The sequence below is a fragment of the Sebastes umbrosus genome, chromosome 22, assembly GCF_015220745.1.
Source record: "Sebastes umbrosus isolate fSebUmb1 chromosome 22, fSebUmb1.pri, whole genome shotgun sequence".
In the NCBI taxonomy this organism is placed as follows: Eukaryota; Metazoa; Chordata; class Actinopteri; order Perciformes; family Sebastidae; genus Sebastes; species Sebastes umbrosus.
Window position 1 is genome coordinate 9,649,886 of NC_051290.1, and position 64,566 is coordinate 9,714,451.

The 64,566-nt window shown below is 42.2% G+C and overlaps 2 protein-coding genes across 4 annotated transcripts; both read left to right on the forward strand.

The window, feature by feature from the left end:
- The first annotated feature begins 6,099 nt into the window (after nt 1–6,099).
- afap1 (actin filament associated protein 1) lies at nt 6,100–58,594 on the forward strand. Of its 3 annotated transcripts, none has more exons than XM_037757768.1 (18): nt 6,100–6,336; nt 20,691–20,819; nt 22,049–22,131; nt 35,964–36,072; nt 36,212–36,423; nt 36,529–36,708; nt 41,590–41,676; nt 42,329–42,401; nt 46,670–46,822; nt 47,002–47,213; nt 47,820–47,965; nt 48,120–48,234; nt 49,581–49,820; nt 52,950–53,079; nt 55,277–55,441; nt 55,576–55,766; nt 55,892–56,059; nt 56,960–58,594. In XM_037757768.1, exons 1-18 carry the CDS (start codon nt 6,300–6,302, stop codon nt 56,984–56,986), a joined length of 2,457 nt encoding a protein of 818 aa, XP_037613696.1. In that variant the 5' UTR covers nt 6,100–6,299; the 3' UTR covers nt 56,987–58,594. The 3 variants fall into 3 exon arrangements, with proteins under 3 accessions (XP_037613696.1, XP_037613695.1, XP_037613697.1); XM_037757767.1 differs by having other exon boundaries at nt 6,101–6,336; nt 42,326–42,401; XM_037757769.1 differs by lacking the exon at nt 49,581–49,820 and having other exon boundaries at nt 6,104–6,336; nt 42,326–42,401.
- A 3,856-nt stretch (nt 58,595–62,450) lies between these two features.
- LOC119482150 (macrophage mannose receptor 1-like) lies at nt 62,451–64,044 on the forward strand. Its single transcript, XM_037759570.1, has 5 exons — nt 62,451–62,584; nt 62,706–62,999; nt 63,188–63,538; nt 63,625–63,716; nt 63,916–64,044. Exons 1-5 carry the CDS (start codon nt 62,494–62,496, stop codon nt 64,042–64,044), a joined length of 957 nt encoding a protein of 318 aa, XP_037615498.1. The 5' UTR covers nt 62,451–62,493.
- The last annotated feature ends 522 nt before the right edge of the window (nt 64,045–64,566 follow it).

The following is a 64,566-nucleotide window of genomic DNA, read 5'->3' on the forward strand; positions in this document are numbered from 1 at the left end:
CTGTTTATCACCGGGCGTGCTTTTGCACAAAATTGAATTGTACAAAAATACTGCCTTCATAGAAAGCCCAAGATGACTCATTTAGCCCCATTTGTTTGCATGTCAAACTACAAAGAATGCTGCAGAGGCCCACGGAGAGCAGCACCAGCTGTGTTACTGTGTTTGTGGACGTTACTACTAGGAGAACCACATCTTCATGGAGCAAAACTAGACCCACTGTATACTACGATGCAACAATATGCGTCTCTTGGTTATAGCTTTCATTAACTTACATTCATTAAGTCAACACTACCGCCGTGTCGTCGAGGAAACGGAGCTGTCAACATCTGCTGATGGAAAACATTCCTCAGTTTAAAAGGACACATCATTTGAAGCCTTTTTTCTCTTTTGGCTTTCACTCCAATGACCTTTGCAACCTGCGAGGTCAACGTTCAATAAAATGACAGCTCCTGAATCTGAACCAGACAGTTGCCAGGTTGGGTGATAATGACAACCTTTGTACGTTTTGGGAGCAACCTGGGTTGATAATAGTTATGGTTGCCAGGTTGGGTTAACGTTCCACCCCAGAGAGCTGTCGGAAAGCACGCACACAAAGGGAATGAGTTACACTCTGTAAATATAGAGAGGAATCAGTGGGGGTTGCCAGGTTGAGGAGCATGTGTCAAAGTTTGACCTTGCAGCACCGTGTCTTACCTTTTAAAGCATTTAGACACACATTTTGTAAGAAAGCTCCAACACTTCATATATACTGTATACTTAAACTAAAACCAGAAGACACACACAAACACACCCATCTGTGCAGTCATATTCCCATGAATGTACAAATCCAGAACAGCCGTCCCTCATGAGTCTCTCCACCCTGTTTTGCTTGACAGAGCAGTATGTGTGTGTGTGTGTGTGTGTGTGTGAGAATGAGGAACATGTCTTCATGCGTGCTGAGATGTGTGCAGGTTGGCTGCTGTTTTGACAGGCGGGCCTTGAATACCAGCCTTTTTCTGGGAAGAGGGAAACACACTGAATCACAACAGGCTGGCTAGCACATCCAATACAATCCAAATTCATTTATAAAGTACATTCAAAACCAACAACAGCTGACCAAAGTGCTGTAAAATCAAAATATGCCACACAAAAAAACACAAAAGATATGTTTAGAAGATTTTTTAGTTTCATATGATGCTAGTAGCTCGGTCGGAGCCATAGGTTGGAGCTAGCCAATTTAATGAAGGCAAGGCAAACAATAAAATCTTCAAGTCAATCCTAAAAGGCATAGTGAGACAGTGAAGGGAGGCCGGTACAGGGAAAACGTGCTCTCACCTGCACGTTCCTGTTAAAAGACGCACCGCAGCATTCTGGACCAACTGTAACAGAGAGAGGGAGGCCTGGCTGACACCAACATAGAGGGCATTACAGTAGTCAAGTCAGGTTGCGATAAAAGCACGCATAGCTCTTTCAAAATCACTAAGGGCGTTTTCATAATAGGTACGATTGATTCCTGACAGAGCAGAATAGTGGTAAATGCTGTTTAATGACCTTCCCAAAAGGGCTGGTATATGTACTGACATTGTGAATGAGGATGTGGGAGTCAAGTGACCAGGATGAGGAAAGTCTGAGGTCACCTGGTGGACGGATGGAGACTGGCCGTAAAGCTTAATAGAGATGCAGGGACTGGGGGGAAGTGGGAGTGTGAATGGAAGGCAGAGAGGCAGAATGGGCAACAATAAACACACTGGGGAAGTGACAGGAACTGGTGAACCTCCAGTATATCAGTTCCTGTCACAACGGCCTATTCAGTCAGCCCCGGTAGTAGTGTTTGTCAGAGTTCGGTGTGACCCCGCATCTCTGGTTTCCCGTCAGACCCTGACAGCACCACACTCAGCCAGAGGCTGTCCATACGACGAGGACAAGGCTCGCCTTGTCTCATAAACCAAACTATGTGTCTTAATTCAATAAGGCAAACTGGAGAGGGGGCATGATTTGAGAAACTGTTATTTATTCCAATGTCAGTCTCCTCACATGTGACTCTGTTTTGGTTACTGGGATGACTTGTGTCACACAGGAGGGGCTCGGCATAGATTATATGATGTCATTTAAACATGTTATAGTACAAATATCGGTTAATAGCAGGGCTGAAAACAGCAGAGTTCTGTGGTTACTTCCCAGAGTTCCTGGCATGATAAGACTGACCGTTTATCGAACCAATAGAAGAACAGTTCATAATTCCTCTCTAATATCCATTTCATATTGCTGTGAACATCAACATCACAACTGTTTCTCGCCCCAACACTAGTTTACAAGATTACATTTGAACACATCACGATAACGTTAGTGTTTAACTTTGCCCAATACTCTTTTTTTACTAAGTAGAGCTTGAACGCATCATAATAATAATAAATAATAATAATAATAACTCAATGGCACCTCCTGTTAACTAGCTCTCGTCCTGCCGATTTCAACATGGATTTGTTGTTCACAAAGTAGCATTATCTGGGAAAAAAATAGGGTGCGTCGATAGTGAGTCAGTCAAATTTAGTCTTAAAAACAAAGGACAAGTCCTCAGTGTCCTCAATGGTAGCCAAGACGACAGTGCCCCTGTGCGGAGTTTGTCATGGAGAGGATATAATATGTATGAAAGCATGTCGTAAAGTATAAAGCATACAGTATTGTGTATATATGCGTTATATGTATGTGTTAACATGGATAACTCAGAAACAAGAACATAGAAAAGCAGAAATATGTCAGAAAGGGAGGGGTATTATTAATTCAAATTAGTATAGAGCAATAGTTTGCTCAGCGGGGTATCTGAATAACATGACAGGTTGATGGCTGACCGGGCCAAAGTTATTACACTATCTCAGTCTCTATTAGATTTAATCTCAGTCAGGGGCCAAACACTGATGTCACTGTTGACTTTTATACAACAGAGCCAAACATCCATCCAGTGTGCACACACACACACACACACACACACACACACACATTACAGCATAGATAAGTGTGCGTTTTTTCACTGTGATCCATCCATTCTTTCATCGCTCATCATTTCAGCACACATGTTCACCACCACTCACTCCCTCTCCATCATCATAACTCACCCTGATAAGACTCTCATGGCTCAAGCAGAAATCCTCCCACTGGATTTCTCCACTGCAATTAACTGACTTCAGGGTCATCTGGCCTTCATACGATGTGCAATAGAATGAACAGGGGCTGTCCGTTCTTCTGCCCGTAAAAAAACATACCAATCCCAGCCTGCCTCTTGAGGTTGTCTGGCTCTATTAGCTTCAGATCGCCAAAGTGAGTTTTAATGAAGGTCAAATCTGGAGAGATTTTGGTCCCACAATCTTTATGTGTGTGGCTCTTTGCTGGCCTGACATCACCAGACCAAATCGTGAATGTGAAATAGTCTGGAACCTCTCAGTTCATTTTTGATTTCCAAGGGGTGTTATTAACGGGTTATCAGCATGGATGTATTAAGAGAACTAGGCGTGGCCCCGTTCATTCCTATGAAAGCTGCTCAGTGGCACATGAAGACAAAATGGCTCGACTTCCGCCTGGAAAAGTACCTGGGCACATGGAACATGCGCAGTAGCGTCCGCTCGCTCACATGACTCGGTCACGGGGTCCCAACGTCATGCTGTCGTCACGGCTTGCGCTCCAGCCCGGGTCTGGGTCTCATTCACATGAACGGAGGAAGGGAAATAACTCTGGATTCAGCTATTAGTGCGTTTTACAACTTTTAAAACATAATGATTTAAATAAGGACTATTAGAGTGTTCGTACTGGGGGGTTTATTTAATTTTAAAAAAAAAAAATGATCCACTGAGTTACAGATGTCTCTTTCCCAATGTAAGGCTATGGGAAAAAGTATTTTTGGGTCCAATGGCATCACGTGACAGACATGGAAGTTGTAGTAGCGCCGTTTGGCGACTACAAAAGTTGGGATCAACGACCAACGCTCTTCATGGGGGCTTGACCAGGTCCCCTCGGTGAAGTTAGCCAATCACAGCACAGTAACGCCAGCCAATCACAGCACATTAGGGCGGGACTTGGCGCAAAGCGGGTGGGAAAACAATAACGCTTGACTGATGGAAAAATCCCGGGAAAAATCAGGCGCACATCAGTTGAGCAACACTGTTTGGATCTCTGGGAAGCATATACCTTCGAGATTGTAACTTTAACATATGATAAACCTTTACATGAGGATGATGTAGTGGGACTGTAAAAAGCTACAGGAGCCTCGATGCCCTGCAAGATATATAGAAAATTCATAATTAATACATTACAAGCTTAATAAAATGTCATAAACTAAAATAGTTGCAATATATTCACTACTGAGCACACACACACACACACACACTCCCTACAGGACGAGGTCAGTTACAGGAACATTATGGTGATTATCCTTTAGGGAAATACACTTTAACAACCTCTGCCAGTCTGTGGTTCTCCTAGAAACTGGTGGAACTGAAAGGTGAGCTGGGACATTATTCTTTCTCTCCACACTGTTCCCTCCCTTAGTCTCAGGTTCCTCACTGGAAAAGTGCAGCCCTGAAGAAAACAATAAAAAAAAAACACGGCATTCGGTACCCCTCCCTTCTTCCTTCCTCCCTCTCTCCTCCTCCTCCTCCTCTCTTGGTGGCAGATGGGATATTGAACTCAGACTGGCTCCTGCCCCTGGGGATGGGGGGGAATCTGCAGCTTATGGTAATGGAGTGTAATTAGGAAAGCTAGCCTCATACTCTCTTCTATTGTTGTTTTCCTTCTTCTCCTGTATGTGGCAAAATGCGATGGTTAAGCTGGTTAAAACCAATCTGAAGGAGTTTTGAAGTTACAGGTTTCTTCTTGATAGACTAAACTCTTACTACAGTGTAGGAGGTTTACAGAAGCAGAATCTTTTGCATTTACACAAATTTCTCCAGAGTAACATCCGAGAAGTGAAGGAGTAAACTAAGCTTCAATGTGTAGATCATTCAAATTACAGTGATCACTGCAAGATTTCAACAGACTGGAGGAAAACAACCAATCAGGGCTGAGCTGGAGTCTGACGTCTCTGAGCAGCTGTCAATCACTCGCGGAGTCTGATCAAACGGTCATACTAGGCAGCGCTGATCAAATATGAATGAATATTCTGTTACTGTAATGATTATTTCTCTCCTCAAATGTTTTTCAGAAACATTTAACAGTGTACTGTTTAGCTGTAAAATGAGAAAGTTTGTGACCCGGCAGCCATGTTGAGATCTGCTGAGGAAATACCAAGCACCGCCCACCAGCCGGAGCACAGCCAATAGGAACGCTCTCTCTGAAATGACCTGTGAAAGTCTCCCATTACGGGCTAGATTTCTTTAAAGCCTGAAAACAGAGCCATGAGGAGGTGCAGAAGTCTCTCAGAACACTTGAATTACAATATGCTGAAAGGTTATTATGGAATTTTTTGCCCAATGATGCCAAAAATATTCTGCCTACTGCAGCTTTAAAGGTCCCATATTGTAAAAAATGTGAGATTTTCAAGTCTTTTATATTATAAAGCAGGTTTAAGTACTACATAAAATACTGTGAAACCATCAAAATGCTCAATATACGGAGAAATACACACGTACGCCCGTATTCAGAAATGTGCTTTTGAAACAGGCCGTTAGGATTTCTGTCCATTTGTGATGTCACAAATAAACAATATTTAGACCATTCCACAGTTTTAAACGTAAACATTCTAAATGTGTCCCAGTTTATTTCCTGTTGCAGTGTATGTAAATAACATCAAGTAAACATGGACCTATACTGTTGCCTGGCAACGCAATTCCGTTGAAATTCCGTTGAAATGCGCTAAAACGGAGCGTTTCAGACAGAGAGTAAATACAGGTATATTCAGGCAGACAGTATGAGGTAAATAAAGGGTTTTCTGAACCTTAAAGCATGTAAACATGTTCTTGTAGAAACACAAAATACAAGTATGGACCTGAAAATGAGCACAATATGGGACCTTTAAGATAAATCCATAATCCAGGCTGGGAGTTGTTTCATTTCCGATGGTCTTTAAATGCAGCATAAGTATCCATGCAGGCAGTTTGCAGGAGAGAGAGAGAGAGAGGCGTTCAGAGGGGAGGAGGAAGGAAGGGAAAGAGGAGGAGGAGGAGGAGAAAGATCCGGAGAAAAAAGTTTGAAAGGAAACAGAGAGACGTTTCAGTGGCCGGTTTATTAGTAGAGAAGGAAGGTTAGAAAGTGAAGGCACAGACTGGTTTTGTTTGTGTCTCTCTGTGTGTGGATTTTACCTCTGGGCTGGATTAGATGAGTGAGACTTCACGATGAGGAGCGACCCTGTTCTGTTCACTTCCAGCAGGGGTGAGTCAACCTCAACCTCCATAACGGTCTGGCTTTCTATAGCCCTGTGCTCTCTTGTAGGCCTGCTGCTTCTGGGGCATTTCATAGCATATACTTGTATTTTTAATATTGTATTGTAGTTTTTTTCCATATTCTATAACATTTAGACTAATAGTCTTATTATACAAAAACATTTGTTTTGCTCAAAGTTATGATTTCAATACAAACCTTTTATTGTGAAATTGCTACAGTTTGATTTATTACACAGTATGATTGGATTTACAGTAAACTATCTGTATCTGCTGAATATATATCCCATTATAGGGTGAAACTTTATGTATCCACTTCCACATCCTACTTGTAGTTTTTTCCATGTTCTATAACATTAAGACTAATAGTCTTATTATACAAAAGCATTTGTTTTGCTAAAAAGTAACAATTTCAATACAAACCTTTTATTGTGAAATTGCTACAGTTGATTTATTACACAGTATGATTGGATTTACAGTAAACTATTGTATCAGTATCTGCTGGATATATATACCATTATAGGGGTGAAACTATACACATTTCATTCTCATTGTGCAATATCATTTCCCACATTTTCCGCAATTTTGTTAATAGTCTGTTTATTGTCAATACTGTATATACTGCTCCTATTTTTATATTTAAATGGTTCATATTTTGTTATACTTTGTCTAGCTCTTTTTTTACTGTGTTAGCTGATGCATCTTGTTTTTTTTGCACTATCCCCTTTGCTGCTGTACACTGCAAATTTACCCACTGCAGGACTAATAATGGAATATCTCATATTATCTTACCTTATCCTATCCTATCTTATCTTATCTTACGTAGAGCACATCGCGCCTCCCAGATGATGTTGTGTCAACATTATCTTCATAGAAACAGCGATGTGTCATCTGTCAATAGCCAGTTCCAGCTGAAAAAGTTGTTTCAAATTGAGCAATATTTCTACAAAGATGGGCTGGTTTCTGACTGACTGGATGGGTGGGAGGAGGTTAGAGGGAGGAGAGACTGTGGAGAGACAGTTGGCTCTAGACAGTGTCATTGCGGTCGCTTGTTTAGTGTCTATGTAGTAGGAACTTCACGCCAAGCTCCATTCAATCATCTGGCAATTTAATGTGGCCTTTATATGCACAAATGCACACCTCGTAAATGTGAAGCGAGACCTTTTTTGTGTTAAGAGCTTGACCTTTTATTTTTACGAGCTGTGCATTCCTTGTAGATTGATTAAATTGAAACTTTTCGGCTTAGTTTCAGGCTACCTACCACAGTGGAATTTGGTGGAGTGATCATGGATTAACAGGAGAGCTTGTAGGCCACATTGGAGAGTAGATGCTTTGTTAGATTGTACCCAAGACAGATTTCATTTTGGACTTTTAATAGCAGCATCTTTTGACTCAATGGATGGAAAATACAATATTGCAAGATTCCCCCTTTACCCTCAAAGTGACCCCCAAAGTGAAAACTAGCCTCATTGCTTTTTATTTCTGGTGTTGAAGTTGTCATAATCTTGTATCCTGAAGAGTTTGATGTTATTATATGATCATTTCAGCCCATTGTTATGTAATTTAATTGTTTTTTTCTAGTTTTGTAACCTTAAAAAACAAGTCTGGTTTTCATTAACTCATCATTGCTAGACAACAGATGTAGATACATCAACAGCACATAATATGTTGCATGCTTTACTGAAACATAAAATAATATGGCCTAGATTTGAAATAATACAAACGTGACCTTCAAGACTTGGTAGTACCCAACAGCAGGAGAAAGGTATACCTACCTCACTCAGTCTAACCACCTTTTTGGTATCGGATTAGACTTTTAGGCTGACTTAAATGCTACTTGAATGAAATTAATTGGTAAATCCTATCTTTTATTCCCTCCATCAGGTCATAGTTCATCCACCTCAACAGCTCTATACATAAAAGTTATTAAAAGCATCACTTTTCATCCACTTACTTCCCAGCTCGACTAAAGCCGCCAGTGCCCAGTCCCATATTACAAAAGTCCAGGTCAGCATCGGGGTAACTCCACCGCCACCGCCCACAGGTTTCCTAACATGATCCCGGAATGACAACACAAAATGTGCTCCATATCTCTAATTTCTCCTGCTTGTATAGCAGCGAATGGCGTCCCACAATAACAGGACCTCCGCCAGCAGCTGCAGGGTATCAGGTAGCCCACGGCGGCGCTTCTCTGCCTGGCATTTGGTGAGGTTCTGACAGACATCCATTGTGTAGAAGGGGTTGTAATCACATCTCAGCGGCACACGAGAATGTAGCAGATCGTGTGTTGACTTTGGACGAGGGGTTTAACCAACGGGAGTTTATGACAACCAATATGCAGGGATGTAATAGATGGTAAACCCAGCAAGTTTACCCAATTTACCAATGGGAATCACGAAAATCACTTTTAGGGGGAAAGCCAGTAGTTAATGCTTCACTCTTTTTTTTGGTTTATGGTGGTTTGCCTAGTAAAGATGGAGGCCTTGAAGTTTTATGTAGCCTTGTACTCCAATAGGGGTACACAGAGGTCACGGTTGGGTTCATACCAATGTTTTGGAGTCAAGGTTCGGTACAAGTTCAGTACAGCGGAAAAAAAGAATACATTTCTTTACATTTCTTTTGAAAATACTGTAGTGCAAATAGAGACAAACACTGGCAACTTTGGTAAACTATGTCCATAAAAAAATAAGGAATATTTCAAACACTTGTGTATACATTGTACAAACACTTTCCCAAAAGGCAACAGGTCACAATAGGTTATTAAACTGAAAAGCATGTCTTATGCTATGAAATGGAAAATACAAAATACATAGAATAAAACAAAATTAAAATTGTGCATCAGGAGGAGCGTTGATTGATCGGCACATCTGGGCGATGCTGTCGAATGTGCGTTAGCTGTAGTATGACCGACTTGCACGGCAACCAGCTTGTTGTGCTAAATGTTGCTTACACTGAACGTCTAAAAGTTTCCAGGCGGGACTCAACACTTGTGAACTTTGGTTCCGCATTGGACTATGTGCATCAATCTACATACCATATATTCTGGACGTGGCTGTTTAACCCCGTACTGTGACGGTTCGGAGTGAATACACAAAACTGTTACAGCCCTATACTCCCAATTGAAATCTAATTTTAGCATTTCCATGTCTAGAAATATCCTGTTTGCCCATGAATTCATTCTTTTCAGGTTTCAAAAAGAAACACTTATTGGACATGTTTAAACCCATGGTAATACTGATAATGATATGTTTTAGTAGTACTATTTATCTAATATGTAATCAGACTGTACGTTTTCCCATCTTACAATATGTGATCAGAGGAGCAGTCATACCAGGAAGCGGCACGTATGTGATGCTGTGTGCTTGGTGATGTAGTGACTACTTGTGGGTCTCAAACCACAAAGATGGTTTGCGGTTGGTCAACAGTGTCAAAGGACCCCAAACATGAACTCTGCTAGAAAGATCTGCTCAGATTTACTCCGCCTCCACGATCTCAGCGGTTCCATAGTTGCGGTCCAAACTGTTGCTGTGATAAAAGCTGGTGGGTTTGAGCATGAAGAAGACCAACGTCTGTACTGGTCCCTGACTTGCTCTTCTCTCCACCGTTGACTTGAGCTGCTGGTGGAAACACAGTGAGCTATTTTGGCGAGTCAAGGAATCCCTTTCAACAAGTCCTCGCTCGAGAGCTCTCCCACTTACGGGGTGCCATGTTTTGGGGGCAGAAAATGCACAAGTGTTTAAGTGTTTATTGCCATTTATTATTACAGCTTTCCTCACGGAAAGACCGAGTTGACGAGCAATTAATCGGGGGGGGGTGTGTGATGTGGGCAGAACGGGTACAGAGTGTCACCGTTCTGGCCCACTTGGCCCATTTGGTTCTGCTTTAGAGTTGGGGGGTTGGAGGGGGTTGCTTTCCCTCCCCAACCCTCGTCCTGAAAGCCCATTCGCCCTCCGAGATGATTGAAGTTTAAAAGCTTTCATGTGCGAGCCCCTCCTTTTTGGTGGTGGTGGTGGTGGTGGTGGGGGAAGACGAATCCCAGAAGTAGAGAGGAGAGATGAGGAGAAATGAGTTTGTAATCTCTCCCTCTATCCTTCCAAAGCCGGCCTGTCAGTAAGTTGGCCTGCGGGAACATAGACTTTAATTTCAGACCGACTAATCATAGCCCTGCCGGCCTTCCCCCCTGTGTCAATATTCATCTGGAAAAACACAGGGAGAAGAAGGGGGGGGGGGCACGAAACCTGATGGATGCCAAGGACAGATTCATATGGCTTGGAACGCAACTGGCAACCGGCCTACTGATTCAACCTTCATCATCATCATCACCCAAGCATTTACCTTTGGACTCCTGCCTCAAAATGTAAAGCTAAAATAGTGCTATTTAGTCTTGATGGTTACCTTTTGGGTCCATTGAGAGAGGATCATTTCTGATGAGCCTCACCAGGCGTCTTTTAATAGGCTTATTGTTGTTAAAAGGATGAGCCTGTTAGCTTGTTAGGCTTGTCTGTCTGTCTTGGACAAAGCTTTTTAGGATTACACGACCAAAGCTGCATTAGCGGCGTGCCATGACGGGGTGTAGCTATAATGTAGTGGGGGTGATGTGGTGGTGGGGGGGGTTAACACAGCAGGAGGTCCTCCTGAAGAGAACAACAAAAAACAAAGCAAGGGGCCGGACAAATGGACGCACTCGTGAGCACATAATATGTAGGCATGTGTCATTTCCATGTGTTTATGTGGATTTGTTTGTCATCTGATAGATGAGAAGGCCTGGAGCTGTCGAGAGACACCGGAGAGATGTTGTAGATGACAGTGAGAGCATCCCACCGATTTCTTCAATACATTAACGCAACTTACAAATTTTGGCGAGGAAAAAACTGTCATGGCCATTTTCAAAGGGGTCCCTTGACCTCTCACCTCAAGATATGTGAATGAAAATGGGTTCTATGGGTACCCATGAGTCTCCCCTTTACAGACATGCCCACCTTATGATAATCGCATGCAGTTTGGGGCAAGTCATAGTCAAGTCAGCACACTGACACCCTGACAGCTGTTGTTGCCTGTTGGGCTGCAGTTTGCCATGTTATGATTTGAGCATATTTTTTTTATGCTAAATGTAGTACCTGTGAGGGTTTCTGGACAATATTTGTCATTGTTTTGTGTCGTTAATTGATTTGTAATAATACATATATACATACATTTGAATAAAGCAGCATATGTGTCCACTCCCATGTTGATAAGAGTATTAAACGTTTGACAAATCTCCCTTTAAGGTACATTTTGAAGAGATAAAAACTGCGATTAATTTGCGATTAATCGTGATTAAATATCTGAATTGCTTTACAGCCCTAATATTTATAAAAAAAAACAAAAAACATTTTTTTTTATTTTTTGTGACCTCTGCCTTTAACCCTTTCTAAGGATTAGGAGCAGTGGGCTGCTGTGAAGCACCCAGAGAGCAAGTTGGGGTTCAGTGTCTCGCTCAAGGACACATAAATATGCAGGGATCAAACCGCCAACTTTGTTTTTAAAGAACGACCCGCTCTACCCCCTGATCTACAGCCGCCCCTAAGTCATACAGGTCTAACATCAGCCAGGGAGTTTTGCGGTGCTGATCAAAAAACCGATAGCGGTGATTTTAAAATACTACATCCTGATCTTCTAATGACATTAATGAAGAAACTGTATTTGAGTGTGGATTAGTCATCAATACCATCAGTGCATCCCCAGTTTGTGCTAATTCCAGAGCCCGGCTTCTTGTATCTGGGTTGGGTTGTTATGTCATCAGTGGATAAATGAATGACAGCTTGGTACTTCTGCAACTTCCATAACCTCACTAATGAAAAAGCTCTGTTCAATGTGATACTCATTTCTCACACCCAAGCAGCTACCATTCCCAGTCCAATCAAGGAAACCACATGTCCCTTATTCCCACCAGAAGATAGAATCCCAAAGCTGGGAGCTTCCATACAGATCCCTTTCCTCCCTTTTTACCCCATCTCCCTTTTCCTGGGCCTGTGGTTTCTTTTAACCAAGCACCCTCTAATTATCTCTTTTAAAGAGATACCAAAGGGAGCATCATCGCCGTCCTCTGTCTTTAGCCTGCTATTGGAGAAGCCCCGTTTCGCCCACCCCGTTTCCTCCTCTTCTCTCATATCTTCAGTAAACCTCCGTCAGCGTTGCTCCATCTCTAACGTCTCTAACCCCCTTTCTTCTCCCCTCTTCTTTCTTCACATCAGGTTTTTTTTTTGCAGATGTGTATTTGCGGTCGGGGAGGCATCTGCTCGTACGGCGAAACCACCTGTACCGTTCAATAGCAGTCAGCCCCCCGCTCTGTGATGTTTGCTTGGCATGTCCAATGGGAAGAAGAAAACACACAAACCTCATAATTACAGACCTGAGAAACGGGGAGAGAGCGAGACAGCTTGTCTTTCATCGTAAACTAATGCAGCATCGGCCCGTCCTCTGATGTGTTCACAACTCTCCCTCTCTCTCTCTCTGCGAGTCGAGGCTTTACAAACCCTTTATGAAACATTTACGACTCTAATATCACACGACTTTCACAGCTTTTCACCAGCAGCGCAGCAGACCAGATTTACCAGTACATACGGCCTTTTTTTGCATTATTGGAATAGAATATGTGAAAGCTGTCATATTTGTCAGTGTTGGAAACGTAGGATGTTTGCGTGTGTAGTCGCTTATTTAATCGTGTGTCCCAAATGAATGCTTTCCAGCGATGCCCTGCTGTGTTCTGGTGGCTCATCGGAGGCAGTAACCATGACGATGCCAAAACCATAAACCAACCTCCATTAACAACAACCACCATCTTACTGTAACTCTCAAAGCCACGATGCAATTAAGTTTCCCAGAAACCACAGAAAGTGCTCACTGGAGATGATTGGCTGGTTGGCTCATTAAATGGTTTAGGCTTCTCATGCATCTGTTGGGGTTGGGGTTAGGGTTGGGGTTGGGTCTATCACCTGGAACATACAGCTACAGCTTAGAAATAGAAAAAACAGCAGATGTTTCCCCAAACAGCTTTAATGTCAGTTTTTAATTTGATCATCACGCTGCTCTTATACCTATGTAATATGTTAACATGTGGAGACCTGATGGTACCGTAAGAAGACTGTTTGGGACGCAGTAAACTCACTATATTTGTCCCTGATAAGGCTGCATTGCGAGCATCAAATCCACGTAGAAATCGGCAGGACGAGAGCTTAACGAGAGGTGCCATTGATTTACATCACGACGCGTTCAGGCTCTATTCAGTAAAATTAAGTATTGGGTGAAAGTAACGTCTAATGCTATCCTGATGTGTTCAAATGTAAACTTGAGTTTTTGGGTGAGAAACTTGAATAAATCCAGTTGTTTGAAGGAGATGTTTTCAATATCAAATAGATAACAGAAAGAGAATTATGACCAGTTTAACTTCCTAACAAAAACTAGTATGCAAACGGTAATAAAGGAGTGTAAGAGTAAAAACTGCATTTTACAAGATTACATTTAAACACATCATGATAACATTAGAATTTACCTTTTACTTGTTTTTTGTTTTTTTTACTGAATAGAGCTTGAATGTATCATAATGTAAATCAATGGCACCTCCTGTTAATGTTATCAACTAGCTCTCCTCATGCCGATTTCAACACGGATGTGTTGTTCACAATATCACATTATCAGGGAAAAGATAGGGCGCGTGAGTATTGCGTCTCAAAAACAAGTACCGTCAAGTTTTCCGAATTTTGGCATTGATTTGGTACCAAAATTATCAGTCCTCATGACATTCCTATCAAGGATTTCAACATGTGTAGAGGAGGAGCCGGGCGATGATCCGCTCTACCTCATGAGCCACAGCCGCCTCGACAAAATCAGGAAAAAAAACCAGAAAATTTCTCTTCTTGCTGCCAGAAAGTTTTTTTCATTACGAAAATTGACCCCGGGCAAGACTGAGACCGATGATGATGATGATGATAGTTTGTTATTGGCAGACACATTTGTGTGTCACTGTAGAACCACTGATATTTGAAGCTTAAATTATGACGCAAAGTCTTTTAAGCCTTGTGTGTGTGTGTGGAGACAGATCCTGACCTGAAAGCTTGTCAAATCCCCAGACTAAACACATCCCCGAAGTGTTAAAGACGCTGTCGGTAACAAAAAACAGACACCTAAAAAACACACACACACACATACTCCGAGTGGGATAGCGTCTGTCAGTGGGCTGTCAATCACAACAGCTGTATTCTGGGAAGAGCACTCCTCCCCTCCGAACTGGCTAAGCATTTTTTGCACCGACAACAATAACAGAGCCGCAGGGTCTCGAGTTCTCTCCGCGACCCAAACATGATCCCGTTGCCTCGCGAAAAAACACACACACACACACTTCACCCAGGAAAACCCCCTTTGTTCTGAGCTCCGGGAAGTGTGAATACCTCACAGCGAGTGAAAACATCCCTCCGACATGTCGAGGTGTTTTTTTTCGTGGGTTTGCGTCTCAGTGTGTGTGGGGTTGGAGGGATTCAGTGTTTTTTTAGGAGAGAGCTCCTATCATTTGTCATACAAAGCCAAGTGTTGAAACAGCAAATGTGGTGAGAGCCAGTCAACGACAGTCAGCGCCCCGTTGCTCATCCTTGTGCTCGCACTACGCAGACGCGAGCGAGCATCGGTCAAACCAGTGAGGCGCATTCTTCACATTAAAAGCAGTCTACAGGCTGATAAAAGAAACCCAGAAAGTCGCAGAAGGTCTCATTTTTTAGGTTAGAAGGTACATGTGTTGTTTGGGGTGACGAGAAAAGATGAGTTTCTGAGTGAAAGAGAGAGAGAGAGAGAGATAAGTATACTATAACTGAACGTAGCAGTGCAGTGTGTGTACAGTTTATTTGTCGGTGAATAAATGCTACAACTCCTCAAGACCCGTGCCTTGCTCGCTGCCACCTGCTGATTAAAGTGAAATGGGTTAGAACCGAAGTTAATTACAACTTTGGCCCAGGCTCACTTAAGGTGGGCTGACCTTTTAAGGTGGACCAACTATTCTCATTTTAGCGCTTATATACGCTTCTCTGAGTTTTGGTAGAGAGGCTTCTGAGTCTAGTACGACACCCTAATGGTCCGGTCGGTTGTTGGTTTAATATCGAACCGGTTTGAATTTCTTCTCAGCGGCCCAACGCCACTAAGAATACATCTGTAATTAAATGAATATGTGTGATACGTGTTTGCAAATATTAGACAACTGATCGAAATGTGTTTTGTAAAAAAAAAATGAGTTGCACTATCCAAAGTATGCAATCCATGCACATATACATGTATGTCTTTATGCACAATGGAGTTGGAGTGAAGGGATGACAAGAAGAGGGAAAGAATACAGAAAGTGGAAGTGAAGCAGGGAGCTGAATGCCAGAGAACGGGAAAGAGAAACAGGAGAGAGTTTTTAATGAGTATTCTTTTGGGCATTTTCAAGCCTTTATTGATACGACAGTGGACAGTTTTAGAAAGGGGAAGAGAGAGAGAGGGAGCGACACAGGTCGGATTCGAACCCGGGGCCGCCTAGGTTACGACTTGGCTTTGTTATATGGAGTGAGTTTTTGAAGAAAGGGCGCGGGTGGTTTTGTTTGCATGAAGAGGTATTTTCTGCTCGCCCTCGGGCCTTGTTTGAGGGTGGTCCTTCTCGCTCCGTGCCACTTCATTTTCCCCTCCACGTCTTTGGTGATCTAGAGAGCTTTCTTTAGGTTTTAATGGCACATGCACACACACAGGGTTAGCTTTTTGACCACCCCAGTAGAGGTGAAGTACTGTACAGGTTGCACAAAGCTCTAAGAACCAGTGAAATGGAGCAGCGAAGAGAGCTTGGTTGTTCTCTGTGAAATATAAAAGCAGGGCATGGTGAAAGTGATCCAGGGTAGGTGTGAGTAAGGAGGAATTGTTCTCCTTTTAAATAGAGACTGACAGATTGACATGATTGATGATGCTTCCATCTGACCGTGAAGTCAAGTTTCAAGATGCTTCAGAGCCCTGTGGAGGATGATGATGCTGGGAGTTCTCTTATTTAGAGGCAATAGTGTTTGATGAGTGTAGATGACTTTATGACCCTTATGTATAGGATGCTATACATTATACCCTATATGTTATATTCATATTGCAAAGCATACACATTTTGCTTACAACAGGTGGTTTAGCTTGTACTCACTTCAGAGGATGAGCACCGGGAAGTTCAGCGTTCTCTCCTGTCTGCAGAAGAACAACCATTTATATAGGCTACTGTATTGTATACTGAGTATATACAGTAGTTGGTAAATGTATGTATTCTAATCGAGAGGTGATGATCTATTCAGTCTATTTAGAAAAACGTCTTTCCCACGTTGAAATTATACACAATTTCACCGAAAAGCCCAGATATCCCAGTTTTCCACTAGTACTTGAACGCTGCATGCAGTTGTGGATCTGTGTGGTGCTGGAAATTTATAGAAAAATAGTCTCAAAACTCCACACACAAATGTAACCTGATCCACGCATGTCAGGCAATCCGTGCACACACAGGAAACTTTTTGAATCTGTGACGTTGGAAGTTTAAAAATCGGAACGTAAAATATGCCGTAAGCTGCCGCCTCACTGCAAGAGGGTCGCAGATTCAAACCCGGCTCGGGGCCCTTCTTTTTGTCGTGTCGCTACCGTACTCACTTTGCTGCATCAGTTCTTTCGTTTTCTCCGGGCTCAGTTCTTCTCTCTTCGCTTCCCTTCTGCTTCCCCTCCAGACCAAAACACGCCATACGTCACACACACTTGACCCAGGAGAGTGGGCTGGATGGGCGCAGAGTCTATGACGTATGTGTGTGTGTGTGTGTGTGTGAGAGAGGGAGCCGCCGTAAGGAAATACCAAAGCGAGCCTCATGCCGGCGGAGTGGCTTAAAAACATTACATGACAATTTTTAATCGATGCTCGCGATATAGTCGTTTTATACACCGAAACATCGACTATATTCTTTTTTAAACAATATATTTATTGAGTTTTTTCCTTTTTTTCAAGATAATTGCATGAATAAAACTTAGCATATATGATAAAAAATAACAGTAGTCACAATTGTGATAAATACAAGTCAAGAAAATAAAAAAATAAATACAAATTAAATAAATAAATTAAATAAAATAAATAAAATAAAATAAATAAATAAAATAAATTTAAAAAAGGAGAAAGTAAAAAAAGAATAGAAAAGGAAGAAAGAATATATATATATATTCATATATACATACACATACATATATACATACAAACATACATACACATATTAATAAGTAAAAACAAATAAAGAGAGAGAATTACAGACTATATTCAATGTATCGCCCACCCCTAGTGAGTGGTATACCTGATAGAAATGATGGCCAAAAGATGAGTTTTAGTAAAATTTTCCTTAAAACTCAATTTATGATTTTGGCTCCAAGTTAGAAGCAAATTAGACATCTCTCTCTTTTTTTTATCTCCCTTTCTACACCATTGAGCTCTACCCTCCTTTCTCTCTCCTGGCTGGTTGACTCTCACTCCCTTCCACACCTCCCTCTCTCCTGTTGGATAATCAGATTAGTGAGGAATGTGTGAAAGCGGCCGTGTGTCCAGCCCCCAGAGAGCTGCTCTCAAACACTCCCCAACGTCTCCCGCCGCTCTCATAATGAATTATGATCGCGTTATATAATGTCTCTGGGAGAAATCCATTGTCTTAAACTCTGAGATACTCTTGATGAAAAGTTTTGGGAAGAATCTTTGTCCGTCGTGAGCCAGCTACCTGCAGCGCTCACCTGTTGTTGGTTAATCGTAGATACCTGTGTGATAGGCAGAGTGAAATACGATCAGATCTGACATGTTTTGAAGAAGGTATAAGGGGTGCGTTGCGTCATCGCAGATACCTGGCATAAAGTAGCGAGAACATCTAGTCCCTGACAAAAAGACTTATTGGTACATTCTAATCCAGCATGTGGCTGCTTAGTTGTAAGGAATGAACCTCAAAATATTAGAAGTCTTGATCAAAAAAGACCATCATGACTTGTTGACTTTCTCTCAGAACTCTTGACTGACCACACCAGAGGACATAGTCCAGGTACCGCAGCCTGGGTGGGTCATTTCAGGAAGCTATAATGTGATATAGTTGCTGCTTCTCTTGGGTGTTGACAAGCATTGGTGCTGGGAAATAGGATAATGGCATATGGTGATGCAATGACGCTGGTCTGTGAGCTTCATTTTAAACAATAGACGTCTGTGTGTTGATGCACATCATGTGCCGCCCTTAAGGAACCCCATGACATCTTGGGAGGTATGGTGACGCACTCCCATTTAGGATGTTTGTGTGGTCAAGCGGCAGACTTCCTGGTAGTTTTCATGGCCTTGAAATCTTCGTCATGTTTAGTTTTAATGTTTAGGTGGTTGTATGAATCAACTGTGGCAAAACGTTGCGTGTGAACCATTTGGACGTAGCGTTTATTTTCCATTATGGATTAATATGCTGATTCATTTCTTGATTTATTGAATCATTTTTTGGGCCTATAAAATGACAGAATTGGTAATAGTAGTGAAACATTTACAATCAACATTTCCCAGAGCCCATGGTGATGTCTTTAAATGTCTTATTTTGTCAGAAAAGCAGTCCAGAACCCAAAGATAATGACTTTACTGTCACATAAAACAAAGGAAAAGCAGCAAATCTTAATGACCGAGAAGATGGTACCTGGAAATGTTTAGCATTTTTGCTTGAAAGCGTTTTAATTCGGGATGTCACAATTCCCCAAATCCTCGTTTCGATTTGACTTTTAATTCTAAGGTCAGGATACGTTTTTCGATTTAAACATGCCATTGTTGGACTATGGGTTCTTGATTCATAAAGATCAACTTATCATTGGTTTTATGCTCTGATTCAACAATGTTGAGCTGAAATTCAACCGTGGTGTTGTTCTGTTAGAAGATGCAGTGACTTAACATTAAACCAAGTAAGAGTACAAGAGCTATGATGAGTAAGGAAACTAACTAAAGTCCGCTAGCCAACAGGGACGGCCCACATTTCCCATCATGCCTGCCTAATCCCGAGTGCTGGACTGAGTAGTTTCAGTTTGCTGTTTTATGTTCCAAAATGCAAATGTTACTTCTGTTAATAATGTGTCTGTTCAGAACATGGTGTCTTACGTTGGTCATTGTGATTTTTGAGAGGAAAAAAAAACAATCAAAGATCCTGATTTTGATTTTGATGATCGAGATCGGATGCTAATTTCGATCGATTTCCGATTTAGATCCGTAATCGTGACACCCTTAGTATTAATCCAAATCAAAATAGTTGTTTATAGAGTAACTGATTAATTGGTGCTGAACTGTGTTTGTTACTTTCATTTAGTGCCTTTAGTACGACAGAATGTGACACCTTTTTGACCTTGAATGGATGAATCTCTGCTTCTTCACTTGTTGGATTTGATCTTGATCTTTGACATTGACCTTGCTCTCTAATGGGGAGAGGGTGGGGTTCAGGAAGCAAATAAATACCACACTTACGATAAGAAACCAGCTTGTGACTGGAAACTCATTGGTTCAGTGAATTTCGCAGCTTGAACAGGTTTTCAACCTGCCTCAACAGCTCCTTTCAAAGGCATTCTTGAACCTCCAGCTGCTCTGCAGCAGAGGGGTCAGGCTAATATCAGTATGTGTTACGCAGCCGGGTATAGCTAGATAAGAAACATGGAGCTCCGGTAACTTCACCTGACTTCACAGAGGTTGAATAAACCAAAATAAACGTATATCATCATTAACTCCACTTGCCCCCATTCAATCTGCGGCTGCTTTCCAGTGTGATGTCATCATCACCTCGGATATGATCACATGTTGACGATAAGCCTGACTTGCACCAAAAAACAGGCCAGGACCCTGAGTCTGAGAGAGGTGCTTGTTATCGGAGTGCCTTCGCATCGCTGTGCAGAGCGTGGCAGCTCCGAGTCACGGTTATGAACTCGATGTGATGCCATCCAGATCACAACAAGCTCTCAGATATATGTGTATAAAGCATGTGAAGGTGTATGGACATAAGCACAGTCAGTACTGTACACACATACATACCTCGGCTTCTCGCTGTATTTGGATTCCCTCCTATTGTTTTGCTTTCTGTGGTGTGTTTTCCACCTGCAGCTATAATTCTGCATGTAATGTGTCTGTCAGGTGGGTTGCCAGGTCTGCTCCTGCCGAGCAGCTATCAGCCTGCTGGAGTCTCCTTAGCTTGACACCTAGTGCCAGCTTGTCTGTTACATAACTGTGCTTTGCTTTGTTCAGAGTCTTTATATATACTGCCCCAATTTAAAGGTGCTATATCTATTGTGTTTGTGTTTGTGCTGCAGCGATGGAGGAGCTGGTGGGTGAGCTTCGTCTGTTCCTGGACCTGTTGGACAGGGAGTATCTGAGCGCCGGGGTACGGGAAAAGAAGATCCACCTCTCCAACATCCTCCACAGAGTGCTCTCAGATAAAGGTGAGATTCCAAAGCCACCCTGCACCGTACAGCTCTTCAGAAACACTCTGGAGATAGAGCTGGACTTTGTAGCAGGGCTGCACGATTCTTGATAAAACGACAATCACAGTTTGAGATCGTGATTCTCTCACGGTTCTCAGGGAAAGCGTTTATTTTTTCTTCTGTAGCCAAAAACAAATTATCGCTATTTTGCATTGTTGCATTTGTTATCTGTAAAAGTGTCCTGCAAAGAAACAAAGCAAGCGTAATGGACTATGTTCACAATCAGTAAGGAAGACATCAACTTCCCTGCATGGAGGAACCAGCCTGGGGCAGCAACTCTCGTGACCTTCGACCTTCTCAAACAAACATACAACTTACCCCAACATGGTCACTACCAATACATACAGTTGGAAAACAGCATGAAATAGAAAATTGATATCCATAACTTAAACGACTTCACTCCTCCCTTAGTATTGTATGTTATTATATGTTCATTTAAACCCAAAACCTTATTATCACAGATTTATCAGCTCCACACTGTGTCAAGTTGTTCTAGTCATAAATCAACAATAAAAATAATAATAATTAATTAATTAAACATTTTTTATTTTTCATTTAAATTGTGAAAGGGTATCAGGGTTTAGAATATTATGATATAAGTTTGCAATGGTCATCCCCATGCTCTATTATGTCTCATAGTTGTTGCATTCATTTTTGGGTTGTACACAGATTTGGTGCTAAATTTAACCGTTTTTTACCATTGGAGAATTAATAAAAAATTATCAATAATCCCTCCAAAATATTACATAAACATACTATGACCTTGAGAAACACCATAGAAAAAGCCATGCTGTGATTTGGTATCAAAAAACTTTTGACATTTGGAGATTTCTGCAAGAATTTGCAATCTTCGGCGATTGGATGGCGAGCACTTCTGTTGTGTAAACTGCTCAGAAACCCCCCCTTATTGTCAATCTACCTAGGAAAGCTATCCATCCTCTGAATGCTCTAGGTCTCTAGTTTGTGGCTGTAAAGTTTCATGAGGCTGTGATTATCCTAGAGGTCACCACAGGTCATTTTATACAGTGAGGTCAAGTGTCCAGTTGGGCCGATTGGATCCACAAGTCTCAGCTTTACAGTGATGCAAAATGTATGCAATTCAAGACTGTTTAGGGACCCCAGTATGTGTATGTATAGTATAGTTAAGAACTTTCTCTCATTCTCTAAAACTTGCTCCTCCTTCCCAGAGCCTTCGTTCAAGTCGGAGATCCACAGCGGTCTGCCGGCCCCGCCTCAGATGCCCCTCCCTGAGATCCCTCAACCCTGGCTGGTAAGACTTCGATCCTGACCCCCATGACCTATGACCTTAAAGTGCCTCCTACAAAACATGGTAACATTTTGTGCCGAGTCTCGTTTGTCTCCTTCTTTCTAATTCTGGCTCAGCCGAGCTGCTGTGCTGCTGACACTCCGACAACTCTCAGGTGAATAACAGAAAGAGTTGTTGTCATGGCGACGCTGACTGATCGGAATGATGTAATGCAGAATTCTGATTTGAACGACGTAATGCAGTTCGCTTGCCAGTCATATAACAAATCTCGACTCAAGGTCTACTCGGGAGCTTTCAGCCGCATGTCATGGTCATGAAGGTGATGACTGTGAAATGAAATTCTGCCGACGCAGGAACCAGCACCAGCGCTGTCTTTTTCGAATTTGTGTTAACGCGTTATCATGTTAACTTAACTTGATAATAAACCAGCCTCACAGCGAAGTAGTATGTATAAAGGGGTCAAAAGTCGAATTAAAACACACCTCTGGGCTTTTTTAGACCCATAAATGTGAGATATAGTAATACAGTGGGATGTGGAGGCTGTGTGTGATGTGTTTGAGGGTGTTTTTACAGTCTCTTGTTAAGCAGTAGGACGGCTAGTCATGGCTTCAGTCTGTTTTCCTCTCACACAGCGCCTTGCATCACCCTGACAGTCAACGAGGACTATAACATCTCTACTATGGCAGCTGAGGAATAACATGGTGTGTGTGTGTGTGTCGTTGGTGTCAGAGCAGATGCCTCTGATAGAAAGCAGGTGGCTGTGATGGCTCGCAAAGCCTTCTCACCATAACAATAAGCCACAACACCTTGTTCTACATCCTCTCTCTCTCTGTCAAACACACACATATGAACACACACACTGAGGCACACGGCCTTACAGTGCAGTTTGTAATTAGAAGCAGTCCACAGCCTCAGCCTCCTCTGGTGACCCCAGTGTGTGTCTGGAAATCACTGCCGAGGTTTTCCCGGAAAACTAGCAGAGAGCGGAGGAGGAGGAGGAGGAAGAGGAGGAGGAGGAGTGAGGAGTGAGGAGGAGTGATGTCCCTCTGCCTTTCTGTTCCTGTCTTCGGAGCAATGTTTTGGACTCTTTTGTTTTTGTTGCATTTATTTTTTTTCCCCGTCCTGCAATGAAAACAACTTTTGAAAAGTGAAAGTAAAAAAAGGCATCATAAAGTGCTTCATAATCACACCACATAAACACACACGACCACAAGTCAAATGATGATTTTGTGCAAACTTACGCCGAATTCACATCAGGCAAGCGCTGTTAATGTGTTTCAGGCCTTTGTAACACAGGTCAACATGTCACAGGAGTCATAGGATCTGTTTCCCGATTGGCTGCGGGTCCTCTCTCGTCGCACTTTGTCGCTAAAAGTTCAACTTTTCCCGAACTTTTAATTTGGCTGCACTTCGCTGCAGAATCAAATGGCTGCAGCACGCTGAGCTCGGGAGCGACCGCTAGGGATGTGATTTACCACCGGTTAATAACAGCAGTGTTACCGATTACTACGGCCATTTTACAAGAAAAGATGACGGTCAATATGTGTAGCGCGCTTACTTTGATGTTTACCGTCGGGTGGCTGTGTGTCCAGCCTCTCTGGTTCAGCTTTTGCGTCTACCTGGCTGCTCCGTCCTACTCGCGGCGATTGCCTCATTAACGTTATGGCTCCCTTATAGCATTGGGTTTGAATCTGAAATATTGCCAAGTAGGCACGTTTGCCCGACCACTGTGTAACACCGACTACTGTGACGAGCGTAGCGGCCTCTGCAGCTTTTCACGGTCATTGCATAGCAGCTCGCCGCAGACCGCACCTCGCCACTGCGGTGTGAATTCGGTGTTACTTGAGAAAGATGTCGTCTGCATAGAAATTCACTTAGCAATAGGGATAGGTATGGAACCTCAATAGTTGTTGTTTTTTTGTAACTGTAGCATCAAAGTTCATTCTGGACCTTGCAAACAGTCACTCAAAGGTCCACTTTTCTAGCTTTTGGAGATCATCTCACAGTCTCCAGCAGCAAAGGCTGCTAACAGCTGTTAAAGCAGTTCAAATGAGGGTTTAAATAGTTCTCTACAACCTAGGTCTGGTGTTTGTGCTCCATCAAAACCTTCATCATTTCCAACGATAACATTTTTACTCACCACCTTAATGACTGAGTAGTAAAGTAAAACACTCATAAACATACTTGGACGGAGACCCAGCTACTGTCTTTTTATTGTCTCTCTGCTCTGAAATTATCATTCATCACATTCCCACACTGACCTCTGGAGAAGATGTCAAGGCGGAGAGAAAACATCTCTCTCCTCTCTCCATTCCTTTTTAAGTTTTATAAATTTCAGCCTGCGGAGTGGACAAAAAGATAGATGGGTGGAGGAGACTGCAAAAGAGAGAAAGGAGTAAACAGTGTCGGGAGTTCAAGAAACAAAGAAGAAGATTTAGTGCAGATGAAACACTCAACACCTAGTCAGGTTTTAACATGTCAAATGCAGTTAATGCATTAACTCATTAATGTAAGTGCAGTAAATAGACAAGAGAGACCCTGGTGGAAGTATGGAGGAGGACGAGACGGTTGGCCACGGTCTGTCTGTGACCCGTCAAGGCTCAGTGGCGAGCCAAACCAACACTGAGAGCCTGCGGCTTTAGAACCTCCATCAATGCTCTGTCGACCCCAAAATCCTGTGGCAGCCGTTTTGATTACTCACTGTTATATAAGGAACAATTAGTTTGGAGTAGTTTTGTGGATTTCCAATGGATAGAGTCAGATCAGTATTAAAGGTCTCATATTGTAAAAAGTGAGATTTTCATGTCTTTTACATTATAAATCAGGTTTAATCGCGTTATAAATACTGTTAAACTATCAAAACGCTCAATATACGGAGAAATACACACAGCCCGTATTCAGAAAATTGCACGTTTGAAACAAGCCGTTAGGATTTCTGTCTATTTGTGATGTCACAAATATACAATATTTAGACCATTACACGGTTTTAAACGTAAACATTCTAAATGTGTCCCAGTTTATTTCCTGTTGCAATGTATGTGAATAACATCAGCTGACAGGAAGTAAACATGGACCCAAACTGTTGCCTAGTAACGCAATTGCGCTGCAATTCCGTTGAAATGCACTAAAACGGAGCGTTTCAGAAGGAGGGTGAATACAGGTATATTCAGGCAGACAGTACGAGGAACATAATGTATTTTTTGAACATGTTAACATGTTCTATTAGAAACACAAAATACAAGTATGAACCTGAACATGAGCACGATATGGGACCTTTAATGAATGCACATAGAAGGATAGACAAATGTATTTCATGATTTATATATAAATGACTCCACAAAAATATTTGTCAATGCACACAAAAAAAGGCTACCTACCTCGGCCTTTAGAAGCCAGCAGCCAATCAGAGGTAGAACAGGGGCGGGTCTTCCTGCAAGTCATACATACATACACTTGTGGGGGCCACGCTTATATGATTGGCTGAAAAGGAGGGAGACATCTGATTGGCTACAGATGATTCCCTATTTGTGGATCGGTGCACTTCAGGGGAGTCTCAAAAAAAAAACTACACACAAATACAATGAAGTTTACACATGACGAGCGCTTTATAAATACAGGTTCAACAGCTTGGATATACAATGTCACATCATCCATGTATGTTTTGATGAAAGTTGAAAATACTTTTAAATACACATATTTGTGAATTTCTATTACATTTATTTACAACAAGAAATATTTGTGTGCATCAGAAATATATTATATGTGAGCCTTATTTTTTTATATGTGGTGTTTTTTTTACTATTAAACTATAGTCGATAGTCTGAGTTTAAACTTTAAACGTCAGGGAAATTAGTCGTTAGGAACATCCTTACTTTTAAACTAACACAGCTAAGCCTGTCGTTCAAGCATTTACATTATTGCAATACATCCTTACTGTTCCTACCATGTAGCTGAGAGCACAGGTTTTTTTTTCCGAGGGGCGGATTTGTTATTGACTCTAATACACACACACACACACACACACACACAGACACGCACACGCACACACACACACACACACACACACACGCACACAACATAATGTCATTAGGGATCAGGAGACCCAGCAGGATATCCAGTAATCAAATAGACAGCCATAGGGCCCTGTTTTAGTTTTATCAAGCTCGATCCGGTCTGCTTTGAACCACCCTGTGGCCTTCCCCTTAGTGTGTGTGTATGGGTGTGTGTTTGTGCACGTGTGTGTGCGTGTGTGTGTGTATGTATAAAGAGGAAAGTCATTGTAAAACAAAATTAAAGTCTAATACGTAGAAGAAATAAAAAAAAGCTGAATTCAAGTCTTGAAAAAACACACCATATAGGGTTAAAAGTACCACATTGGCAAGTGCAAGTAAGATAGTAAAGTAAAATAAAACATATTCAACATATTTTGAATGTAATTTTCAAAGCATTTAGCTCTGGTAAAAGAAATCCCTTCATTCTGTTTTTCAGTCACGTGATGGAACATTTGATTATTAAAGCTGCTATTAATAATCAATTATAAAACTGTCATTGACTAATTTTCTGATAAATGTTTAACACTAGTAAGATCACCTTTTGCAAATGTAATTTAAAGCAAAAAAACTCTGTGTGCAAGAGCTTGAATGACTAAGACTGGTGGCTTTGCTCAGACACACATACTGTATACACTTTCAAGTCAGTTTGATCCTCTCCACACCCCTCACCTCATAAATCACTCCAGCGATCTAAGGAGGAGGATCACTGCACCATGTACCACGCTCAAACACATAACACACACATGTATTTAAGCTCAACAAAAGGTCTGGCTCTAATTAGGTCATAATGACCACTAAGTGTGACAAAAGCCCACTGAAGTCTTGCAGGGACTACAATAATCTCTCTCTTTCTCTTTCTGTCTCTTTTCATACCCCGAGATTTATGCTACACTAATATTGCTCTTTTATCTTTGGCATGAAATACACGCCTGTCATCGACCAGCTTACTGCCTCAGCCACATGGACGCTTTCCATCCGGCTGTCAAGTAGTTTTGAATAAAAAGTCCTGAAAAAATAAACAGTAAATTATGTGTGTTTCCATGAAGCAAACAAATCGATCCAGATGGAGATGGAGATGGAGAAACGCAGCTTGCGTCACTGCAATCCGCAAAGAAAACGACGGCAAAGCGAGAATTGTTTTAGCGCTTTCTGCAAACATTAAAAGTCAGTGTTTTTTCCAGTCACATCATCATCGGCTGCGTCCTTACGGGGCCGTTGCGAGGCTCCGACCTCGGCTTTTGCTACAGGAGAATGTGGACCGGTCCTTTTTTTTGTTGAGACACAAATGATTTCCATCTGTGTTGATGTTGGAGAGCGGTGCCAGCCCCCTCCACCCCTTCCTCCTACCTCTCCTCTCCTCCCTCGTCTTCCCCCAAAACAGACCCTCCCTCGCTACGCAAGTCAACCAGCGTACAGAAGTGTGTTCATATGATGGATATCCTGTATGCGCGCTGGCCAGGTTGCGTTATCCGTAGCAGTCTGGCTCCCATTTGGAATTAATTTCCTCCCTTTCTCATTGTGAATCAGACAACCCCCTCCGCCCCGAGCCCTTTTTTCAAAGATAAATATGTGTCTCGGCTCAAGCTTTGTGCTCAAAGTAGCCAATACCGTACACACACAAAGTCTAAATGCACTCTTATGTATGTTTACACAGTCATTGCCGTGTTGGTGGCCGTAAACCAACAGCTTTGTACTGGCAATAAACCTGCTGTATTTTGGTTAAACCAAATGTTTTCTAGCCTGAAAACACATTGGGGCAAGTGTCACTGTGCTGTGTCAAGCGACAGATCGCATGTGCAGCAAGAGTTGGCTCCAAATCACACAATTTTGGTTCTGCTTTTGTGCATCTTCAGAAATAGTTTGCCCCTCTGGAGTTGGCTACATGGCGTGTGTTTTGGTCTCCCATTTGGTGCTGATGAATCTGTTTTCATGTTTTACTTAATTCCTCAGTGGGGTTCCCCTACTTTGTGGCTCGGTCAACCACAGCAAACCACCACAGTGACATCAGCGCTATTGTGTCATCGACTTGAGACAGGAAATTGGGTTGTCTAACAGATCATATTGAAATGTGTCGCACTTTGTAACTTGGGAAACCAAATAAGTGGCAAATTGGAGATTGATTAAGTCTTAACTGCGGGTGAGCAGTTGGACTTTACTAAGTGACACATTGCCCGCAAGCATTGGTTGATCCCGAGGGCCAGAACCGTTTCAGCCTACTTATGCTAACACTCTTTGGAAAAAGTCCCCGCTGAGAAACTGGGCCACGAATGGAAAACCTATTTCACAACTTTTCCCCCCACTCAAGTGCTTTTGAAGGCTTTTTACAATGCCAAGATTTTTTTTTTCTTCCTGACACATGATGTGATCACAGTGACTTAATAAAGCACTGAGGGAAAAGTGGAGCTATTTCTGCAGTCTGGTAGAGAACTAATACAGTTTTACTGTCGAACCAAATGATATCTAGGCGCGCTTGATGGACATAAATGAATGGACTTTTTTTGGTGACCCACATTGACATTCTCGCCCATCACCGCTACCTTTTAATTGGAAATGTCAATTAATTTGTGAAATAATTATTGTCCAGAAACTGCTGCATGCAAATGTGGTGATGTAACTAAATAAACCATTCAAAAATGCTATTACCAAAGACACGGCAGTAACAATGAAACAATCTAAACCTGAAGGAAATCCATGTAGAAAGAAGAATACATATTTATATCTCTTTGTGCAATGATAAATCAGTGGAATACTCTTTTAATATCTTATTAATGGAACACTCATTTTAAAAATTGCCACTGAGAAGAAGTGAAATTAGCTAAAGTCCTGACTTGTGGCTTTGTTTGAGAGTAACTTGGGGGGTTTTCTCTGATCTCAATACAGTCTGAGTTTTCTTGGAGCCACCATCTAATGGGTTTTTATATAATAAGCTCTTGTACATTCATTGTCTATAAATAATTTCTTATGCAAAATAATGCAAAAGTGTCCTTTTTTTCAACTTGACAGTTACGTTGTATAAGCGAGCGCTGCATTGGCGCAGCTTACTACTGTAATTGTGATTATTGGTGGCAAGTAATTTCCCATAGCCAGACTTTTGAGCTGAAATGATAGAGGTCTGGGGGAAACTTTCGTCCTATTATGTGGGTGTCCTTTCCCGGGCCAAAGGCAACTTATGACAAGTTTATTTTCCAACTGTAAAATGTCCAACTCGGTACATTAATATCCAATTAAATTCATATCCAAATTTAAGTGGATCATTTTTTTATTCTTTAAGGAATTTCACAATGTGTAGTCTGGAACACACATATGATCAGTCACGTTTTTCCATTCTCAATGTGACCCTGTTTAGACCTGGCATTAACATGCGTCTTGGGCGATCTGATCCCGAGTGGACAGCTCTGCGGTGTGTTCAAGTGCAACTTGACGGCCCCAGACAAAAGCGACGTGAGGCGACTCAACAGTCGGCCGTCATCGCCGCTGGTTCTTTGATGTCGGGGTTGGTGTGTCTGGATCTTGAGAGCTGTCCAGAACTGGGGCTCAGTTCTAGTACAATGGACTGGTTCCATTCCAGACATTTTTCCAAAGCTGTGGACCACCAGCTCCTATACCGGCTCCCACCAGTTCCTGCTGACCCATATTTACATCTCATTGTGAGGTGAGAGAAATGCAGGAAACACCCAACCCAAATCTCACTCTCCAGTTATTTATTCAGTACAGCCAGCAATCTGGCACATCCGCCAGTAACGGCACTCTGGTGAATGCACCTGTCCCGCAAAACACACACAAAGACACTTAACGTGCCAGCCTGAGGCAGGAAGGAGGGAAAGTGTTGGGGAGGAAGTGAAGAATGGAGTTTAAAATGAGAGTTATGAGAAAGGTTTTGTTTAGTCAGAGGCAACTCTAGCATGGGTGGTTCATGTATAAACAGAGAGGTGGAACACTTAGATGTGTATCACAGAGGAGCTTGGACAAGGCCTTGAGTCCTGCAGAGAGGGAATTTGTATATTTAGTGTGTGTGTGTACAGTATGTACTTTAGTCTTGTTTGTTCCCATTCTAGTGCTATCTATGTTTGAATGTATTTGAATGTATGCTAGTGTGTCAGTTTGTGCGGTCTTATGTAAAGAGTGTGTGTTTGCTAATCAGATGATGTCCGGATTGAGTTCCTCACCCACACAATGAAGCTTTTAGAAGTGCTGCTGGACAGCTGCCACTGTCGCAACCACTGTAATGTATGCTGTGGTTTGCTATCATCACAATATTCCATCTGATAACCCAGATTTATAAACAAGGAGTGTCCTGGCACATGTAAATATCAGTGTACTGTACATGAATAGCCGACATGCAATTGCTTTTTTTACCATTAGATGTCATCAGAGCGATTTTTTTTTACACACAAACAGGATGGAAACTAACTTGGACACACGATATTCATTTAAAGTGAATGAAATAAACCTGAGTGGCCAGAATGTACCATGAAAACGTATGCATATATTGCATGGTATACACACTGTTTGCTCTTTGTGCTTTCATCTTCTCCTGCAGTCTGGCATCAATTTATACCTCGTTGTCTTAGCTTGACCTCATGCTTAAGCTTTGAAGAATGCATGGGGTGGGGGGGTGCACACGGGTATCTGTCCACATTTTGTCCCGTCTGCCCTTTCTATGTCTTTCTGTTTTACTGCAGGTTTCCTAAGGTTTGACAAGGATTACGCTTTGTCCGCACAGGGAACGTCAGCAGCGCGTTGCGGCTGCCTCGCTAAACGGCTGCCTGTTTCACGCGTGTGGTGTCCACACCAGCTGCGTTTGTGCTGCGTTTGTGATGCTGCTGTTGCCGGCTCTTTCTTTCTACATAGAGTTTGCCTTTCATAATGGCCATTTCATTTCATTATAAATGTAATTTAGATTTATTTTAGTTAATTAAAACCCCGTACTGTATTCATTCATGGAGCCGTGCAAGTCACTGCATGTTCTACAACACAGTCCTGCACATATTTCAGAATAAAAGCCTTGTGTTAACAAATGAAAGAATTCCAGTCCCCAGAAAAAAATCATCAGTCCAAAAGTCAAGTCTTAATGAGGTACTCTGTCTTTTGTCCCCTTGGTGACAATGTCATTCACCAATACAATCTTGACCAGTTAGGAGTCAAACTGGTTTTATTCAGCATTGTTCGCCGTCAGATAAAATGTAAAAAATCTGTTAGGATTGGCAGCAGCCGGTAACATGTGCTTCCACATTGGGTAATTTGCCAAGAATCATTGGAAATGCAGTTTTCCCTTTTTACAAAGCTTCTCCTAAGGGAGTGGCTTTCCTGTGTCCACTCAGTTTGTCCATTCCAGCGCCCCATTGGCACCGTGGCAGACACATTTATTCAGGTCCAGTCCTCCTACGCAGGGCAAAAATTGATACTTGGCATAAATGTTTGGATGTGAGTTTCAGGCCAGGGTAAGAGCAGCAGACATACCTCCCACTCAAAGCAGTCCAAACCAAGGTCAGGACTCCTTTACCACTACCTAATTACACATTATGACTGTGGAATTCTGACATTTCTGATACGCATCCATGCACATGACCTGTTCATGCCGCTGTTCTTATGGTTGTAGCAGAGCTTCCTCTAGAAATGTATTCTGGTCAGGGAGGAACAGCATTCAGACCATGACAGCACATTAAAACCTCCTTGAAACTCTTAATGTTAATTGCTTTAAGAGTTCCGTAAAGTAGGAAATAATACGAATGAGTCACAATTCGCAGTGTTCCTTGAATTTTCTACACTTTTTACGTCTCCGCTCTGGCGACAGCCGTGGCCGAAGACATTATGTCTTTGGGGTTGTCTGTATGTACAGACGTCCGTCCCATTCTCGTGAACACAAATGTCTAACAGGATGAAGTGATGACATTTTGGACAGACGGTAAAGTGCATCTTGACTAGTTGGCGGAGGCATAATTATAGTTATTTATGAGTTTGTCTTTAATTTCACATCACAACTTTGACAAGAATGATTACCAAGTCGAGTAGGCCGATACAAGTAGTACATTCGCTGTTCCCCTGTCTGCATGTAATAAAATTAATAGGTACACTTTACCTTCTAATTCATCCAATTATTTGTTGCCAAGAAGATTTATACAGCAGGGCCTGTTGTACTTCACTGACAACTTGAAACTAGAGACTTTCAGATGGACCGTCATTTGAAATTCTCGCTAAATGCACATAATAGCTTCATCGTCTAAGGAGACTTGACGTCTTTTAGAGGCGATTACCTCATTAACGTTATGGTTCCCTGAGATTAAACGGGAAATATTGCCAAATAGGAGTGTTTGCTTTTCGCTTCAAACAATAAATCCTCTGCCTCTTGCTCCTAGTACTCTGAGCTGACGGACCAGATGCATTCACGGTCAGTACGTAGCGTCCGTCGTCTGACTATCGATTGATAACATGCCGCTTTATTACTTAAAGGCTACATGCCTCTGTTTTTTGTAATGTTCGAATGTTTTTAATAAAAGAGTACGTGTTGAATTACATGGGATTTATTGTTGTTGTTTTGTTTTTTTTTTACCGTGGTATCGAATTGGTATCGAGAACGTTGGAAATTCACTAGTATTGGTATCGACTACTAGATTTCTGGTACCGTGACATCCCTAGCCCCTAACCAGATCTGTACTGATAGGATACTGCCATGTGAAGATAGTGAACAGATGTTTTGTGGAGGTAAAAGGTAAATGAACTTGCATTTATATAGCGCTTTTTCTAGTCTTCTGACCACTCAAAGTGCTTCCTGAAGCTGATCAGAACTAGAACTGTAGAGGAATACTGATCTTCGCTTGTTGCCGTTTGTGCGGGTTTGTGTTTATGGTCAGCGGAGGTTGCGGTATGCATTGTGACCGCAGTGACCTCCTCCTCTTCGTATCAGTGTGTTGCAGATCACTTGTGTGATTGGGCCAAGCTGTTGTTTCAGGGAACGAAAGCAAAGGGAGAAGTCAGACTGTGTTTTCTATGCGTGTCTGTGTACAAGTGTGCGTGTATGCAAACACCCTCTCCTCACCCCCGGTGCCTCGAAGCTTTGAGTCATTAAATAGCAGAGCAGTTGGATCACATTCTCTCAAGTGTAATGTATTCTGCTGCAGTGCACGCAGGGGGAAAAAAATGCTTACACAAACAATCGGCCTCTGCATGATTAGTAATGGTATTGTTGCTTCAAAGTTTTTGGAAAGGAAGCCATCGTGATGTGAGATACCTCGTATCAACAATCCTCCACACAAACAGGTCGGCTTTCACATCCACTTCGCAAACCCGATATCGTGTCTTACTGTTTGACAGACCGCTTTCCTTCTTTTCACTTCTCTGCCTTTCTTTCTCCTCTGTCTTCCTCTCCTGGGGATGTGTGCTTTTTTTTCTCTTTTCAGGGCTGGGATAGGGAGGAGAACGCTGGCGGCGCTGCAGTTTAAGCAGGGCAGCATATCGCCTGCCAAGAAATGAGTTCACCGAACCGCTGTTTCCCCCCCCCCCCCCCTCCGTCAGGGAATAAGAGAACAAGGTTATGTTAGTTGTTGTGTTGATTTGATGTTAGTGTACGCGTGTGTGTGTGTCTGTGTGTCTGTGTTCTAAACAGTCAGTCTGGGGTGAAGTCTATAGGGTGGATGGATGGAAAAAAGCTGGGTTGCACCAAGACCCCTTATAGGAGAGACGGAGGGAAAAATGATGAAACAAGACTTGGTCCAAACCGCGTATATGTCTGGACCGTGTACGGTCAGTCTGTGAAGTTGTGGCTAAATTGTTACACTAATAGTCAGCGGTCATGTCTATCATGTTAAATCCAGCGGTACATGTCCACCAGGTCCGGCGAGGACACCAGTCGACGTAGCCGATCGTTGAATGCACCTGATTGGTCCCTGGTTTTCTGCTCGCCGTTTCAAACGGGAAACAACATGACGGCCTGCTCGTAAACTTTCTGTTATTCCGTCTAAACAATCCACCAAAATCTACTACTGAAAACTTTTTAAGAGAAAAAAAGGCTTTGCCACTGCTGAATCTGGTTTCATTTTAGAACTAGGTCGCCTGGTTTCACAGCTTGGTGCAAGTTTCGTGGGCCGTATACGCATCGCGCTGGACCTCCCGCCGAAACTCCGACTGCCGGGAAGCCAGATCTGGGTCTGTCCGTCCGTGGCGGGCTGGTCGCTGCATGATTTCTCTGAAATCCGACCCGATGGAAAGAATAATATAGCCAGTCTTCTCGCTGATGGTCTCGTTTACTTATATAGATCATATAGAGGCGTCAGTATTACATTGAGACTGTTTCAACCAGTTAAAAGTAAATGAGAAATCAACATGCAACATTAATACAACAGTAACCGTCTTAGCAAGTAGTACTCCCGCGAAGGGCATCCCAACCATAGATATAAAAATATATATATATAAAAGATATATAACTGTTTTATATCTATGATCCCACCAACCTCGGAATCCTGATCCCTCGGAGTCGCTCCGATTACACGAGAACGTAACGTCATATTTACACAAGACGGATCCTTTCTAAACATAACCCACTCACGCCCCCTGAAGACGTAAACAGAGGACTTTTTCCCACCTTTTCATTTTGAAAAAGCAACGGCCAATGTGGAAACTCCAACAATCGGCCGACCAATCGTGTAACTTCATCACTCACTCAGTTACTCAGCGACAGACTTTTTGCATTTATTGAAGTGGCCCTCTGCAGTCCAGCCAAAAAGAATGTGTCATCAGTATTTAGACCATAAACATTACAGATTGTTACTGAGCTGTTGTTTATTGATTTGTTTATGATGATAAAACTTCCTTCAGGATCTGCGATGGTGAACAAATGAGACTTTCTTTTCCATCGAGAAAAGCCTTCAGTGCCGTTTTTTGTTCTTCTTTCAAAGAAGAAATACTCTCCAGTTCTGATAGAGCTCATGCTATTGCAGCAACTACGCCTACCTCTTCAGGAGCCGCTATTGTTGTATAGAACCAACAGTCTCCTCTCTGCGTCGTTGAACTTGTTCCTTTTGTTGAACTTTGTGATGATCGGCAGTGGTCGGTTATTGTTGTACGCGGTTGTTGTTGGCGGTTTCTTTCGTGGCTTCGTTGCCGGCGGTAACAGAGGTGAACTGGGTGGTAATAGTGTTGTAGTGACTGGTTTTTCCTTAGTGAGTGTGTCTTCTTGGATCTCGCACCCTCTCGTGAGAGTTGCGTTCACGGTGGCATCAGTCCTCCTCACTCCAATTTTCCCTACATGACACATACTTTCTGCGCTTAGAAAAAGAAGTTAGCCATCGAGGCTGCACGTCAGCCAAAAAAACCTCTTTTATGAATGTTCCATGTTGTTACAGCAATGGATGCTGACATCACTGCAGCGCCGACGCCTGATTGGGTCAGCTGTAACCAATGGCCCGTAGCTCATAGAGTTTCATAACAGTCATGGAGTTTCTCCCCCATTATAACCGGCCCGGCAGCGGAAAGTCAGCGATGCCACCAGTAAATAAAATAGAAAGAGAAATCTTTCTTTTTCCATTAGAGGGAAAAAGTGTGCAGCCATCACAGCTCGGTCACGGTCCTCTCAGAGAGTGTGGCCTTATACTGTAAGATCTTCACAGCTTTACAACATTACATGCACTGTGAGCTTGTCTGGTACTGGTTGCACTTATTAGAATGAGGCTCCAGAAGAAACATTGCTTTTGATGGTCCATGCTACACTGGGTGTCATTTCCATTTGATGTGCTTCGTATTCTAACTTGTCACTAATCGATGGAATCTTCTGTTCTGTTCTGTCTGCAGCCTCCGAACAGCGGCCCTCCTCCTCTGCCCAGCTCCTCTCTACCGGAGGGTTACTACGAGGAAGCAGTTCCTTTAAGTCCTGGAAAGGCTCCTGAATACATCACTGCCAGTGAGTGGCAAACTGATTTACAATTCACACCACTTACTCCTACAGACAGTACTTAATGGACACGCTGCTGATAAGAAACGTATGATGTTTATTTGGAGTTTAATGATAGAAAATAATTCATTCTGCATCTCTCTTCCAGACTATGACTCGGACGCCATGAGCAGCTCCTATGAGTCGTACGACGAGGAAGAGGAGGACGGGAAGGGCCAGAAGATGCGTCACCAGTGGCCGTCTGCAGAGGCCTCCATGGATCTTGTGAAGGATTCTCGAATCTGTGCATTCCTGCTGCGCAAGAAGCGCTTTGGCCAGTGGACCAAACTCCTCTGTGTCATCAAAGATAACAAACTGCTGGTGAGGGACACTAATGTACATGTTAGCACAGCAGGGTACACTGTAAAAAGTTGTTAGCCTAGTGATGTCTGAGAAAACATTACATCCGTTTTTCTCTCCCTCCAGTGTTACAAGTCCTCCAAAGACCACACCCCCCAGATGGAGCTGACCCTGTCGGGCTGCAGCATCACTCACATCCCCAAAGATGGCAAGAAGAAGAAGCACGAACTGAAGATCGTCCACCAGGGGGCCGATGCCCTGGTGCTGGCTGTGCACAGCAAAGAACAGGCCGAGGAGTGGCTCAAGGTAACTCAATGAACCCCCAAAACTACTGCTAGATAGTTTCCACTTTTCCTACCAGACCTCGAACGCAAAGTACTTTCACACCCAACTCTTGCTATTTGTCTTCTCAACGAGTAGAGGCGGAGGTAGCGCTGCAGCTGCACTTGTCGCCATCTTTCACGTGTAGTTGTTTTTTTTCCGTGCTGTTAGGCGCTCTTCTTCTTCCTTACATTTCACGGCAGATGAGAACACTTGTAAGCGTATATGCTGCCTCCATCAGATCCGGAAGGATCACATCTCCAGTACGTCCGGTACCAATGTCCATTACAGGCATCGTACGGTACATTCAGTACTGTAGATAAAGAGTACCGTCACGTTTTTAGAAATTTTGGCATCGACTTGGTACCGAAGTATCGGTTCTCGTGACATCCCTAATCGCATGATTGTTTATGATTAATCGCAAATTATAAATATTTGTATCAGTTTTTACTAAAGCAGCTTTTCTTAAAGCTAAATGTCACCAGAATCTGTCATTGTCGAACTGTGACGAGGCCTAAAACCCTGTTAGCTGTTCTAAAACGACTTAAACCACAGCCTCATCCTCATGTGGCTCATTGAAGTAACCAGTAAAGGCTACTGTGCACCAGTGTCAGCGGTGCTCACCATAGATCATCGTAGCCGAGGGCAGTCTGGGGTGAAGTTCTTGGGATTGGCCTGAAAGTTTCATTCGGGATGTTGTTTGTCAGGGAGGTAAAATTAGACGCACTGTGACTTCCATGCCGCTGCTAGTATTGAAGAGTACAGGGTGTAGCTCTCAGTAGGAGAATAGCCTGGCTTTTGTTCTTCAGGATGAGTCTTTTCCTGATATTGTATGACTGCTGGTTTCTTCTGAACAGGAGGGTCTGCTCTAACTATCTAACTCTCTAACTCTCTCAGCCCCGTCTTCTCTTTCCCCTCTCTGATCTTTCCCCTCTGGCTGCTCAACAAAGTCTGCAAAACAAACCCCTCCCTGCCTCCCGACATCAAATAGGCTCTGGTGGTGCTTTTTTTTGCTTTTCAGCCCCTGCGTCCATTTGTTGTTAGTGCGGGTGCCAGCACCTCTGGGTCTCTCTCAGTTTCAATCACCGGAGGAAAGACGGAGCCTCATCTGGTCGTTGGATTTAAAAGAAACCCTACAGCCCCCCCGCCTCTTCCTCCTCACCTCTGCTCTTCTTCGCTCTCCTGAGAATCTCAATCTCCTGGAATTCACTCATTGTGCTCTATTTTAAGATCCCTCCTCATCCATTTGTGCGATTTGTGCCTGCTAGTCCTCTGCCAACTCTCTTCCCCCTTCGCTACAGTTTCACCAACACACTTTTTTTCATTTCTCACCGAGGGTCTTGTTAAAAAACACAAAACAAGTTTGCCCCTCAGACCATCGATGGAAACACCGGCCTTATTTTTGGCAGTGTTTTACTTTTCTCATTCGAACTATTTCCTGTTTATGGCTGTCAAGAAACAAAGAATAAAACAGTTTGTGTTTTTCCTTCTTGAATCAATTACTTGTTCCGTGTGGTAATTACCGGTTGTTTATTGATTAGCTGAGGCAGGTAACCTGGTCGGAGTTTCGAGGTATCTGCAGGCAGTCGCAAACCAGAGCCGTGAAAATATACAAATGTGTGTAGCAGCCAAACTTTGGTAACGAGTGCACTAAACTGTTTGCATGTTTAGTCAGGTGCTTGGATATTGGAAACATATTGAACTGATAACAGTATGGCAGTCAGCTTTTCAGGGTGTGTAAGAGTGTCTTTGTGTTTGTGTTTGGATATTGTGTTGCTAGGACCACTGGGTATTTATTTATTCATTATTCCCCTCACTTTTTCTTTTTGCCTCTTGAGCGTTTCTTTTTTTTCCACCTTCTCTGGAACTTGTCTTCTACCCAGAGGGCATAAAACTTCAATAATTCTTGCATTTCTTATTACCGACTTGGATAATGGAAATAAAGATTTCTAACAGTGTTGCCCACCCTCGTTGAATCAGCCAGCCAGCCAGCCGGCAGTGTGTCCTCGTGACAAAAGTGAATTTAGCAAATGGAGATGAGGGACGGTAAAAAGGAAGAGCTGGCGAAGAGTGAGGAGAAAAAAGGGGAGGGAAAGGAAGCAAGGTGAGGAAAAAGAAGGAGAAGGACAGTAATGAAAGGAAGAGAAGTGGGAAAAGGAAAGCTAAGAGAGTACCTGAGGGTTTCCGTAGCCGCTCGTTACAGTAATGATTCTCCCAGATGTTGTCTGCTAATGATGTGTTTATGGACTGCCCGTGTCCATATTGTGTCCATTCTCTAAAACTGTATGTCTTCCTCTCCTGTCTTCTGCTTTTCTTTCTTTCTTTGTCTCTGACTGATGTAATATCTTCTCTCTAACTTCTCTTTTCTTGTCCTTTTTCTGCATGAAGTTTGGGGAAAGTAAGTCGTACGTTTCACTGTTTGCGTATTCGCGGCTTATCTGCTCAAATTTGCTTTTCAAACGCCTCCCTGACAAACCCCGAGTGTATCACTGTTGTCCACTGCAAACTGACAAGTGCATGGCCATCATGTGTACAGCATTAACCAATGCCACATACAACAGCATTTCTAGCCTGAGCTCATTTCCCTTGATGGGCCTTTTAAGATACAAAAACTCAACACAAAATAAAATACATAAAGCGCAAAACACAAACAATGAGACATTAGAATTTCCAAAAAAAACTCAATGACAAGCACCAGATCATTCATGACTGCACTGGATGTTGAAAAGTGTCTTTGATTAAGCAGTGGAATTAAATTTAATTAAGTTAATAATTCAAATTCTCTACTGTCGGCTATCTAATGAAGTCATAGAATGCACCAAACCGAATAATAATAATAAGAAGAAGATTAAAGGAAGGAATCCCATTCACCCCAACAGAAAGTCAGACAGTGAATAAAAGCACTGTTCGTGCCACTTTAGTTTATTTCTCCTTTGGATATAATAATAAATAGGCGCAGCTATTCTGCAGCACAAACCACACAAACATCCTCCTAAAATGCATAGCGAAAGGAACAAATAAAGATCGAATTACAATCATTTCAGAAAGACCCTCAGTTTTCATGCATCAGTTGCATGTGGTGAGTGCAGCCAAAGGCGAAATGGTTCAAGCCCACAGAGCATGGAGAATGATTTTTGATCATTTTTAATGGAAATAATAAAAATTATTATTAAAAAAAAGCCCAATTATATGCAGTCAAATGAGTAAAGCTCTGTATTGGTTGATTTTAAAAACACATTAAAAAGCTGCAGTGGGTAAAAATGGAGCAAATATGACTGAAAAAGGTTATTTTATAAAACAAACAAATGTTTTCAGAAACGTCATGTTGAGATCAGTTGAGGAAATACCAAGCACCGCCCACCAGCCGCATTTTTCTGAAAACATTTGAGGAGAGAAATAGGCATTACAGTAACTGAATATTGATTCATATTTGATCAGCGCTGCCTAGTTTGACCATTTGATCAGAGTTGACAGCTGCCTCCATTGAATGAACAGCTAATAGGAACGCTCTCTCTCTGAAATGACCTCTGATTGGTCAAAGTCTCCTTTCACGGGCTTGATTTTTTAAAGACTGAATACAGAGCCATGAGGAGGTGCAGAAGTCTAGTTTTCTCTCAGAACACTTGAATTACAATATGCTGAAAGGTTATTATGGACTTTTTGCCCAATGATGCCAAAAATATTCTGCCTACTGCAGCTTTAAGTTTTCAGATCTTCACTACATCTTCTGTGTATGTAGACTTAAACTAATTTTAAAGCATAAAAATGTGATTATGTGCCGTCCTGGGACGTGAATATGTATAACAAAACACGTCAGTGCCCGCATGCAGCGATAAACTGTCAATCACCAGCATTTTCTTTTATTGAAAGTAGTGTTTCGGCACCTAAAACTACCGCACGCAGTCCCACTACCTCCTCAACTTTGATTTGTAGTACATCATCAGACATACGTAGCACCCCAGTCTGGCAAACGTAGCTCTTCCAGTGGAAGATAGACATGATGTTGCAGTCTGTCCCGCTCTCCGGCCTCTTGAGCTGCTCTCCAAGCCAAACCCATGGAGCCACAGTCTGTCATTTCCCCCGCGAAACCCAATTATGCTCCCTCCAAGCCAAAACCAATGAGCTGAGGAGCTCTGCGCGGCCAGAGACGGTTCAGAATGCTTGCGGAGAAGACGAGAGAGTGCATTAGCCAACTTGCGCACACAGCGGTTCAACTGAAATCTCTTTTCCCGCTGCCCACCGCTCATCCACACACACACACACACACCCCGCCACACACCTAGGATTGGCAGATCTGACGGCGGGTTGCCAGATCTGAAGTCCCAACGAGGTCGCGGTAATGCACGCTGGCGCCCTGTCCAGAGCCCTGCAGATCTCATTCACCCCTACTGGACCTTTTTATTGCATAAGGATTCTATGGACATTGTAAAACTCTGTGGTGTCTAATGTGTGTAGCAGACACCCCGTCCATTGCATGCACGCTCTCTTACCTCCCGTAGCTCCTCCGCTGCATGCTCTGTATTGCCTTATGATCCCTTGGCTGCCATTCAGTAGCATGATGGGATATGAGAGAGGAGGGAGTTCACCGTACATGTGGCCCGCATTACCCCAGGCATGCTTTCCAGGCTGAAGAAATGAGCTGCTTAATTATGTGGCAATGGTGTGAGGAAATATTTTAGGATTTTAAAAAGAAGGGATCCACCCATGTGTGATGTCTGATCAGGGTTAGGACCTAACATTCCACCGGCCCAGTTAGACACGGCAGTGTGTAGATTGAACTCCCTCACTGGTGATCAGGACTTTCCGTCTGTTTTAATGTGAACGGTAGCCTCATTAGTTAATTCTTTATTACCTTATGTCTTCCAGGTGATGAGAGAGGTGTGTGCTAATGGCTGTGTGGACTTGGATAGAGCTGGATCTGGATCACCGGTGCACAAACCCGAGCTGGAAAAGGTAAACACACCCATACACCGATTGGCTGGATCTGCTAAACTCAAATCCTTTTCCCTTTCCCGCTCTTTTTTTTTATTATATATATAGCATAAAGCAATGTACACAAACATTCTGCAACAACCTTTGAAGCTTCTTACTTTTTATTTGGAGCTCAACTGTCTCGTCTTCCTCACATGTCACACGATGCCTTAATTGAATTGTTGTAGTAGACGAGCATTTGCAAATATACCTCCATCCCATAAAGGCCTCTTTTCTTTGGCATAGTTGAACACAATCACACCGGGTAGTAAAAAAAGCTGTTTGCCAAATAAGACTTTATTCTTTTTGGCACAGAATTGTAGGGAGCTGAAGGGGAAAACACTGCGTTATTTGGTTCTCATTGGGAAAAGCAGGTAACATAACCGCTGGAGACATACTGTACCCAGCACATATGTGTGTGCCTGCGTATAAACATGCGTGTTTAGTGATGGAAAAATGAGCTACATCAGAGGCTCTTTAATGTCAAACTGCTCAGCAATGTACAATGTAATTAGACAGCTGTGTGCGTCTTTTTTCGGGGAAAAGTACAGTTTTGTTCACTTTGTACCCGTCTTTTGCCTCCGTTCTTCTTCTTCTTCTTCTTCTTCTGTGTGGCCTCGCTAACTGCCAGAAGTCATCGTGTGACAGGCCGAGCTCCGACGGCGAAGCGCCTCATGAGAACGGACACGGCGACTGCAAGGACCAAGGTGAGAGTCTTAGAAATGAACATCTGTTGCTAACTGAGTCATTTTACATCCAGGTCATGAAAGCATTTTTGTTTTTTTGTGGTAAAAAACACATAATGTCTGGAAGGACTTTTCTTGGGAAAATCCCTCTCTGGTGCATAGGACATGATGATTTCTGGTTAATTGAAATCCAAAGAAGAAGAGCTGGGCAGTTGAAATGAGCAACAATAGCGACCACGGATGAAGGACCACGTAGAGGCAATAGGAAAGACGTCAGTATAGTAACCACACTGTTTTTATTGACACTTCATGACGATTAAGACCGCTTCTACTACCATCAGAAAAATGCCACCTTTATATAATAAAAATGACCTTCTAGTAAAACGAACAAAGACGCTAAATGAGACCGAAATTAAATCATATACATTTAAAATATTACCCTCTAGACTGATAATGTGTTATCTCTGGCTAGCACATATATTGGCGCTGGCATAAATTAACATGCACGACAGACTAAATTATGTTTTATATATTAATTATTTAGATAGTTTGAGATACTGTTTTTCAGAAAAGGCGATTTTTCTCTCCATGAAAAAGCCTCCATCGTATTATTCTGGCGATATAGGGTTAGAAAATGTGGGCTAAACCTCCGCGGTCCCGGCAAACAGCTGGTTTTGCCTTCCCGTTGAGCATCTGATTTTACAGCAAGCAGACAGGTTGGTGTTTATGTCATATCTGACGCAATTTATTCCTCCTGACAAAAGTTCTCTCTCGAATATATAATCGGCTTTATCCTGCTCCAAACTATAGTTATTATATCGGGCTTAAAATCCACTATCGGTCGAACCTCTACTTTCAACTGTATCATACATTCTTCATCAGTGATTTTTAGAGCTTTCAACTGTATCATACGTTCTTCATCAGATCAGTCTTCATGACAAATAACCCAACTATCTGTGGATGAAGATTGTATGATACACTTGAAAGCCGGACAAAGCTAACAATTGGACTTTAAGCTGAGATTGTTTTGTGTGATGTTTCAACATATGCGAATAGTTAGGTGTTTAATTGAGAATAGATTTTTTTTTTAATGGGAAATCCCCATCATAAAACACTGAAATCGCACAGTGCTGGGATTTAAATGCCATTAATTTTAGCCCCAAAGCCTAATAGTTCAGTTAAATGAGGGGTAGGACATCAATATTGCTGTTTCTTGAATTGTTCTCAACTTGGACCCAGTTCTAAATCCTGAGATATTCCAGCTGCTGGATTTATTTAACACGGAGATGGTCTTCCCCTGCTGAACCACATGCCAAAACAAAGAGATACGAGCGAACTGATTATTTACTGTTTGTTTGTTCAGCAGGCAAAATTCCTCCGGGAGAGAATTTTCATTTTACTTGTCAGCTCAGTTATTTGGATTGTCAACTAAAATTTAACACTTTTTTTTTTTTTCTCCTCGTAAAGATTAGTTCATTTTTCCAACATAATGTCTGAAACAGATTTCCCACCAGCAGTTAATTTTCCAATCTGGTTGTGTTTTTATGGAGTCAGCACAGAGCTGTGATTCATGGACTTGGTTACGTCATGTTTATGTGTCATTGCTGTGAAACTATGGAGAATGTAGAAACGGGGATCAGCAACAATCTCCCCCAGATGAGCTTCATCAATCATATCGAGTGGTTGATTACTTCTCCGGGGAGGTTAGGTCTCGACCTTTCTGGCCTGTTACATGTAAAAAAATATATGGAACCATCATTCAGTATGTCACAGCCTTCATTCTCACCCTCCCGGTATACACTTGTGCTCGGAGATGAGGAAAAGAAGTCCGCCCAAAGATAAGGCTTTTTTCACTGAAATGCTGCTGACCGATCGTTGACCTTGTTTCCAGAGTCAGTGTTGTCAATATGAATTTGGTCATTTCAGCAATGCTATATGGGTGCATGTTCTTCTAAATGCAAAAGCTTCTGGGAAAACGTGCGTGATGCAGCGTTCCGAAAGTTGAACTAGTTTTTTTTTGCTGTTCGTCTACGTTGACAACAATGGATTTGAGCGCGCTAAAGACGTTATTACACCTAATACACGTATAGTAACTAAGGGTGTAAGAAAATATTGAGATATTATGTTTTTTGATACAGTATCAATTCTCAAAAACACCGTATCGATTTTTAATTAATGGTTCACATGCAAAGATTAACTCGGTCAATACTTAATTTCATTTGCAAAGAGATGCGCCCTCTCAGTGTATGTGTACTCTCAAAGTAGTACTACGATGTTGGATGTTAACAGGGACTGTGATACATGTAAATGCAGATCCCATTGTTCTGATTGCAATAAAAAGTACACTTTTTTGTACTCAGATTGTATGCATATGATGGTGTGTTCTATATACTATAAGTCTTCCTAAAATTAGATTAAGAAAATTGCGATATATTGCCTTACTTACAGTGTCGTAATATATCGTAATATACTGAATCATAACCCTCGTATCATGATACGTATAGTATCGCCAGATACTTGCCAATACACAGCCCTAGTAGTAACACCGATTGGACTACTTAAGATCTGTCACGTGATGTAAATCTGAATAAGGTCACTTGCAGCCACACATCGGCTCAGTCTGGTGTATAACTTTTGAATCCTTGAAGGTTCTAAGTTAGATATCTCTGCTACCAATCTTTTATTGTCATCCAGTAAACACAACAGTTTTATCTGTGAAATAAACATATTAAACTGACTTCTTGGACTTACCTCTTGGTCTTGCTTCAGTCATTCCCTCATTGAGCCCTGAAACCCTCTTTTCAGCTTAATCAGCCACATTCTTTCCATGACTGGTAACAAAAAGAGCTGATTTACTGGAATCAAATTTACCTGATCAGAGTTTTCCTCCTCCTCGTCTCCTGAAGGGAAAAATAATAATAATTCCTCCCTTTTTAAAAAGGCTTGAATTGCTTTCACATCTGTGTGTCTGCTTTCCACCTCAGGCCTGCATTGTGTGTGACGTGTGTTTGTGTACTTTCAGTATTTCGAGAAAAAAACCCTGCGACTGAAATTGAGTGCAGACAGCTTCCCCATTTAATTAAGGCAGTCGCCATGGTAGTTATCACATCATCCAGGGAGGAAACCGCACTGCGGATAAAACATTGAAACAGAAGTTTATGAGTTTTTGTATTCAAAAGAATTGAATACCAAGAGTTTCTCTCATATACGCACATTAAAATACATCCCATGCCACAGTTGACAAAAAGAAGCTATTTCCTCATATAGACAGACGGACTGACAGACAGACATCGGGACTCAGACATATCCTCTGAAAACCTGGCTTACTCGACTGTGGCCGTCCTTTCCGGAAGAATGTGCACAGACCTTCCTCCCTCTCTCTTCCTGTCTTTGGATAGAAAATAGGCCGGCAGAAATCAGCCCATTCAGACCAGTGGGGATGCTGGGATTGCAAACCGAAACTAATTCACCAACAAAGAGCTTTGGAACCCACAGGGGTCTGATTCAAATTCTGAACTCATGGTTGTTTATAGTAGAGCCTAGAGTTTCTCTTCTTTTTCTCCTTCTTACAGTATTGCAAAAGCATTCAAACATAATTGAATCAGCATAAATGAAGATATAACATTTCTCATTATGACGGTAGAGCACATAAAGTCTGCAGGGGTCCTTCACTAAGGACATCACACAGTGTTTTACTAATTTCCCCTTCATTTAAAGCCATGAATTCAATTCACAATCTCTGTCTTTGTCTCTCTCTCTCTCAAATTCAAATAAGCTTTTTTGGCATGAATGTTCAGGTTACATTATGGCCAAAGCTAAATTACATATTATTTTCCTCGCCAAAATTTAGCGTAAGTTTGGAGCGTTATTTAACCTCCTTCACAACAAGCTAGTATGATATGGTTGGTACCAATGGATTCCTTAGGTTTTCTAGTTTCATATGATTCCAGTATCGTCACTCGCTTTAAAACTTAGCCCACTACAACCTCTGAAAGATCGATTGCGTTAATGCATTAAAGAAATTAGTGGCGTTAAAACAAATTTACGTTAAGACGTTATTATTGCATTAACTTTGACAGCCCTAATCTTAATATCCTCCATTAGCTGCAGCTCCAACTGCTGACCGTGTTGGTCAGAGGCCAAATCAGTGACCAAACTACAATAACTAACCTCCTGTTGTTTTTAGAGCACTAATCTTTGTCTCATAACAAAACATTATATTCTACTGTATGCTGATGATGTCCTGGTTTATCTCTCTCTCTCTTTCTCTCTATCTATCTCTCTCTTAGGAAAAGGAAAGAAGAACTCAAAGGCAGAGCAGAAGACTGGGACGGTGGGGAAGGGAGCAGGGAAGAAGATCACAAAAATCATTGGTCTGGGTAAGAAGAAGCCGTCCACAGATGAGCAGACCTCGTCAGCAGAAGAAGACGTACCCACATGTGGTAAGAAGTAGACATCAAAGTCATTATCTTAAAGGTCTCATGTGCTTCAAACAAACTAGTTTGTGATCCAACTAAGTCTAAAGGTAAAAGTGTTTCTACGTGTTCCCATTGACTTCAGTCAAATAATGTAAAAACCTATTAAAAAGTCAGTTTGATCGACAATTTGCTTTGCTCGACAGGCTACCTGAACGTGTTGTCCAATAACCGTTGGCGGGAGCGCTGGTGCCGCCTGAAAGACAACCAGCTGCTCCTCCACAAGGACCGCGACGACCTGAAGAGCCACATCGCCTCGCTGCCCCTTCGAGGCTGCGAGGTCAGCCCCGGCCTCGATCACAAACACCCTTTTGCCTTCCGTCTGCTCCGTAACGGCCAGGAGGTGGCTGTACTGGAGGTGAGCTGTGTTCAAAGAATCTTGTTGACCTCCAAATGGTCTATATGATTCTGTATTATGAGGATACGTGTATTCCTGTGTTAAAGTCAGCTCCTAAACTCCACTGTCAACCGTTAAGTGAAGCAGAAATGCCAGGGAATATATTAAAGCACATTGCTTGTCATGTTTTCCTTCTTATTCTTGGTGTTCCTCTCATGTGGTAAAACGTCTCCTCCACCCACCAGTGACTTGTGTCTTTGTGTTTGATGTTGTTGGTGTATATGAACTTACTCCAATTGCCATTTCTTCACATAGTCTGCACGCTAGCCTCTGCTAGACATTTCTTTTCCCTGTAAAACTATATCATTACTAAGCCTTTGATGGATGGTAATATGCGAAAAGTGGCCAGTTCCTACAACAAAACCAAAAGAGCTCTAAATATGAAGAAATGATATAAATTAAATTGTTCATGATGAGAAAAGAAAGACAAAGTGTCCTGAACTCTTATCGGAAAGCTATTTTAGGTCCTTGTGTTAACCAAAAGGAAGAAGACGAAGTTATGGATCTCATAATTTCATTCTTTCATTTGGCCAACTCCTGTAACTCTTTTAACTGCTTTTCCTCCAGGCCTCCTCCTCTGAGGAGATGGGTCGTTGGTTGGGGATTTTATTGGCTGAGACCGGCTCCACCACCGACCCCGCCACCCTGCACTACGACTACATCGACGTTGAGACCACCGCCAATGTCATCCAGCTGGCCAAGCAGTCCTTCTGGTGAGGGACACGCGCTGTTTCTCTAGTGATGAAAACGCAAACCTGACAAGTTTTTAATTTTCTGTTTAGCATTCTGAGAGTCTGAGATTAGAGAAGTGTACTTTATTAAGTAGTGGATTCTTTTGAATGGATCTTGGTGTTTTCTCCTCCACAGTTTCACCAGTAAGCGTGCTGTCTCTCCTAACCCGTACCTGGACAACCCAGTCAACGGCTACGCCTGCCCCACTGGTATGGCTCTGCACTACGACGATGTGCCCATTAACGGAACGGTAAGGACACACCTGCTCATCTGTGATATACATACGTAACGAGTAGGCTGAAGCAGCTCAACACACAGCGACGACAGCTGCGATAAGAGCGGAGTTATGCCCAGGATTTGAAAAACAGCTGGATGGGTTACTAACTGCTTTTCACTTTTCTGTGTAGCATGGTGTTACATCGCTGTGTCTTTATGTGCTTCAGTGTTCTCCCTGCTCCTCTGTCTCTCCTCTGCTGTGTGCTGCTACCGATGTGTCAGTTTGACTTAATGATTATGAAATGATTTGTAAACCTTTTAAGAAATCGTTTTAGTATTTTTTTAAGTATTAACTATTTTTCTAAATAATGTTTACAGATGTTTTACTAAGTATTATTAACCATTTAACAAGGTATTATAATCATCAGTTGCAGCTTTATAATAACCATCCAAAATAGTGTCGTAGTGCAAATATATGTCTATGTAATGTTTATAGATGTTTTACCAACAATTTTTCACAAATAATATCTTAATCATTAACAAATACATGTTAAAATCACATGAATCATAGCATTACTAGTAATTAGTACACATTATTAATTAGAATTTCATTGTTTGTTAACATAAAAATGACTGTTAACTAAGTTTAATTAACTTTAACTAAGTCTATCAGTTAATAAATGAAGGTTATTATAAAGTTTTTCCATGACCGATCTATCATCACGTCGCATGTTTGCTTCACAGTAAATAATCAGAGCAGCGTGTCGCTACGTCGTGAAAAAAGAGCGCAGAGTCACAGAGGCTGTCTGCAAATAAATCTGACCACACTAGTTGAAAATGACGTTATTACAATTATATATCATTATAATAAAAAAAAAATACCCTGCAATATTGTAATATTATCTTTTAGGAAAGTTTTTCATCCTGACATAATTTCCCATAAATGTGGTCGTTGTGACTTTATGGGTTGGGCAAGTTGAGCCATATGTAGAAGCAGTAATGTGTAATAATCAGGTTGATTTGGAAAGCTGTAGGAGGCTGATGCAGCTTGTCCTGATATATATATATATATATACATTGTTTCGTGCGAGTCTTCAACAATGGCCACATTTATGGGAAATATGCCAGGTTGAAATAAACCGGAATATTCCTTTAAGGCCATATCACCCACCCCTGATTTATTTATTACATGTTAAAATGACACGTTTAGTCATATACTGCAATAACACTTGGTATGGCAAAGTAGTGTAACTAACTTTATACTGCTGTCATCTCTCCTTTTCTGTTCTTCTTTCATCTTTCTTTCATATTATTATGTATTATGTCTCTCTCCTCTCCTCTTCTCTGCTTGCTTGCATGCTTATCCGGTTCTAACCCAAGGAAGTGCAGTACTCCAGTCCCAGCACAGGGGGGTGCCAGCTGAAAGAGGAGATGCATTATGAGAACGCTGACCTCTATGAGAACATGCCCTCGCCCAAGCTGGACACTCGCCGTCCTCCCAAGCCTTCCTCTTCTTCTACCTCCTCTTCCTCCACCTCTACCGGTCACTACAGAACCCCCGTTTCTAAAATCTCTTCTAAGTTCCTCGCTGCTGATACTAAATCTAAAACCACTGCTCAGGTGACTTAACACTCTGCTCCTGTTTCCTGTTCTACACTCGGACATTCACACTGTTCACCAGTCATTTTACTAATCTTTAATGCAGTGTTTTGTGTGTGTACTTTCAGTGTTTGTGTCTTTATTACCTTAGAATGAGCCGTTTATGTCTACATAGGAAGTGGGTCCTCTTGTTTGCCAAAAACGTCTCTCTGTCTGCTGCAGCTGGAGTTTGTGGCCCAGAAAACAAAGAGTCATTGTGACACCTTTCATTAGACATTTTATTAGATTAGATTAGATTATATTCAACTTTATTGTCATTGCACATACAAGCACAACGAAATGCAGTTTTGCATCTAACCGCAGTGCAAACTAGTAAAGTGCTGATAAGACAATATATACAAATGAGGATATATTGGTGTATGTACATAGGCATATACATACATACAGATTGTAATTAAAGTGCAAGTGATCGACATGCGTTGTATTCTGATGAATAACAGCTTAACTATAAGTTCTAAACTGATGGGCCTGTGAGTTCAGCAGGGTGGTGGTGTTGTGGAAATAGCTGTTCCTTAGGCTGTTTGTGCGAGACCTGAGGCTCCTGTACCGCCTCCCTGATGGGAGGAGGGCAAACAGTCCATGGTTGGGGTGTGAGGGGTCCCTAATGATGTTGTTAATTCATTGTTAATAGGATAAATATTAGGGCTGTCGATTGATTAAAGTATTTAATTACGATTTATTTGCAAATCATCTGTTCAAAATGTACCTTAAAGGGAGATTTGTCAAGTATTTAATACTCGTGGAACCCATTTTCATTCACATATCTTGAGGTCAGAGGTCAAGGGACCCCTTCGAAAATGGCCATGACAGTTGACACCGAGGCCGATATGTGTTTTCCCTTATCATCTCTACAGTGCATCCCTTCACTAACCTGGGGAATCCCCTGATTTGCATCCGCTGCGAAGAGGAGATTCTGCTTGTTATTCCTGCAGGAGCATGCTCTGACTCAGCAGAGAAGGTGTCGATGTTGTCGGCCACCCACAAGCACACCTCTCTTTCCCATCAGCCTGTGAACCGAGTTCCCCCCCTCTGGCGTAGTTCTTTAGTAATTTGATTATGACCAGGATCCACGCAACATGCGCTTCAGCTCCAATGAGACATGCTCCAGTCAAGCTTTTTTTAGAGCTGATACTGATACATTGATATCAATAATATCTGAAACACACCAACAATGAGGTTCAGCTGAAATACTTTTGATCAGATCTGTGTTGGACTGTTTTGTGTGTGGTTGTCCCACATAGTGTAATCTCCTTTACAATGAGCATCAGCTGTGTGTGTGATTTATATTTTTACAGCCGTGCTCTAAGTGCCACCCTGCAGCCACATATGTTACCACGTTGTGTTGTGTGGAGCTCCGCCTCCTCTTTGATGTGTGTGGCGTGGCCGGGGGGGGTGTTAACATCGCTTTCGAGACCGCAAAGTACCACTCCACTGTAAGAAGTAGAGGTGTACAACAGACTGCAGGCAGCACTGAAGGCCTGAATGAAGGCCACGCTTGATGTCAGGAGTGTTTTTACCTATAGATCCCTGTTGCTTGGATATGTTGGATTAGAAGGATATTTTTATTCTTATTTTTTATTTTTGAAGATTCCTCCTATAACTGTATTCTTTTCAGCAAGACAAACCCACTGCCATACGTGTCCTTACAACCCAGATCAGGTTACGGACATCACAAAGCCAAGCTGTGTAGTACTCCAGACGTTTATAGACCTGTCTCACCTTCAGACAGCTCAGACAGAACAACAAGTATCATTATATAATCAGTTGTTGGATATTTAATGTGATATAGTCACTCAGATTGAGTTTCAGGCTATAAAAAAAAGTGTGTATGTAATTAAACCATTGTTATTGTGGGCCAGGTGTCATGATAGTGTAGAATTTTCAGTTCTATTCTGATAGCCATCCCTTATTCTGCTTTTTACAAAGTAGTTCCATCCTTGAAAGGACAATCCTGATACAAAAAAAAACAAGAAAAGAAAAAAGGTGTTACACAACTCCTACTAAAAAAACACTTTTTCTAACATGTTAGCAGCTAAAGAGATGGATATTTTTCTCAGGAGACCAAACAGAGGCCTTTTATTCATCAGGTGGACACAAACACAAGTCCAAAAGAACGCTAATGTAGCTCTGTGTCTGTTTGTAAATGTTAGAAAAATAAATTAGTGTTCTTTGTGCTTTGTTGACGTAGCCGGGCCGGTCTAGGGTGGTTTTTTAGTGCAGTGGTTTTCTAACCGTGTGAGTGAGCACCGCAGCGCTCCGTCCGTCTCTGTAATCGTCGCCTCAGTCCAAAAGTCAACATTTATTGAAAAAGAGAGATCGTAATTATTTCCAAAATTCACTACGTGTTTTTATCTTACGAAATATTCTGCTTCAAAACCATGTTTGTTGGCGTTTAGCCTTTCAAAAACAACAGTTTCACTGCGGTTAAAAACTGTTTCTTTACACCCGCACGCACCTGTAACTAACTAAAATATAAATAATAATGAAGATGGCGGGAGATGAGGAGAAACCAGTGTGTATTTTATGTCTGAAAACTCTGAAAACAGCTGACAGTATGAGACCCAACAAATGAAGAAGACATTTAGAAATATTAAAGCCCCAGTCACGTCAATAAAAAAGTGGTTTGATAAACTCATCATGCCATCTGATTTAACATACAAGGACTACCAACTGACAGCGGCGTGAAAATATTACTTCCTCCAAAGGGGGGTAATGACCGAAAAAGTTTGAGTGCATGTGAGCTTGCCCCATTGGGATCCTCCCTCTGGTCCCCCCATAGACATACAGCTAAAAGCAAGGACAACAAGCTGAACAAAAATACACATAGGACTATTATGTACATACAGGTTGGTGAAAGTAGGTATATGCTGTATATTAATGTCTATAAAAGGCAACAAAAACATACAATGCCTCTATACAAGTCAAGCGCTCTGTAGATCCATATCCATCATGTTTACAGGTTTGATTTGGTACCATTTTTGGGACAAATTCTACATTTAATGTACAGTATGTAGCTTATATTTACAGTACAGTATTAACTTTTCTGAGGTATTTGAAAAGTCTCCCTCCTCCTTGTTCTTCTCCAATCAGCTGAAGGGAAAGAAGGGAACAGGGCCCAATGGGATGGCGTCCAAACAGAAGGCCGAGCCAAAGAACCAGCCCAAGAAGAATGGAGTCAACGGGACGAATGGGACGGCTTCTCTGAAACGCAACGGCTCCGGTAAGTAGCAACAAAAAAAACAGGGTTTATATTCTTTTCATTGGGGATTTAAGTGTTGATATCAGAAGGGCTCATCATATTAATGCAGTAAAAAGTAGGAAACGTCAAGTTTTTCTATCATTTCTTCTAAAAATTCAAATCTGAGCGTAGTCCACCTTTCCCAAGTCAGCTGTTGTGTTGTGAGTGAGTATCAGACAGTGAGTCTGGCTCCCCAGTCCCAGCCTCACCACTGCTGATTGCTTTCTAGCAAAGCTCCGCTCCGCAGCACTTTGGAAAATGCAGGATGTCCAAATTACAGTTGGTTTAAATAAGGGGGGGGAGTAAATAACTTGAAAACCTACGCTACCCTCGAGACGATCCATGTGACGCACGCGGGCCAGACTCGAAACCTCCTGCCAACGTTGAGGTAACGCTCAAACAGACGCGATAGCAGAAAGCCCCGGATCGTCGGGGAGAGGGGTTGGAATGCGGTCCTGTTAATCCTCGCGGTTCAGAATAGTATTTTTTTTGCCTAATGTGTGAACGAGAAGGCTTGTAACCGCCTTGTGTAGCTTGTCAGTCCTCCAAAAAATGTCGGAATGGAAATACCAAATATGTGTCATGTTGGATTTAGAGTATGCCACACAATTCTCATATTTCCAGGCAGATAAGTGTATTGAATTTTGAAAATGTCAGCGGCGGTTTGATGGAGTGATTTCTCATAAGTTCACGTGCGTGCACATAGACACACACACACACACACACAGATGCTGGATGGTTACCCTCAGTGTATTTTCCAGTAAGGGTCCTGGTGTAATGAATAACTGCTTAAGGCTGTGGCTGTGAGTTCACTGGGTTTCTGGGCACTTTGCGTCTCACCAGTGTGCTGATAATGAAGGCTCTCCTTTTCCTTTTTGGTCTTGTCCTGGAAAATCTATTATTTTCAGAATATGGCAATGCACCATCACACGGGGGTCTTTGGGGTCTTTTGGCCCTGTTTTGAGTCCAGAGCTCAAATCCCTTAAGGGATAATTTTAGGTGTTTCTCAGGTTCTTCTCCATAGTCAGTGTTTTACCTACAGCCGATGGATCCGAGGAAGGGTTAAATCAGCAATAACTGGACTTGGTTTTACATTCTTGAAGTTTCCCTTCTCATCCAAGAAGCTTCTTCAGCTCTGGCTAAATGGTGTTCAAGTGTGAATGATTGTTTAATCTCCTGGGAAGGAATGCCAGGCCAGCATTGTAGGTGGAAGACAGGTGATGCCTTAGGCCTCCTCCTCTGTTGGGGTGATGGCTTCTCTACTTCGGCGTAGATGGCCTCTTTCAAAAACCACCTTTCCCTCCCTGTCCAAAATATGCACGTTTGTGCAGAACTGAAGAAGCTTCTCGGATGAGAAGTGAAACGTCTTCGAGAATCTAAAACCCAAGTCCAGTCGCTGCTGATTTAAACCTTACTCGGATACCACGACCTGGGTGACTGAGAACCTTCACGAACATACAGTAGATGGGAGTTTGGAGAAACAAGACAGGAGTACCAGCACGGGAGCAAAGCAAATGTACTGCTGTGGACAGAGGGGGGGAGCAGCAAAACGGATGTCAGAACACCTGAACTATCCCTTTAATGTTGGGGTTCAGTGGCGTTACATTCATGTCTTAATCCAGTATTGAATTCTTTGTGAAATCTATTTAGGTTTTAACAATTCAGTTATAAATAACCATCATTTTTTAGAACCTAAAGTTTCGCCGGCTTGATTGCATATTTGCAATTTAGCTGAAACACACAGAGGAGTTAAAGAATAATTCATGTTTATTAAAACGTGAGTCTCATTTTTCATAGTTTAGTTCATAGTAAGAGACCCCAAAAACCAAGGCAGACAGATAATTCATTACTCTAATGGTTCATTCTAAACCTACCAGACTCTCCAGGGACTTTGACTCTGACAGACAGACGGCTGACAGATTCTTTCAGTCGCTAGTTCGTGTACTTCTACTGTACAAAGTAGTGCGACTGTGGGTCTGTCACCGGTTGAAGACTCGAGGACACAGCTCATTGCAATTCTAGTGAAAAGACAACACGCGTTACTTTCATTAATCAGTCATCGTATCCTGCAGAAATGTGTCCACTGGACCATTTTTAAAAAGAATAAAATAACTCGTAAGACAACACCAGCAAATGACTTGGATCCAGCTTCTTCACACCCAATCTCTTTGTCGCGCAGATGCAGAGCAGTGCAAGTACGGGAAGAACCGAGTGGAGGCCGACGCCAAGCGGCTGCAGGCCAAGGAGGATGAGCTGATGAAGAAGAAGCAGGAGATCAGGAACCATCTGACCCAGCTGAAGAAGGAGAGGAGAGACCTGCGCTCTGCAGTGGAAGCTGCTGCTGGTAAGGAGGAATATAAGAGTCATTAAAGGGGTTATGTTTGAAATTTAAAGCAGTTTGGGGGGGAAAAAGCTCTCCAACCTTTTCCACTCAACAGGGTCAAAAGTTCATGATAACATTCCCTCCTCCTCCATTAGGCAAACGTTCACACGCCTCGCTGTCGGAGCGACTGAAGAAGGTGGAGGAGGACTGCAGGAAGAGGGAGGAGGAGCGGGTGAACCTGGAACTGGAGTCGACGGAGGTGAAGGAGAGCCTGAAGAAAGCCCTGAGCGGCGGGGTCACCCTGGGCCTCACCATCGAACCAAAAGCTGGCTCCTCTGTAGTCCAGGTCAGAACACCTGTACTTGTCTTGTGGTTCATTTGTGGTGCTTTAATACTTCCAGGGTAGTTCAGAAATGGTATGTTTTTAGCTCGAAACTAACTGCATGCCATCTAATTCTTCTGTGTGTGTAGTCACCGGCGATGTTGCGACGGACCCAGGAGTCTTCTCCCTTCTCCAGCTGCGACACCAGTGACACGGAGTCCTGCTCCCTGCCGGTCAACAGCGCGTCACTGCTCCGCCGGCATCAGGGCGGCCAGAAGCCCTCGCCGGTCCGGGGACACGTCCTCAGGAAGGCCAAGGTCAGAGCTCACGATGCAGACTGGGGCTATACGGCGATTTGTACAACAGTTTGCTAATATCAGGCTAGTTGAGGCTGTCACATCCATATGAACTGTAGCTAAATATATTACTTTTACTACACCGGTGCATTGGTAGTAATCTGGAGTCGCATGAGTCAGATGATTTTAAAGGTCCCATATCGTGCTCATTTTCAGGTTCATATTTGTATTTTGTGTTTCTACTAGAACATGTTTACATGCTGTAATGTTAAAAAAAAAACTTTATTTTCCTCATACTGTCCGCCTGAATAAACCTGTATTTACCATCTGTCTGAAACGCTCCGTTTTAGTGCATTTAAACGGAATTGCATTGCTAGGCAACAGCTTGGGTCCATGTTTACTTCCTGTCAGCTGATGTTATTTACATACACTGCAACAAGAAACAAACTGGAACACATTTAGACTATTAACCTTTAAAACCGTGTAATGGTCTAAATATTGTACATTTGTGACATCACAAATGGATAGAAATCCTAACGGCTTGTTTCAAACGCGCAATTTCTGAATACGGGCCGTGTGTAATTCTCCGTATATTGAGCTTTTTGATAGTTTAACATTATTTATAAAGCACTTAAACCTGCTTTATAATATAAGAGACCTGAAAATCTCACTTTTTTACAATATGGGACCTTTAAAGCTGCAGTGGGTAGAAACGGAGCAAATATGATTAAAAAAATATGCTCCATTTCTACCCTAATGACTTGTTTATGACTCACACTTGGACTTGGACTTGATGGAACTTGAAGGACAGACTTGTATTAGATTTGTATTTCATTGTGCAATTGTGACAGTTATTACGCATGTACTGGTACTGGACGATTGTGTTGATGAACTGGTGTGTCTCTTGTGTCTGTTTTGCAGGAATGGGAGCAGAAGAGCGGCACATAAACCGCCCGACGCCTCACACCAGTCTTACTTTCATTTCTTTTCTTTTTTTTTCTTTTTATGAAATTGTGTATATATTTATTTAAAAACTGTTCATACAGTCCGAGAGTTTGTCGAGGAGCACACAAGCATAGCATTCATAGGAACAAAACCAGTTGCTGCTTTTTCGTATACTGTCAGTACCACAACGTACAGTAGCAACCCTTTTTTAAACTGTGTCACATTGAGCATGCTTAGTGGACTGAGTTGTGCAACTTGTGTTGTCTCGCTCTACTTTCTTTTTCCAGCAATCACCTTTTATTTGTTCTTTCAAATCTGTTCCAGCAGATTGATAGTTTGGGTTTCAAAAAAAGGTCAAAGGTCAAAACCAAGTATTTATTTGTAAATGTTTAGACGAAATACTAGCTTCCCTTTGTTTATTTATGTTGATATATTTAAAGTTCTTTTTTGTTGAATTTGTGGCGCTCCACGCAATCCCATCCCCTACACCGTCGATAATCAGAACACACACCAGCGTGAGTAGCAATGCAGCTCCTCTCTCAGGGCTATTTCAAGAAGCAGAACTATTCTCAAGATCTCTTAAACTCATGTTCAACTAAAGAGGACTGGTTTATGCAAAGTTGCAGAAAATTAAACTTTTTTTTTAATTAAAAATCACCCATTGAGACTGTAATACATAACATCCCATTAATAAACATGGCTTTCATTGTTTTACTCACGGTTAGGACAGTTTAAGGCCATTTTTACACACCTGAAGTGATTAATTATTGAATTAATACATTATGAAAATAGGTTTTGTTAACTGTAGCTGTTAACTTTTACACTTCCAGTCCATGTTTTCTGTATCTGAAGGGGGTGCCTGAAGCGTAGAATATCATTTTTGGAGTATGAACACGCCGTTGTTGCCTTCTTGCTTTTAGGCCGTTTGTTCACACAAATACATGAGCGGCTCTACGGCTTGTAGAAACTCAAATATGGACATCTTTCTTGATCGTCGTAAATAAGTCAGCAACTCCGAGTAACAGCTAGCGTAGCTTCCGTGCCGACTGAAAATGATATTGGTGAGACGGATATGTCACTCTACACTCTTAGAAATAAGGGTTCCAAAAGGGCTCTTCTCAAAGGGTTACGGTTCTACCGGAACCATTTGAACTATTTCTTTTGAAGAAAGGTTTTTTTTTTGTAAGACTAAGGGTTTCCATTAAGAAACCTTTTCATCCAAAGATAGTTGGAAGCATGGGCGTCAAAAGATCCTCTCAGCCACACCCCTCCAAAAACTGTGATTGTGAACCATGATTGTTGTGGCACCACATTAGCCAAACCGAGCCATTGGGGACATTTGGTCGCTTTCTCTTTGACGGGCTCCGGGCTGGTCCCTGCTGCTCAGGAAGGATGGCCCTGCCTCCTCCACGTGTTCCTATCAAAAGAAGTGAAAGTCATTCAAAACAAATAGACACCCCAATATCCAAAAGCAGCTGTGATCCCTCCGCTCCCTTAAAGGGACTATTTGTAATTTTCAGAAATGCTTGTTAACAGCGACACCTGTGGCCGTTAAGTCAACGAACGTCAGCGTCGGGCTCGAGCTTGCTCGCTCTAAATAGACATGAACGAGCATCGCTCAAAACAGTGAGGCGGCACACGTCAGCTAAAACCACAATATCACTCTATATTTCACCTGCTTGGCAGGAATGTTAGCTGACCAGACGAAGGTCTCTCCATGAATCACTGCTGATCCTAGTGTTGGCTTTTCCTGCTTCAGCCTCCGGGGCACACTCAGTTTTAAACACCAGCAAACACAAAGTAACACTCGAACAATCATATACTTGTGTAATAACACCTTGACCCATTCGAGTGTCTCATAAAAAACACCTCCGATAGTAAATATGTCAAGTTCAAAAACAATAAACGGCAAAAATAAAATTTACTTTTTACCGAGCACTGTCCACTCCAGCCTTCTGTCCGTCCTGTCCACTCTCCTCTAACATCACCTACTACAATCCAGCGCAAAGTTAGTCGCCATTGGACAAGTTTTCGCAGGTGACCGTGTCCATTGAGGCGACTTTGCGTCCAACCTCAGGACATCACCGTGTGAAAGTTGTCCATAAAGTGGAACGTTCCATAGCTAACTAGGCTGTAGTTGGCACCTTTTATTCATTTTTTAAGAGTGTAGTGTGATGTTGATGGCTGTCATTAGGCTGTAGCAGGACTCTAGTCGCGTGTGTGTGTGTGTGTGTGTTAGCGCTCGGAAAAAAAACGGGCAGGTCAGCCTGAGGCGTGGCAGCCCTTAGATTTGGCTCTCGTCGTTGGAAAACTCAGAAACCTCAACCGCTGTGGCTGACGTTAGTCCGTCATCCAAGAGCCTCGGTCCAGCTCCTCTAATCACGCCACTGGTTTACTGTAGTCCTGTGATCTGACTCTGTGTGTATGCTGTGTGTGCGTGTGTGTGTGTGTGTGTGTGTGTGTGTGTGTGCGTGCACTCAAATGCTTCCAAGGCACATTCCAAACCCATCAACATTACACTGACTGAAATAGAGGCACTTGCTGTAAACTCAAATTGCTGTGTGTTCTGCTAAATTAAAGACTGTGACTTTGATTTTTCAGATTGCTTCACGCACGCACACACACACACACACACACACATCAATGTCATATTTTTATGGTGCTTTTTTTAATGGCTTTATGTTTCACTGCTTACGCTGTGTTACGCTTGTTGTATAGTATATATACATGGTGCTTTAATTTGGGATTGAGCGTTCGCATTCACTACTGTCACTACACCGACCGCTCCTCGCTCATGTAAATATTTTCCCATCCCCTTCCTGTTTTTCGAACCGACACCCTGCAAGCCTGCCAGCTCGAGCGTTGTCAGCGTGGCAGCATGAAGACGGGAGCGTATGGGGATTTCTATTAATAAGTATTTAGCTCATTTCGATTCCCTGTTGGCTCAGCGTGGCTTCTAACTGAGCAAGATGTCTGATGTCAGTAAATGTGAACCTGCTGTACATAGCTTGTCTGTGTGTGTGTGTGTGTGTGTGTGTGTGTGTGTGTGTGTTTGTTTTTGCACCTTATACATTTCCTACTCTGTTGTATATCTCAGACAGTCTCCGCCTCGGTGACAGACATGCTTGTACATAAATTCATAAACCTGACAAATGACTGTGTGCTTTATTGGCGGGGGTTTGTTATGAATATTCATGAAAACAATAAATAGTTTTATTCCTGATTCCTGTTTCCTGTTTATCTACTCTGCTTGGCCTGCTTGTTGTTATTGCAGGTAGTGGTCTGGCAGTGCGGGTCTTTACTGGGCTGGTGAGCTGGTTAGTTCAGGCCGCCTCAGTCTCTCTCAGCTCCCACTCGCTCTTCTGGTTTGGTTGCTTTGTTTTGCCTTTTTCTCTTTTAGCATGCAACATACACGATTTTTTCCACTCACTCTGGCACTCAGACATCACCGATGTTACTCATTGTTCACATCTCATTTGTCTTGTAAATAACTTTATTTAATAAAAATTGTTTTATTTTCGACCCTCCACCCTTTTGTGCGTTGTCCCTCCTTCGTCTGAAACCGTGAGCCAGCTCATGACCGAGCACTGTGAGGACGGCTCTTCCACTTTGCCTAATAAAGCTGAGGTTGAAGAAGAGGAGTGCTCGGGGGGGAAAAATAGAAATTTGAACAAAAATGTGTGAGTTATTCATTAAAGCGGTTTGCTACTTGGCAGAAACTGTATCCTGTCAGCCTACATCTTAATGAGCTCTGAGAGCAGCCACACGCTCACCTGAGCCTAGTTGACTCTGAACAGCACAGGTGAGCCCAATCAGCACACAATCAGTGCTTCTATAAGTAGGAGGTGAGGAGAAGAACATGTCTCTGTTTGCCCTGCTACCAGCCATACCTGATCCTCAGCCTTCATCAAGTGTGTCTTCAGAAATACACCACTTGTTGAGGATAAAGGGGAAAGTCATCTCAAATTAAGTCTCACTTTTGGTGGAATTTCCTGTCTCTCTCTCTCCTTAATTCCAGTTACCTCACATCCAATACTCAAATGTCCAGAGTCTCCAGCCCTCGCCACCTTAACACAGTTTTCATGATGACTCTTTCCCCAAGAAAACGTATTCTGTGAATTATCCATTCAGCCTCATTGTGGACTGGATGCAGACTTATCAGAGACAGGTGAGTCAAAACCTGTACACCAAAACTATCTGTATAGAGAGATACCACTAGAGGTACATTTCTCTGGAAGTACTAAAACTGGGGATAAAGCCGGAGGTCTCCTCTGTGGATCTGAATGACCCTGCTATGAAAGCAGACATCCTAAAAAACGCAAGTCTCTAAAATCTATCCTGCAACACAGAACCATTCATACGCCCAGAGAAGATGTAAATGACTTCTAAAAAGCTCTTTCTTATTTGGCCAGCTCTTTGTTTTACCATCACAGAGTTTGAGAGAATGTGTAGGTGTGTGACTGTAAAAACAAATTAGTGCAGCCACAGACGCATCAGCAGAGCACAATGCAAAACAGCTGCCACAATATACACAGAAGGGTATTATCATGATTAGAATATAACCAAATGACTTGTTTGTTGTTTTATCATTCCAGGCACTGGTGGACTCGGTGAACACGATGCCCTGACCTCTACGGTGCCCTTCTAGTAGAGAAAAAGGGATGCAGTGTCTTTAAGGCGGCCTTTCCATTGAAGAAAACGTGATACAATACCCTCTAGGGTCTAGGCCCACTTCCTATGACATACTATACTATGACTGGTTTACTATGAAACCCACATAAAAAGTCGTAGTATGTCTGGTAACTGAATTAATCATGAATTTCAGTGTTAAGTGTTTATAAAACGTCACTAACCATTTTTTATATGTATAAATGCATGCATAAATGTACATCTAAATAGTTTGTTAATCATTTACTTACACTTTCTGTATTTTTTTAATAGTTTTTGGTGCTTTTTTGCATTTTTTTTATTGATAGTGAGAGTTTTGAAGGTGGAGAGAGAAGGGGTGGCATGCAGCAAAGGGCCGCAGGTCAGATTCAAACCCGGGCCGCTGTGATAAGGACTCAGCCTCTACCAGGTGAGCTACCGGGGCTGGATAGATTTATGGAAACATCATGTTTAGGGTTAAAATAAGCACTTTGTTAAGGTTAGGAGACTTTTGTCGTCTTGCTTACCATAATAACCACATGGTTAAGGTCAGGGAACGATTGTGGTCACGGTTGAAAAATAACAATGTTGATGGTCAGTTGGACACAGGAAAAGAACAGCGGCTGAATCTACTGATTCTGACGTTGTTCTTGGGAAGACAGTTGACAATGCAAATTTAACTGCCCACAATAAACTTGTGACTCAGCATCAAGCTGTAATTTCAAATCAGGATTGTAAAGGAAAAATAAACATTTACATGAAGTCATCCATTGCATTGCTTTTTGCATTAACAGGCCGGTGGACTTTGTCAGTGACGGAGAGAAGCTGCCCTTGAATTTCCATAGATTTGCCTACGAACAGTAATGAAAGAGCTGGGGTCGCATGTTGAGACACACAGTCCACAGGTCAGCATGATGATGGAGAGGATCTTGCTGGGTGTCTTGAGTCTCTCAGGTCAGTGAATTCTCTGATATTTGTGATGTCTAACAGTGCTTATTACTGTGGAGTATTGTAATACTATGAGCTGTAATAGTTTGAACCACCTTATATTTAAGAGATGGTGTTTTCCTCATAGGGTGGATCATCCCCTCCATATGCCTTCACCGTCAGTACCACTATGTTGCTGATTTAAAGACTTGGACTGAAGCTGCCTCCTACTGCAGACGGACATACACAGACCTGGTCAGCATTGAAAACACTGAAGGAATGAACCAACTTATGAACACAGTTTCATCTTCCAGCAACAGCTCTGAAGTCTGGATTGGTCTGTACAGTGGAATCGTCTGGAGGTGGTCTGATGGCTACAGAGGGACTGGGTCTAGATACAGGAACTGGAGAACTAGTTACAATGAACCAGATTTTAGTTCAGGTGATCAGTTCTGTGGGCTCACTACACGTGGTGGAGGGTGGCATGATGGTACTTGCAAAGATAAATTTCCATTTATCTGTTACAGAGGTGAGGATCTAGCGAGGCATGTTTTGATCTTGAAAAAGTTTTATTTTGAATTTCAGTATGTGACATTTCCTCCTCTCCCCCCCCTCCAACCCTAACTGCAGGAACACAGCTGGATCCTGAATTTGTTGTTGTGAATGAAAGAATGAATTGGTCCAGTGCTCAGAGGTACTGCAGGGAGAACTTCACAGACCTGGCCACTGTGAGGAACGACACTGAGAACCAGGAGATCAAGCGTTTTGTGCCGTGTGGAGATTGGGCATGGATTGGCCTATTTAGAGATCCAAATTTTAATTGGTCTGATGGTAGCAACTACAAATTCAGCTACTGGGATAACGCTGACAACCCACTTGGCTCATTGACACATGTATGTGCTGTTGCTATGCAAAGATCAGGAAAATGGAGGGCTTTTGACTGTGAAAGGAGATTACCGTTTGTCTGCTACAGCCTCCCTGGTGAGTGATTTACTGTCCTTTTATGGTATCAAAAAAGTAATACCACAGCAAACTAATGTTTCATTTCTCTGTTCATTCTGCAACAGCAAATAGGCAGGTAGTAAGGCTGAGGATGAAGCCGGAAGACTCCTCTCTGGATCTGAATGACCCTGCTGTGAAAGCAGACATCCTGAAAAAGGCACGTATCTATCTATCTATCTATCTATCTATCTATGTATCTATCTATCTATCTATCTATCTATCTATCTATCTATCTATCTATCTATCTAATTTGTTTTAAGTAAAACGGTGTGAATAATTTTGTTGGGTTCACGTCCTCTCTGGGTTTCCAAACAAAGTTGATGTCTATTGAAATGACTACCATTTGTGTTTCCCAGCTCCAGGACAGACTGGAGACGAAAGTAGCGGGAGCCACCCTGAAATGGAGAGAGCAGCCTGATGGGAAGGTCTTCTTCAAGGAAGGGAAAAGTTCTAAGAAGAAAGAAAGAAAAAAGACGGAGCTCTGAAATTTAAACCCAACTTTAGCTGTGCTTATAGGCTTATCAGAAACCCATGGTGAACATGCATTATATGTGCTATAAAATGTAGGGCTACTTGGTACTTCATCATCAATACCGCTGTGTGATGTGTTTTAATTGTAATTCTTAGTCCAGAATATATACCGGTATGTATGAGGAGTTGTTTTGGCTTCAAGTTTCTTATTTGGCTCTGTAGAATTATTTCAAAATAAAAGCTGATATCATATTTGTGTCTGTGTGTCTATATTGAATAGTAACAATAATCTAACAAGCTAATATAATATAGCACAGCAATTACAATAACATAACTATAACACTGCTAATTTTACTTAAAGCCTGGGTAGGTAAAATTGGAGGAACCAGCAAGAGTACACTAGTGCACAGGCAGAGTGCACGCAGGTATGTAGACAGGCATGAAATGACTGGACGGGCTTATTACAGTCCTGCGAAAGCCATAGATACAAGATTTGTTTCTCTTTTTTTAAGTCGGAGTATTTGATTTATTGATTA

What these genes read in the sequence shown, in the direction of transcription:
- afap1 (XM_037757767.1), top strand. Translation starts at nt 6,300, where the DNA reads ATGAGGAGCGACCCTGTTCTGTTCACTTCCAGCAGGG. An exon ending in AGGCCGAGGAGTGGCTCAAG is followed by an intron (nt 36,709 to 41,589) that starts GTAACTCAATGA and finishes TATGTCTTCCAG; the next exon opens with GTGATGAGAGAGGTGTGTGC. An exon ending in CTGGCTCCTCTGTAGTCCAG is followed by an intron (nt 55,767 to 55,891) that starts GTCAGAACACCT and finishes CTGTGTGTGTAG; the next exon opens with TCACCGGCGATGTTGCGACG.
- LOC119482150 (XM_037759570.1), top strand. Translation starts at nt 62,494, where the DNA reads ATGAAAGAGCTGGGGTCGCATGTTGAGACACACAGTCCACAGGTCAGC. An exon ending in TGAACCAGATTTTAGTTCAG is followed by an intron (nt 63,000 to 63,187) that starts GTGATCAGTTCT and finishes CCCTAACTGCAG; the next exon opens with GAACACAGCTGGATCCTGAA. An exon ending in AAGCAGACATCCTGAAAAAG is followed by an intron (nt 63,717 to 63,915) that starts GCACGTATCTAT and finishes TGTGTTTCCCAG; the next exon opens with CTCCAGGACAGACTGGAGAC.